At 42.3% G+C, this 69880-nt stretch overlaps 6 protein-coding genes across 8 annotated transcripts in view; 5 read left to right on the forward strand and 1 right to left on the reverse strand.

Moving 5' to 3' along the window:
* zw10 (zw10 kinetochore protein) overlaps positions 1-3325 on the forward strand; it is a 7768-nt gene extending 4443 nt beyond the window's left edge. For both annotated transcript variants that reach the window (XM_034890215.1, XM_034890216.1), the window contains exons 8-14: positions 1-159; positions 693-764; positions 865-1034; positions 1221-1351; positions 1512-1643; positions 1945-2147; positions 2677-3325. The exon at positions 1-159 is cut by the window's left edge and continues 65 nt beyond it. In XM_034890215.1, coding sequence (XP_034746106.1) covers positions 1-159; positions 693-764; positions 865-1034; positions 1221-1351; positions 1512-1643; positions 1945-2147; positions 2677-2797 — 988 coding nt within the window. In that variant the 3' untranslated portion in view covers positions 2798-3325. The remainder of the gene's footprint in view (positions 160-692; positions 765-864; positions 1035-1220; positions 1352-1511; positions 1644-1944; positions 2148-2676) is intronic.
* Positions 3326-6088: 2763 nt separating this feature from the next.
* Positions 6089-9733, forward strand: LOC117955025 (G protein-activated inward rectifier potassium channel 3-like). Its single transcript, XM_034889128.1, has 3 exons — positions 6089-6324; positions 7125-8319; positions 9472-9733. The coding sequence occupies exons 1-3, from the start codon at positions 6133-6135 to the stop codon at positions 9663-9665; spliced, it is 1581 nt and encodes a 526-aa protein (XP_034745019.1). The 5' UTR covers positions 6089-6132; the 3' UTR covers positions 9666-9733.
* A 405-nt stretch (positions 9734-10138) lies between these two features.
* On the forward strand, positions 10139-23196 carry pom121 (POM121 transmembrane nucleoporin). Of its 2 annotated transcripts, none has more exons than XM_034889124.1 (13): positions 10139-10746; positions 11289-11498; positions 11883-12032; positions 13002-13082; positions 13225-13396; positions 13484-13572; positions 13652-13731; positions 14707-14837; positions 14923-15022; positions 15338-15607; positions 16116-17987; positions 20106-20207; positions 21749-23196. In XM_034889124.1, exons 1-13 carry the CDS (start codon positions 10175-10177, stop codon positions 21847-21849), a joined length of 3930 nt encoding a protein of 1309 aa, XP_034745015.1. In that variant the 5' UTR covers positions 10139-10174; the 3' UTR covers positions 21850-23196. The 2 variants fall into 2 exon arrangements, with proteins under 2 accessions (XP_034745015.1, XP_034745016.1); XM_034889125.1 differs by having other exon boundaries at positions 14716-14837.
* Positions 23197-24134: 938 nt separating this feature from the next.
* On the forward strand, positions 24135-30154 carry tbl2 (transducin beta like 2). The gene is made up of 7 exons (XM_034889129.1): positions 24135-24414; positions 25179-25300; positions 25710-25894; positions 26292-26443; positions 27579-27705; positions 28430-28582; positions 29538-30154. Exons 1-7 carry the CDS (start codon positions 24288-24290, stop codon positions 29998-30000), a joined length of 1329 nt encoding a protein of 442 aa, XP_034745020.1. The 5' UTR covers positions 24135-24287; the 3' UTR covers positions 30001-30154.
* A 918-nt stretch (positions 30155-31072) lies between these two features.
* On the forward strand, positions 31073-52895 carry mybbp1a (MYB binding protein (P160) 1a). Its single transcript, XM_034889127.1, has 27 exons — positions 31073-31316; positions 32479-32574; positions 33505-33588; positions 33685-33759; positions 34267-34374; positions 35124-35314; positions 35727-35894; positions 37256-37373; positions 38642-38931; positions 39331-39441; positions 40318-40443; positions 41061-41267; positions 42646-42754; positions 42849-42957; positions 44017-44180; positions 44297-44416; positions 45005-45193; positions 45648-45821; positions 46027-46184; positions 47988-48122; positions 48521-48611; positions 49700-49831; positions 49910-49978; positions 50115-50228; positions 51558-51659; positions 51762-51886; positions 52497-52895. Exons 1-27 carry the CDS (start codon positions 31140-31142, stop codon positions 52855-52857), a joined length of 3903 nt encoding a protein of 1300 aa, XP_034745018.1. The 5' UTR covers positions 31073-31139; the 3' UTR covers positions 52858-52895.
* Positions 52896-60856: 7961 nt separating this feature from the next.
* LOC117955775 (uncharacterized protein C11orf87 homolog) lies at positions 60857-63175 on the reverse strand. The gene is made up of 2 exons (XM_034890474.1): positions 62803-63175; positions 60857-62369 (listed from the first exon to the last, which is right to left on the reverse strand). Exon 2 carries the CDS (start codon positions 62268-62270, stop codon positions 61851-61853), a length of 420 nt encoding a protein of 139 aa, XP_034746365.1. The 5' UTR covers positions 62271-62369; positions 62803-63175; the 3' UTR covers positions 60857-61850.
* Between the last annotated feature and the right edge of the window lie 6705 nt (positions 63176-69880).

The raw sequence follows: 69880 nt of genomic DNA on the forward strand, positions 1-69880 counted from the left end.
GCACAACACCATAAAGGACGAGACGACAATGGAGAACAAAAAGCAGCTGTCTCCGTGGAGTATGTGTCTGCCAGCTTGCCGCATCAGCGAGTCGGTGCAGCAGCTGATGGAGCTGGCGCTCAACACCCTGAGTGAAGCTGTTGGAAGCTCCACACAATGGTATGTTACAGTGCTCAATGACCTACTGTAAACTATCTTGTGCAAAAGTCAAATATTTCTATATAGAAGAGTTCCCTGATAGTTATTTCATATGCTGTAAAGTTTCATCGTTATTTATGCTTATTTGAGCAACTTTTTTTTTTCATTCCTGTAAATTGGCTCACTGCACTGTTGATGTATCATCATTACAAAACACTGTGACGCTACATAAGTAAATACAGCTGCGATGTACAGGAGGAGGGCAATGGCAATAAAATAAGCGACTTAAACAATGCATGCATTGAAAAGTCCTATCAGTATTACACTCAAAACAAGGTGGAAAAGTGGTCCAAACTGAAGCCACAGAGGCCAAGATAACCTGACTTCTAGACCTGAGGCAGAGTCAGGCTTTACCGGATCCTGCCATTTCCATCATGCATGTCGATAGTTTCTTACTAGGCCACCGTGGAGGGAGAGTTGAGGCTCAGAACATCATCAATGAATAAGTGTTTTTCTTAATGTAATAATGTTAATGTTTCTGTTATTCTTTATAGTGCATTACAACTCTTCTTTACCGTGAGAAACATATTTCAGCTGTTCTACGATGTCGTTCCGACGTACCACAAGTAAGGATGTGTTCTTCATATAACAGAGCAGATCAAAACAAACACATTTCCCCTCAAGGTGTAAATGGTTGCCTTCCTTTTTCTCTGCCACTCCATCTAGGGAGAACCTGCTCAAGTTCCCCCACCTGGCTGCCATCCAGCACAACAACTGTATGTACCTGGCCCACCACCTGCTCACCCTGGGCCACCATTTCAAAGCTCACCTGCCACAGCCCCTCAGCGAAGGTGTTGCAACATTTGTTGACATGGTGCCCGGATTCAGGAAACTGGGTAAACAAGTAATTCTACAACAGTCGACTGATTGCCATGACATTTGGTGCCAAAATTCATCTCCAAAATTACTCCTGTTGTCGGACATTCATTGTCCACAGACAAAAAGTCCCCATCAAGCCAAAATGTCCACTTTTGAAATAAGAAATATAAAGTGCTTAGCAACATTTTGTCATTTCCCTACAGGGGCCCAGTGCTTCTTGGCACAGATGAACGTCCAGAGAGCTGAACTGTTGGAGAGACTTTCTACAGCTCACAATTTCTGCAACCTGGATGATGAAGACAACTACATTGCAGCCAGCAAAGCAGTAAGACAGGTGAGATGAAAAGCCTTGAAAATAATATGTAACTGTTGTATAAATGGTGTTCATGCGCTTTCAGTCTGTAACTATGACTGCATCAGCCAAATGAATAAGTTTCTTTTATTCATGCTCTGCTTTTCAATCATACCGTGGTCATCTGTTTTCTTTATTGCAGGTCATCCATCAGTTAAAGCAGTTGGGCACAGTGTGGCAGGATGTCCTACCAGTCAGCATCTATTGTAAAGCCATGGGCAACCTCCTCAACACAGCCATCACAGAAGTCATTTCCAAAATCATGATGCTAGAGGTTTGTCTCTTTTCCACAAACAATTAAATCCTTGTCACTAATAAAGGCCAGGTTAAAAAAAACAGAGGGGAGGTGAATTATATCTAAATATAATGATTAAGGTAATTTACATTTACACTTACAACACTAATCCCATCAATAGTTAGGGGTTCTGATAGCTGTTCTTATGTTTTGGATGTAGTCCCAGGGTTATTAAATACCAACATTTTTTTAGTTCAAACACAAAACAAGATTATCTTGATATGATTGTGACCCAACTGGATGTAATGATTAATTTTATTTGTCACTTACCCATCTACAGGATATTTCCTCTGAGGATGGGGAGCACCTTCACACTCTGTGTCAAACCATCATTGAGGAAGGTCCACTGGTCTTCATCCCTCTGGCCGAGGAAAACAAGAACAAGAAGTATCAGGAGGAAGTGCCTCTCTACGTAAAGAAGTGGAGTACCTTTAAAGAGCTGGTCATCGTGCTGCGGGCCAGCCTGCAGGAGATAGTCGACAGGTCAGGAAACAATAAAGTATCACTATATCATATTATGAAGTGCATAAAAGCAAGGTTTGGAGTGTTTGCTGGCCAAAAAAATATTAAATTGATAATAGATGATGGATCAGTGATTTGGCTCAGGCTTGTTCTGCTCATTTCATAAAATATACATAAATAATCCGGACTTTAATTAACTGAGTTCAAAGAATAATGTCCCGGTATGCTAGTTGTTCTATTTTACATTTATGTTTATTCTCATTAGCCTTAAAGTTACACTGCAACTTAAAAGATTGCTTTGCAAGAGACAGAGTTTTACAAAGAGCGATCAAAATTGAAGCAGCTAAGGTGAAGACATCCTGACTTTTGGTTTTTAGGCTGAGTCAAACTCCAAAAACACTGCCACAGAAGACATTATACAAGTGTTTTTTTATGCTTGTTATTAAACTGACTTACGTGAGTGCTTCTTTGGTATTGAAAGAAGCTTCTGGGTACTATCATACTTTCCCCCCTTTTAATGTATGTGATTGGCTGTGATTCCTCTCCACAGGTGGGCTGACGGTAAAGGCCCGCTGGCGATGGAGTTCTCCAGTTCGGAGGGGAAGAATCTGATCCGAGCCTTGTTTCAGAACACAGAGAGGAGAGCTGTAGCTCTGACCAAAATCAAGTAGATACTGCAGCACTTTCCTCTGGGGAAAATATTATTCCTTTTATTCATTTCGTATTTCTGTTGTGTTAAATATATGCATTCACGTGTGTTTAGTTCCAACAGTTTGTCACAGAGACAGTGTCTGACGGAGGTGTTGTCGGTATATAAGCCGGTTGTAATCAATCTGTGGGATGAGATTCAGATTCAGAGATTACAATAAGGCTTCTTTACATCCCGCAGCCTCGGACACGTCGCTTGTTGTGGGTTTACCACGACAAAGCCAACTGAGATTTTGTAACCAGCAGCCTGCCATCTGTTGACATGATGTCTTATCCTGGGTTAACTTTGCTGCACATAGTTAATCAAACTTCATCCGTAGCTTGTTTCAGCTTCTCTGTACTGATGTCATTTCAGGAGAGTATGTTTATACCTAAACAAGCATTTAGTTCTGACAGAGGTACCCTGGACTTTGCGTCTCAAGCCATCAAACGGAACTCTTCTGTTGTGTATTTATAACTTGTCCAAATAAACCAAAAGACTCAACTTTTCAGAACCTTTTCCAGCTGTTTTTGATGAATATGATGATGGTCTTGGTGGCCGGGCATGCCACCTTGCCAGTACACAATGATGAGTGTGGTGTTGGAAGAAATTGCAACTGCCTGTACTTTTATCAGCAGCTGTGTAAGGGCCTTGCAAGCACATTTAGGGTAAGTTTTGTGTCCTATGCCCCACATGTGCAGATGTCTAGTATGTTCTAATAAGGGGGAAATATAAGGTGAAAAACTAATGCCATAACATTAAAATATAATGTGAGAAGAGTGAGAGTCTCCTGAAATCCTAAATATGATATGCATTTAGCATTTTGATTGCATGAAACCAAAAGTACTAGATCTAAAAATGTTCCTTCACGGTCACCTTAAATGATAAATCTTTGTTTTTAAGAAATCTGCATCTAGACAGTATTACTTGCATACAGTGTTGTGGACGGATCAGGCCCATCTTTCATCTAGGACATGGTTAAACCATACACCCCAGCCCGTCCCTCCGCTCTGCATTGGGAAATCTGCTTTCTGCTCCCTCACTACGAGGGACACCTAATCACTCAACCAAAGCCTGACTGTTTGCTGTCCTGGCTCCGAAATTGTGGAACGATCTCCCAATTGACATCAGGACAGCTGAAGGTTTATACATCTTGATCTTGTTTTGACCTCTTTGTGCCACTAGCAGGCCAAAGTGTCCCCTTAAACAAAAGAAACATATCAAATGTAATGGGAAGGGCACCAGAGCATATTCCTGGTCCTCATAGGACGAACCATTTCCATTTTGGGCACTTCAAGAGGGAGATAAATGGTGTCTCCCAGGGGAAACCGTCAACTTCCACACAAGATTGGGATCAATCGGGAAGATTGCTGATTTGTAACCTTGTTAAGAAAAGTGCTATTAATATTAATATCAATATCATTACACATCATAATAGGAATCTATTGTCACTAATGTCTGTGGAGCTGCAGCAGCACCAACATGCAGTGTTTTGTTCTTTAAATGATCCCGACCGGGCCGGGGGGAGGAGACAAACTGCTGGACAGACACCAAGCAGAGCCTCCTCGCTCTCTCCTACAGTTTCTCCTACTTCATCTAAACAAACCTGATGACTCCAACAAGGAAGTTAAGTTCTGGCAGCAGCTGTATTCATCTAAAGGGGTGCGCTACAGAGGTATGTCATTTTGTCTTTTTGAATGATCTATTTAGCAGATAAATTGGTAGAAATGTGTCAAGAAAAAACATTTTCAACATTGTTTATTTGAATAGTTGAGATGTAAAAATGCTTTTATTTCCACTAAGTTTTAACACTTGTGAAAATAATTTTACATGCAATTTTAACTATGCAGTGTAGATCAGGGGTTTTCTGATCTTTCACTATTCTATTACCTTACTGATGTACCCATTATGTATGAAGTACTTCAGTTACTTAAGTTTACTTTGTTATATTGTGTAGTTAAGATGTATGTTACACTCTAGTACATTATATGTACTTTTGTGTGGATTCAGAAACTTGTTCACATTTTGAATTTGTGTGTTATTGTTGTGATACAATAGTCATAATGACAAGGGAAGTTATCACAGTTCACTTGGACACATCTGGACTATACTTTCTAAGCCTTCTGGCAAATAGTCAGTAATCTTTACAAATCCATTGTGTTCCTCCTTGACCTTTCTCCGATTAATTTTGAGGATTAGTGATAATCCCACTAGATGTGTAGCAAATTGGAGCAGTGACGGAGATGCTGATCAGCCCACTTCAGACTGATGAGACCTCATATTACTCCAAATGAGGAAATAAAGCAATATTTGCTTTTGGAAAGTCTTCATACATTATCAGGCTGAGCTATAGTTGCATCTGGAGAGATCTCAGAGATTTTTTTCTTGGAAGGGCAGCATAAATATATTAAAGATAGGAATAAGAGGTTAAGACCATTTGAAACGCTGTTAAGTAATGCTTGGCTAAGCCCATGCCCAGTGTTGATCCTATGTGTGACTGATGCTGGCATCAACTAGCCACCCTGTCATATGTTTTGGATATGTCCAAACGGCACCTAACTTAACACCTTTTGAAATATTTGGGAAGTATCCACAGACCCTTCTGCTTCTACTGCATTATTTGGAGTAGCTCCATAAGATATAAATCTTAGTTACCAGGCAAAAAATTTGATATTTTTTGCATCTCTTAGATTAAAGCCCTTTCTCATTTGACATTGCCCAAAATTCACTCTTCCACAAGAAGCTGTGTTAAGAATTTTTATCCTACATGGCAACCATTTTTAACCTATACAGTAAAAATGCCACTGATATTGTAGTTTTGTACAATAGACCTCATATTATACGGAATATTGTTTACTTATTTATTTATTTCCAACTTTTACAATTTCTTTTATTTTAATTTTCTTTATTCATATATTATTTATTGTTTGTCTCACAATATTTGTCACATTGACTTTGTTTCTTAAAATTGTATTTCAAACATTCATTTTGATTACTAAACAGTACAGTAATACTGTTAATAGGGATGGCGCTCTGTTGGAGCAGAAATGCATTTAATGCATTTTTATATGAATTTAAACAGTCTAACAATAAAAAGACCTTGAGCAACAACAAAAATATGTACATAGAGGTTTTAATCAAAACCTCTTGATTGCTGCCAACATTGTCTAAATTACCAGTAAGTTATCCAAGTATTGAAGCAGCACTAACAGAAAAAGCTTTGGTAACTGTTAAAAACTGACATATTTGACCATTTAATTCTATTGCCCAAACGGAGGCAGAACCTGAAGAGAAGTCAACAACTTGAGGACTTCAGCAATGATCTCCACCGTGATGTGCAACAGAGAGACACAAAACGGTCAGTGCAACAGTCACGTGGGGAGCTCGGTCAGGATCAAGCCTCGCAGGAACTCCGTTCCCCCAACGCAGCGTCTCACTGCTAAACACCTGCTGGCGTACCTGCCCCGACCACAGTCGGAATCTGTCCGGTTCACCCCTTACACCTGCAAGGTACAGCTTTCTAAATTATAGGATGTCCAACTCCATTCAAAATTGTTTTTTTCTTACTGTTACTTCACTTATTTGAACTTTACTGCAAAGAGATGTACAGTATGTGCAAAGTTTGAGACTTAAATTTGAGTTTAACACGTGAGTTTACAAGATGATTTTGAACTTGTTTTGAAACCATCAATTACGTTCCAGATTGCAACTCACAAATGTGAGATAGATTTGGGATTATTTTAATGAGGGAGAAGGAGTGGGTAAAGATAGAGTAGCTTCACTCTGTTTTCCGAAATACACACGCATACACAAACAAGACATGCATTAATGGAGAGATGTCAAAGCAAGGGGGCTGCCAATGCACAGGCGCCTCGAGCAACTGCCTTGCTCAACGGCAGTTCCCAGGAGGGGAACTGGCACCTCTCCAGCTACCAGTCCACACTCCGCACTTGATCTGCACAGGGACTTGAACCTGTTACCCTCTGGTTCAAAGACAAGTCCCCAAGGACTGAGCTCAACATTTCTGTAATATTATCATATCGGACAATAATTACCATAGCACCAGTAGCATCTCACCTTTGGGACAGATCAGACCCTCAGCCTCACAGTCGCCATGCTCGTTTCCCCCAGTTTCTAGTGCAATGGCTGTATCACCCATATCTACAGCCACCTTTCTCTGCTACATTTTGGAGTTGCATTAGTATTTGACAGCCTTTAATAGGACATCGCTTATTAATCTACTTGTCATGCATTTAGTGGTTTCATATGTTTATATTTTGTAAATAATATGCGTTCTTTCTTCCCTTCAGGCTACAGCTAAATCTACTGTTTCTGCCATGATGACCACAAAAAGAGCCTCTCTCATCAACAACTTGAACTTTGCAAAGTACTCATCACTCCAACCACCTCAGGAGGCGTCTCCCTCCCAGAGTCCCTGCAGCAAGTCCTCTCAAGCTCTGACTTCGGCTGAGCAAGAGCCCCCCCAACCGCACACTATTCACTCAGCTACCCTGGAACCAGTAGAGGAAACTCCAAAGACTCAGCGTTCGCTTCGCAGCAGACACCTCAAGCATTTCAGCTCCAGGTGGCAATCGAGATGCTCCACTGGCAGCAGCAACATGCCCATCTCTGCAGCCCAGAAGCTGCAGAGTCACATGAAGCGCTCTAAGCTGCTGGGTGACGAGCACTCATTGCATGTCCCTTCTAGCAATCAGCGCCAGCGTTATGTCACTAAGGATGGCAAGTGCAGGGTCAATCTGGGACCTATTGCAGACAAAAGTCGCTTTATCTCAGATATTTTCACCACATTAGTGGACCTCAAGTTTTGCTGGTTCCTTCTGGTCTTCACTATGTGCTACATTCTCACATGGGTAGTATTTGGTGGAATTTACTTCTTTGGTGCCTGGTTGCGTGACGACATTGCACATGTTTACGACCCACTATGGAAGGCATGCTTCCACAATGTAGACAGTTTCCTCTCTGCCCTGCTGCTGTCGTTAGAGAGCCAGAGGACTATTGGTTATGGCTCCAGGATGGTGACAGCCAACTGCCCTGAGGGTACGGTGCTCCTGATGGTCCAGTCCATCCTCGGCTCCATTATTGATGCTCTGATGGTTGGCTGCATGTTTGTTAAAATCTCCCGGCCACAGCAGAGAGCGCAGACGCTGATCTTCAGCAAGAAATGCGTCATATGTAAGCGTGATGAGAAGCTGTGCATGCTGTTCCGTATTGGTGATCTGAGAGCAAGTCACATGGTAGATGCCAAGATTAGGGCCAAGCTCATCAAATCCAGGCAGACCAAGGAGGGCGAGTTCATCCCACTGGAGCAGTCGGAAATCAATCTGGGTTATGACAGTGGCCAAGACAGGCTTCTTCTGGTGGAACCCCAGACCATCACCCACATCATCAATGAAAGCAGCCCCTTCTGGGAGGTGGGGTCCGAGCGTTTGAAGAGGGAGACCTTCGAGATCATTGTCATCCTTGAGGGCATCGTGGAAGCTTCGGGTTTGTAGAAGTATTTCTAAGTTGAGTGCTGTCCTCCAAATAAGCTTACCTCCATAGTAATGCAGCTACATTTCAAAACTTTGCATCAGTGTTGTAGGTCTAGTCAAAACCACCTAGTCAAAACCACCATCAAGGCAGAATTTCCTGGCTCCAGCATTCACTTTCTTGGGAGTGTGTGTTAAGGGAGTGGGGAGAGGGGGTAAACGGCAACAAACTTCAAATTAAAAATACGTCAAGTTATGGTTGTATTTGAAGCAGGAAGTTTTAGGCTACAGTCAATCACAGCAATAATGTTCACACATAAACCCAACACTGCATAGACAATTTAATGATGCAGTTGTGGTCTTCACCCGTCTCTCCAAGTCTTTTTTACTTGAGACAGAGACAAGATTGAGTAAAAATGTGTAGATTCCAACACGAGACATTCAAAAAGTGGTTTAAATCACATTCTCACTGCTAATGAGCGAACCTTGAGAAAGCTGTTGTTTGCTTATGTCCTTTATCTCATGCAGAAATATGGACTACCTTTAGATGCAGTGATATTTGAACTAATGTATTGTACTGCATATTCTGAGCAATTATCGGGTAACTTGGCGGCAACAGAAGTACTCAGGCCATGTTTTGCTTGTTTCAATTTTGGAAACATGTAAACAGTATAAACCAATACAAACAGGTTTTTACTGGTATTTCATAGGCTATCATAAAAATACCAAAAGTAGTCCTGGAGCAACATCAACCTTGAACTTTGACAATGCGCTCAACATCTGTTATCTGTTAATGACATTTGTTAGCTACACTTGCCATATAAAAATCATATATTACTTATTTTTATTTACTTTAGGCTACAATTGAATCTATTTGGTTAGACCTACATAATGAGATTTGATATGGTACAGGTGGTGGGGTCTGGTGATCGCAGATTTAAGATACAGAACACCAACAGCGGACCCAGTGGTTATGTCTGGCTGTATGAAACTTCTATCCGTGTTTTTGAAAAGTTTAATTTAGACCAGTTTTTGAAAAAACTCTTTTCTTTTTGGTTTAAGGATGTTGACCAAGTGTGGATGGAAGACCAGAAATGTAGAAAAAGAAATTGTTATTTTTCACGATACAGTGACATTTACCCGACCCTGATGCTTTGCTGTGTTGCAGGTATGACATGCCAGGCAAGGACATCCTACACAGAGGACGAAGTCCTTTGGGGCAACCGATTTGAGTCATGCATTTCCTTGGAGAAAGGAGCGTTTCGTGTGGATTACAGTGCATTTGACAAAACCTTTGAAGTCCAAATGTCCCCACTCAGTGCAAAAGACAGCACCACAGCAAATGAAAAAGAAGTGTTTTAGAAAAATGTTGGCTAAGAGTGATTGTGATAGTCCCTGATAAACTATAACAATCATGGACTACATTATGAGTATTATATATATATTATATTATATATATATCAATCAGAGCAGCCCTAATGTATGTTGTTCTATTGTATGTACTGTACTGTTTGCTTTTAATTTAAACTAGGCCCTATGTTAATCATGAAATGTTTTGTGTTGAGTTTAAATAAATATTAACATCCTGGTGATCACAGTTGTCTGAAGTCCTTTCTGGGCAATCGAAAAATTTGTGAGGAAAAATAATCTTGAAACATAAGTCCATTTGCTGTCATTTATCATTTATTTTTTACCCCTTGACCTATGGGAAAAATGCTTTTAAGGCGGAGTCGTTTGCCGCAGGGCAATTTTTTTGTAGCAATACCGCCAGTGGCCTCCATGGGTAGGTGGCGCTGATGGACCGAAAACAAAACCGCCGAACCCCCTAAAATCCGAGGAAGAAGAAGCGCCAGAAGAGCGCATGATGGGATATGAGAGTCCTCCGGCGGCGCGCTGCCGCCATGTCACCTAGGGAGAAACACTTAGCTATTCTCTCTGCTTTAGGCGTAGTTAGTCTCGCTCTGTATAGTATTCCTACTTTTCTTTGCGCGACCTTAATTCTTGTAGTGTGTTGTATTGTGTGTTACTATCACAGCGGAGAACCGCTTCCCGCCAGGTTAGGCCTCAATCCGCGGGCTGGGGTGAAGGTCCCAGCCGTGCTCCGGCGCTGGTTGTGGGGTTGGGGAGTGACCGGCGTGTCAGTAGCCGCGCGGGGGAGAAGAAAGAGCGGCAGAAACAGAAACGAGCTCGCGGAGGCAGAGGGAAACTTCAGAGGAAGGGTTGTTGAAACTGGGGTTTATCGGAGGGAAACATTGGCAAGTGACTCGTTTCTTTTCAGCCCGCGGGATTTTCTAATGGGGAGTTACATCGGGAAACCCGAAAGTCCAACCGCCGACTCCGGGAGGCCGAGATCAGGTAGAAACCCCCGAGAGCAGCTGCGGGAAAAGCTGTCCAGACCCAACCATGCTGTCTACACCCCAAACAGGAGGCTGTCGTTTGCTGGGTACGTTCATAACCAAACCAAGCTATATCAACATAGCTCAGCTCTCAGTCCCTTAGGACTTCAATTTCTTGGTGGGTTTCAACGGTAATTATTAACTCCGTTGTAAGAATCTTTATCGGCATAACTGCTACTAAAAAAAAAAAACATTTATTTAGTAGCCACTTCTTTATGAATATTGAGTAGAGACGTTTTTAACAACTTGTGAGCCATTGTGGAAACTTGGCCTCTAGTTGATATGACAGATTTTAGAATTGGGAAACATCAATACTACTCATCTGTTTGGTTTTGGTTTGGTTCATTGACAAGATATTAATACATTTATCAAATACATGGGGCGGTGTATCGTTGAACGTTTTCGATATTATTACGATACTTTGAATTCAATGTTCGATACTTTTTTCAATACCAATTTTTTTTTGGTGGAGAAAAATTATATGAGTCATACAAACATGCACAACTGACAATTTAAGCATATTGCAAGAGTACCTCGCAGTTTCTGTAATTTGTTTAGAAGATGTAATATTGTTTTCTTTTTCCTTCAGGGAACCGCCGGGCACAGTGGGCAGGTTCCACATCACCCCCCAGCGTCACTATCCCTTGCAACAGCCGGGTCTATCATCAGTGGGAGTCCTACCTCCTGTCAAGTGGGATGGCTTCATGAAGAAAAACATCCGTAGCCCTCGTAACTCCTCGGCCGTCCTCAGCCCCGTCACTGTGAAGATCGCCAGGCCAGACTACCACAGCTCCCCTGGGTCTCTACATTTATGCCAACACTTAGTCTGCCATCATGTTTTTATGATTGTACATATTAAATAAATACTAACCGCATAAATTGTACTTTACATTACTGTGTACTAATTTTAAATTTAGCTTTCGGAACAGGTTATTTTTCATATCCAGCCTTTAAGCTATCAGTGACATTTCGTCAGCTAACGTTTGATATCATTTTAGTGATTATTGATGGCATAGATAGCAATGGTGTTTTATTGGACTACATAATATTGATGGGATCTTCTTGTATTTTGGCATAAGTACAGTGCTCAGTACAACCCGTTTTTGTGGGTTGTGCTCTTCTGTGTTTTTTGCGCTTTGACTGTTAACACTGACCACAGCTTTATTGTCACCTGTGTTTTTAGTTTGGACCATCTGACTTGTGCAGGGCTTCCTAGACCCCCTGTGGACCCCTGCTCCAGAGAAAGTGTCCTCAAGGTGTTGAAGGATAGTCGCAAGCGAGAAGTTGAAGATGAGGACAGAAGCTTTGCATCTGAGCAGAAAAGCAAAAGAAGGTACAAGGCTAAAAGGAGACTATAGAAGGAACAGTGATTACCAATAAACAATGTAGTCTGGTTACCAAGGCTACAGAAAGGTAGCCAACAGATAAGATAAACTTTCTTCATCCCACAAGGGGGAAATTCAGTCGTCACGCCAGCAGCTCAATGCAAGACAACTAAATATAAATAGGATATAAAAATGGCTTTGGTTGTCTGTGTTTGCCATTCCTCGAGAGTTTTTTTATTGATCGCTTTGCTTGATGATGTAACCAGATGCACATCACTTTCTTTCTTTTTTACAAGGCGCAAAAACGAGTCTTAATGTTCAAAGCTTTTGTTTACAGTGCACGTGGCCAATATTACGGACACACCACATTGGGCAAACAAAGCAAGCATCAACACTTGATTGAAGTTTAAATCCATCAAAAAAACATTTAGACGGTAAACTATGTTATTTTTGTATGAAATCCTTTTTAGAGATGCACCTTGTAGGGTTAATCCAATGGCAGTTTCTGTATGACTTTCCCACTGGCAAGAGTCTGAATTCAGTGCCGTCACAAAGAAGAAGAAAAATCAGTTCAATAAACTGAGACTCTTTAAAAAAAACAAAAAAACAAAACTTGTACAACCACAGTAATGATCTGACGAGCACACTCCTTTTATTTTCACTTTTGCCAACTGCATAGTTGAGTAAAATCCTAATAAATGCTTTAGATACAGAATTCTGTCAATGTTGCTGTCATGTCTGAATGGAGCTTTATGGAACATTAATTTTAAAGAACATACTGCATTTCTGAATGACTATCAGTGTAGAAAATAAATGGTGAGGCCAGCCAGCAACGTTATAATCTTGCATGTAGGAAAAGGGCCTTCCTGTTATAATATAAATCAAGATATCCCAACTTGCTGCTATTCAGGAATTGGTTTGTACATTCTGTCTGTAGAACTGTTACAAATGTTTGGACTTTATTTACATTTCCCAAGGCGCAACGACAGCGGCGGAAGTGCACACTCTGCTTTTGAACCTCTTTTGCCCAATGGAATGCCATTACAGCTGGTCCCTAAGTGAGTTTAACTTTCCTGATGTGAGAACATACTGTCAAATCTTGTCTTTGAGTTTTACTGACTGAATTTGATGCTGCAAAGCATTGTGTGAAGTATAGTGGAGCCTTCTAAATGTAGGTGTAAATGCTTTCCCTTCTTCTAGGCCAGGAAACCTGAAAAGAGGTATGGCTTTACTGGCGGAGGATTCTATTATGAAGAGGTCTCGCACCTCTTCAATCAGCTCTGGCAGTGGGGTCCATGCCCCAAGAGGAACCCCAGGCACCATGAGAAACCCAATCCAGAGCTCTTACAGCTCTTCACTCGGCCTCAGCCAGGTAGCTTACCCAGTCTATTTAAGAGAACATTGTGCCGCACAGATAAAGTGGAGTTATTGAGCTTTTTCTCTATGTTTACCATCACAGTGGAAGAAGCGGTCAGCACCCAGCTCCCCTCTGTCCAGCCCTGGATCATCTCGCTCTCAGACTCCAGAGGGAGCCTCCAAAAGAGCCAGGTATGTCTCTGCTGGTTTCTTGCTAGTCATCCACATGTATGATAACATCACAGTTTGTAACTTGTAGTTTAATTACCAGAGAGGACGACGGGCAGTCTCCCAGCACAGCATCCTCAGTGAGGTCAGACCAGACAGCCTCCGACAAGGCACCTGTGACTTGTAAGTCTCATTTATCTGCAGTGAATGTCTTATGTAGTAAACTAAAAACTTCCTCAGGCTTAGAAGTGCAGCTCTATGCAACAGATTATGCAAGGCTGTAAAATATTGACAAAACCTTCGAATTGATAGTTAAAGCTTCATGATTCTACTTTTCCCAGTCAGTTACAACAATTTCATAGCCATTCATTCAGATTAGCTCCATGTTGGTAAATGTGATACAAAAAATTGGTCTAGAAGGGATATATATACATATACATATACACACACACACACACACACTGTACCAGTCAAAAGTTGGGTACTGTATGTATCACTTCTAGACCTATTTTTGTATCAAAATTTCAAACATGGAGCTAACCTATGTAACCTGCAGCATCTCCGTGTTAAGCTGTTGACATAAGGCGCACGTCTTGCAATGTGTTACTGCATGGGTACTGTGTAAAGTAATGAGTACTAAGTACAGAAATGGGTACTGCGTACAGTAATGGGTACGCTGTTGGTCACACTGTGTGAATTTAAAATGGCATCAAAAGCTAAGAATGGACTGATCGGACAGTAATTATTCAGATAGTAGAACTCAGGGTAAATCAATGGTCTTCTTATTTTTTTTTAAATTTCAAAATATGTATAGCATGGAACTCTGTTGCTTTGTTTTCATTTGAAACAAAGTAAACAATTCCAAAAAGTTGCTGGCCGGATGTGAACCGGAGGTGGTGCAGTTCAATGTCAGCGCCTTAACTTCTGCCACTAGGGAGCCTCTGGAATTATGTATGTATGAATTAAGTATGTAAGTTAACACAAGGACAGGGATGTGCTGTGACACTAAGACTGAGTCCACCGTGACTGAATGAATGTAGCTGACAGAATAAATGAGTTATATAAAGACTTACTTAATTTTATTCAAGTAGACATTGTGTTTTGTCTTTTAGTCGGATTAAGTTTTAATTTTTTTTAATTAATCTTTTTTATTTGATGGTTTTGCAGCTAAACTGACTCCAGTCCCCAAGGTCCCGGTCACTACCTCAACAGACTCCACTGGTAGTGGTGGGAAGCGTAAACGGAAGATCCAGCTGGTGTCCAGCCACCGGGACGATCACATCTCTCTGGTAAGGAGTGCTACATTTTCACTCAGTCATGTGTCATAGTGACCTAGATTTCTTGACTTAACTCCCGGTGCCTGCTGATTTGCAGCCTCCACCTCCAGAGCTGGGCTACTCCATCACTGTGAAAGACCTGGATGAAGAGAAAAAGGCTGCCCTCAGCAAGATCCAGAAGGTCCTGGAGACACCAGGTAAGTGGAAGTTGCGAGAGGAATAAATCATTGAATTCTTCTTCTTTAATTTCTTCACTGTTTGAGTCATGCTTTGCTGTTACTCTTCATTCACACATATGGACTCAAATGCTGGAAGAGTGACAGTCTGCCAGTCATCTTGAATTAAGCTTTGAAATTGTATCCTTCTGCCACCCACCAACATATAGTAAATCACATATTTTAACTGTTTTGTAAATGATGTTAAAGTGGTTTCTCGTTTGTGTCAGAACCTTTAGACTTGACCTGACAGGCTGGCTTGACCTCTTACCTTCCGGTTGATTTGTCCTTGTTTAGCTCCAGAGCCGGAGAAGTCTGTCTCTCCCTTAGCCACCACTTCCACCAAGCCTTCCTCCTCAACCAGCTCCTCCACCACCACCCTGAGCAGCCTTCTGGCAGCTCCTCTGCCAACAGCCTCCAGCTCTGCCATCCCAGTCATCAACCTGGATCCCAGCCCCGGCAGCAGTGTCGGCACAGCACCTGCAGCCTCCAACCCACTGCTGGAAGCTCTGAAAATGAAAATCAGCATTCCTGCTAGCTCCACATCAGGTGCCAACACAACTACAGGTATGTTCAATGAACCAAAGGTGATTTCAAGGAAATTTCTGAAGTCTTCTTTGCAATACAAACAACCTATACAAAGTCATCTTGTAGAAGATGTGACTTTTTATTGTGTTAAAGCAGCATGGTGGCCCAATGGTTAGCACTGTGGCCTCACAGCAAGAAGGTTCTGGATTCAAATTCAGGTCTTTCCGGACCTACTAGGTTGTCCAGTCAGTGCCCTTGATCAAGGCCCTGGCTAAGATCAGGAGTTGGTCCCTGGGCGCTCTAAATAGCTGCCCACAGCTCTCTTGAGGGATGGGTTAAATTGCAGAGAATGACATTTGCTACATCTATGTGACAATAAATTACATTTACCTTAAAGTTTTAAAACTACAGAGAAATAGTTTTTTTCTTTTTGTTATATTATAAATTAGCTTTTGAATTGAGTGATTAAAAAAAAAGTTATTTGGTTACTATTTTCAAATGAAGTTGATGTTACATTTTATATAAATTTTTTGTGTTGTGTCTGTAGTGTCTGCATCAACCACACCGGTACAACCCAGCAGCCTAACCCTGAAGGTTTCGACTTCAGTGGTTGCCCCACAGCTCCCTCCTGCCTCCCAGTCTCAGTCCTCGTCTGCTGGTGTTGAGCAGCCCTCTGCCTTTACTCAGGTTCTGGGTCAGCTCTCCAAGGCGTCCAGCAGCAATCCACCTGCAGCAGGAACAAGCATGTTTGGACTGTCAAGCCAGATGAGTACCCCCACTGCTTCTTCAGCCTCTAATCCCGTCACTGCTACTGCAACTGCCCCAGCCAGCAGCTCAGGATCCGTCAGTTACACCAACCCTCTGCTGGCTTCAGGGTTCAAGCCCATTTTTTCTGTCAGCTCTACCACCTCCTCAGCTACGTTAGCCCCAGACAGCAGACCTCCTGCCCAAAATTTCAAGCCCATCTTTGGGGCTGCCACTGCCAGTGCTGGCTTTGGACCGCCTCCACCCTACACCACCTCTAACTCAGCTTCTACCATATGTTCAAGTAGTTCATCCTCAATGTTTGGATCAACAAGTAGCACCACAGTTACACCATCCGTCTTTCCTGGTATGACCAACACCCTCACTGGCACAGCCTCCATCACAAGCACACAGTCTGCATCTCAGCCAGATGTGAAATCTCTCTTTGGAAACTGGTCAGCACCATCCACAACCAATACCAGCTCAGCCTCAGCGCAGGCCCCTAATACAGGGAGCACCTTTCAGTTCGGAACTGGTACCACCACTACTGCAGCTGCAGTTGCTCCTGCTGCTGCGCCCGCTGCTGCTACCACCACCTCCAGCAACAGCACCTTTGCATTTGGTGCTACACAGCCAGACCCTCAAGCAGCCAACCAGAAGGTATTTGCCTTTGGCCATGCAGCACCCAGCCAGAACACAACCACTGCTTCATTTGGAGGCTTTGCCATGGCCAACACAGCCTCCACTACTGCTGCCGCCACCACCCAGTCCACCTTTACCTTTGGAAAGTCATCGTTTCAAACACCGGCAGCACAATCAAACTTTGGCTCCTCAGTGGCAACGGCAGCCCCGTCAACTTTTGGCTCCTCAGTGGCAACGGCAGCCCCGTCAACTTTTGGCTCCTCCGCGGCAACGGCAGTGGCATCAACTTTTGGCTCCTCTGTGGCAGCGGCGGCAACCTTTGGCTCCGCAGCGGCAGCGCAGTCAACCTTTGGCTCCTCAGCGGCAACGGCAGCGCAGTCAACCTTTGGCTCCTCAGCGGCAACCGCAGCGCAGTCACCCTTTGGCTCCTCAGCGGCCACCGCAGCGCAGTCAACTTTTGGCTCCTCCACGGCAGCGCAGTCAACCTTTGGCTCCTCCACGGCAGCGCAGTCAACCTTTGGCTCCTCCACGGCAGCGCAGTCAACCTTTGGCTCCTCAGCGGCAACGCAGTCAACCTTTGGCTCCTCAGCGGCAACGGCAAAACCGTTCACCTTCGGAGGCAGCGGAGCATCATCATCCACACCTGCCTCTAACACCGCCCCACCCCCTTTCCCTTTTGGGTCAGCTGCTGTAACCACAGCAGCCGGTTTTGGGACCCCAGCTAAACCAGCATTTGGAGCGAGCTCCACTGGTTTTGCTTTTGGTGGCACCTCTGGTCCCACAGCTGCACCCTCTGCTGCACCGAGCTTTGGTGCGGCCACACAGACTCAGAGCTCCTCCTCAGCCACTTTCGCGTTTGGCAGTGCAGCTCCTCAACAGGTTCCCTCTGGGCCTGCTCCGTCAGCACCCAGTGGATTTAACTTTGGTGCTGGTATACCATGCCCCCAGTTTGGAACACCAGTTGCCAATAATCCTGCACCGCAGATGGGAAGCTTCAACTTTGGGGCTGCTGCTACTGACAAACCAGCTTTCGGTAAGGAATAAAAACAACTGTTTTGTTTGTTTATATATAAAACCAAGCCACAGTGACATTTCTGAACAATATAGATACACAATTTTGTCTTTGCAATTAGTCAAACTTAATAGGGAATGTCATTTAAGGCATCACAATGGTAGAGACCACGATGAAATAAGACTGAGCTTTGTGCCATCCATGACTATTTATGTTATACTCTATATTTTAAGGGATGACAAAGTATTTTTTTCACATTTTTTATTTTTAGTGGTCAAATAAAATCAACCATCAAAGGTCCCTTTTTTAGAGCCTGACCAAAGGCAGATATCGATACAATTATTTGGTGATTTTGAAATCTGATATTCTGATTTATCGGCCGATATATGTATACATTTTTTTAAATCCAGAAACAAAACTGCCTGCCCTGTTGTCAACATTGACCTAATTGAGAACTAACTTAACTGCAATGTAATTGAATCGCCTTTTTGGTAAAAGGTGTGGTAGAAATAAAGTTGCCTTGCCTTACAACCTCAGCTTGTCAGTCAGTCATCAAACGTAGTCAAGGCGGCAGGTGCTTGGGCGGCCGCCTTAACAGCAAAGAGTTGCAGGAAACCCTGATCTAATTTCAATTCTTGGTTTCACAATTTGATTCTGAATCAATTCTAAACAGTCAATTAAATAGAGCAGATGGCACTATTTTCCGCCTCTTACTCCAGTACGATGTGTGTCAAACCATTCATTTACATTTTTAGTCTATTTGATTGCAATATGAAACATAACTAGAAGTCCAAGGAACTGGTCTGGAAGAAAATCACTGTCTTACGGAACAACAAAGCAGAAATAAGTATGTAAAAGTAGGGCTGCACAACTTTGGCAAAAATGATAATCACGATTATTTTGATCAATATTGTGATCACGATTATTTGTTGATTTTAACCAAAACTAATTTTATTGTCACATAGGCTCAGACTCATTATGAACGGGTCCAGCATGGGTCGAACGGCGGATACACACGTCGTTTGAATAAAATGTCTATCGCCACTGCGCTGCATTTTTATGTCCTATGATATTCTGGCCATGGGTCCCATCTCTGGCCCAGGTCCAGGTCCAGCAGCTCCGTCTCACACGCTGTTACTCTACCAACTGAAGTTAGTTGCATTCGATAACTTCTTCTGTGTCCTTTGCCGTGGCCGCCGCGATAGCAGAGTTACCAGTGGAAACACTGGTTCAAATACAGGTTTGCCTCTCATGCTTAACAATATACAGCTGTAATAACAATTAAAACTGTAGACAAATGTCAGAAGTGTGGACCGGCGGCCGCTGTGTAGCCGGGCGCGGAGAGTAAAAGGAGAGAGAGAGAGAGTAGTGGAGAGATCTAACACAGGCACAGCTTTACAGAAGAGATGGGTCATGTAACACAAAATTGAACCATATCCATATAAACAACATAGCACCGGATGCGAAAACATTATGTGCGTCCAATAGGAAAAATATTACTTGTGCCCTGGAGCCCATGAGCTAACAGAAGCTAACAGAAGCTAACTAGCACCGCCACCGACTAGCACTGCGGTGGCATGCTCACTGCTGTTGTCTGAATAACACGGACGGGAAATGCGCAATCATGCAAATTTGATTGTGGGAAGTCAAAATTGTGATTGGGATTATTATTAACCGTGCAGCCCTATGTTAAAGTATAGCTTTTTTATTTTAAAAAGTTGACCGTATGCATGCTCTTAAAGGGAATTGTTGGGTGTATGTAAATTATAGCGTGTGGTCAGGTCTTCACTTATGTCTGTAAAGTGTCCTGAGATGACGTCTCTTATGATTTAACACTATGAATAAAACAAAATTCAAACATACAATTGTTTGACTAAATGAGGATGATACAATTATATGAATGATGTTTAATCTCATTCAAGACAAAAAAAACTGTTCATACAAACATAGATAAACGGTGATTGGGAAAATTGGAAACTCATCTTTATCCACACAAATATCAGTTTGTATTGGCAAACTGATATTTTGCTTCAAGAACCGGTCTGGGTTTCTGTCCCCAGTAGAATTCATTGTCCCTGTCATTTATCCCTAGATGTTTTTTCTTTGTTTTAATCAAGTTGTGTTTTGCTTTCTCTGCAGGAACGTCTACCCCATCCTTTGGCCAGAGTGCTGCTGCCGCTGGTCCACTTCCCTTTGGAAGTCCTGGAACTCCAGCCCAAGGCTTCAACGCTGTTCCTTTTGGTAGGTCCTAATGATGTTTTTTGATAGGGGTAGATCCTTAGCCTAGCTGAGCCCTGAGCGACTAGTCAGGCCATGCTGAGTGTTTTTTCCACAGCATTATACAGTGAGGTAAAATGTGATGATGAGGAGGAGGAGGAGGAGGAGTAGTAGTAGCAGCAGCAGCAGCAGCAGTTGGATGAAGAGCTGCACACTCTACTTGTACCATTTCTCCCTGCAATCCATAACTTCTTCACAATCATAACTTCCTGCTGGTTTGCCAGTGGAAATGTGAGGGCACAGCTGCTGGAAATGACTGGAACTTGACAGAGTCCCTTCACAGCTGAAAACACTTCACAGCGGTGAATTAAGGCGGGTGTCAAACAGGAACATAAAAGTAAAACTCAGAACCACAGAGTTACAAAAGGAAAAGACCAAGAACAAGAAAAAAAGATCTTTCTCTATGGTCACCTGCACAGCCACATCTGGGATTAACACAAGATGCAGTATTTGGCCATGATACCGATACCAAAGGCTTACAGCGGGCAACTATACTTAACACTTAATACTTAATACTTAACTTAACTATAACAATACTTTTTTCCGGTACTTTCCCTATGCAATTCCCCCCAAAATATTTCTTCCTCACTGTAACTTTTATTCTTGTATTTGCATGTTATTATACTTTTGCCTGTTTTATTTTCATCATGACTGTTCTTAATTGCTCTTTAATATTTAATGTAAAGCACTTTGAATTGCCTTGTTGCTGAAAGGTGCCTTACAACCTCGGCCTGTCAGTCAGTCCCCAGGGCATAGAAACCACTGTTGTGCCCCCTTGTCTCAGAGAAAGTTTAACTTTTGGCTCGCAATTAATATCATGTCACAGTGAATGGTGTCTGCGTGAAGTTTTGAAAAACTGTAACCACACTTGAAACCACTTTACCGGCATTGCCGTGACTCACTGTGACTTCGACGTAACTGCAGAGCTGACACAGTTTTGTGCGTGTCGGACCTCTGCTCTCTGTCAATACACAGAGAGGACAGATAAGCTTACTCTCAGCTACTGAAATATGGCACAGTTTTATTTTACGTGAACCAATACTTTGTAGTACCAATGTGATATATTTAAATTTGCTAAACCGATGGATTGAGGAAAAGAGCATACATTTGAAGAAGGAAAAATTTTTGGGGCTTTTGCTCCTGCATGTTATATTAACATTTTTACTGTGGTTTTGGACCCTCATTCTTGTGTCTCATTTTTGAGTAAAAGCATTGTTTTTTCTCTGCGGTTGTATGCAGAGAAAAACAGCATGGCTGTCTAAACTTATACACCAAGCATTATCTTACTATTACCAAACTGCAGTGGTAATAAGAAGAGTGATCTGTAGAAAAGTAAGCAGAGCAGGAGGATGCTCCCCTTAACCCTAAACCAGACATGGTTTCACTTGGAAAATTTGGGTGCAGCCCTTTGTAAAGCCGTATGTAAAAATGTTAGAAGTAGAAATAAATGTTAGGTCAATCCTTAGAAATGACATTAATCGGTTCTCTTTTTTTTTTATCATCAGGGTCTCCGGCAACTCCCTCCTTCTCTATTGGAGCTGGATCAAAGCCATCTGGAGCTCGCCAGAGGCTGCAGGCGCGGAGGCAACACACCAGGAAGAAGTAACCCGCTACTTGTGTCCAACACCACTTTCAGAGGACTTCAGCTGTTGCTGCTATGGTTAATCTGGCTAACCCCCCCCACCCCCAACCTGGCCGCCAAGCCCTCTGATTCCTTCCCCTCCTCTAGTGGGTTGAGCTGGCCCAAAACATTGTTTGCAGAGGAGTTAGAAAGAGCACACCAGCTTGCTGAGTTAATGCTGTCTGGATGACTACATGACCTGGCGAGGGAATGTAGCAGGGAGGAGACAGAATCCATAACAATGTACTATACTTGAAGAGAGAGAAGACAATTGAATAGTTTGATTCCGAACAAAAGCATATCCAAAGTTCTCTTTTCCTTTACAGTATGTAGACACTCGCATCGGTTTGTCTTAAGGAGAATGTTGAGCCCGGCAAAGACATGGAGCCTTGGCTCAAACATTTATTTTTTTACGTGGAGCACTCGCTGGTTCGTATGTTAGAGAATATTTGCGTACGTTATCTGAATAAGTCTGAATAGGGTGACATGCACAGTTGATTCAGATAAGGTACACAACTCTGCAGTGTAAATGTAAAGTTATGATACGTTTGCATTTTAAATTATTTTTTTAATTGGCTCTCTGACCCTGTAAGTGAATGACGTGTTTCTGCACTTAAAGGGTGACTTAGTAAATGTCTTAATGTAGTTAGTGCCGACCCTTGTGTTCTTGTTTCCTACTTTTTGTCATTGCAAGCATTCCCAGAGTCCTCCATGGATGGCCTTTTTTGATTGTGATTGCCAACACTGATGTAATTAGCAGGTCCGCATCTGATTAGGATGACTACTCTTAACCAAAGCAAATTCTTCAACTTCATGCCTGTGAAAAGACTCTGTGTTTGTTTGTGCCAAACTACCTCTTTACTCCAGGCACTGAATCCCTGTTACTTCACTGAAAATAAATCTGACAGGATTGATGAGATAGATTTAAGTTTTACCTTCACTGTTACTGTTGATGCAGATGTACCTTTAATAAATACAGCAAGTGTTTCAACATCTGCAAAGCAACACATTATCACCACTTTTGAATATATCACTGTTAAAATAGATTATACCACATTAACGTAACATCAGACTTACTAAAATTACAGTATGTCAAATTGGAAACCCTCATCTGCTTGGGAATTACAGAAATTCTTAAACAACCATTAGAGTAAACCATTAATGTCGGCACTCCACGTTATTTTTATCAATGATTTCTGTTCTCAGTAATAATCACCTCTTCTTCTTGTGAAAAGTACGCTGGATATGATGCAATTTTTGATGGTTAATTTTGAATTAATAAAACCGTTATGGATGTGGATTTTCCAACAAGAACACATTTTAACCCTTAAAGGTCCCATTCTTCTACTGGAGTTCATCTGTGTCCTATGGAAGCCCATCTGTGTCCTAATGTGCAAATGGAAAAAATGTTGCGGTAAAATGATTCCTGATGGTGCCCTCTGTCACTCCCCGATGTAAGTCAAGTGCAGATTTAAGTCGCACAAGCGTCCCTTTGCGACAAGTTAAAATGTGAATTTTAATCTTTGCGACAAGTAGCATACAAGATGCTAACGAGAGACGTCTGTGATGTCAAAGTAAAAATGGACCTACTTAACAAAGTTTGTTCACTGCTGGCTACAAGTTAGCATCAAACACAACAATGGCTGTCAGTTGAAGGGAGTTTTTAGCTAATGTTAGAAATCAAACAACCATAGCTAAAACGCTTTTGAAATGATTGCTAGCTTAGCTACAAGCTAGCATTCAAACACATCAAAGGCTGGAGTGGCATTTTGAGCTAATGTTAGCAATCAAACAATTATAGATAGTTAAAATGTGAAAAGATTCCCATGTTCAGTTATTGTTTGTAATGAGAAGTTTTATTTCATGGATTTTATAAATCTCACTATGACAGGTTATGCTGTAAACCGTTTTACATCAAATCTGCACCCAAGTCGCATCGGGGAGGGATACCCTACATGCAGGCAAAAGGCGCCAGTGTCTGGAGGTCCACGTTTACCCACCAGCAAAATACGGTCCATAAACTACAAGCTAAAAAAATTATTTTTAGTGTGTAGAAGTACACACGTAATATAATTAAATGTTCTTCTTTTTCAGTGTGAACACGTTCAGTACAAAAAACTGCTCAGAATTGGTATGTAGTCTGGTGTTGGGACACAGCTCATGTCTTTTTTGTTTTTTGTTTTTGTGATCTGTTAATTAGCAGCCATTTTTGTGTACAATTTTTCTATTTTCCATTATATTTTAAAATAAATACATTTTAGATTACCGATCTGTCGCCTCCAGTCCGCTAGGTGGCGGCAGGTGGTGCGGGATATTGATAGCGGAAGAAAAAGGTTTTGGCGCATGCGCCTTCCCCCCATGGTAGTGTGTACTGAGTAAAGTAGACGTTAGCTGTGCAAAGTACGTGGCAGAAAACTTTCGACATGGAGGTAGCCGCGTTGTTTGCCTTGACTTTGTTACTGGGTGCACTAGTTATTCTGGTCGCATTAGCGGTGGGCCGACGGAAAGAAGAAATAAGAGAGGAAATAGAGCAAGCGGCGGAGTTTACCGGTAAGAGCCAAGCTAACGTAACTCTAGCTGAAGCTATGACTGGTGGGGTGGGGGGGGGGGGGGGGGGGGGGGGGGGGGGGGGGGGGGGGGGGGGGGGGGGGGGGGCGGTGGTGAGTCACCATCTCTGTGGTCATTGACACGCGTTCGTTCATTCATTAATTATTCAGTCATTATTAAAATGACTTACGAAGCTGTTAACAGAAACTAAAGCAACTTTGAGCAGCTGTCACCTGTCGTTGGCCAAACTGCGATGGTTAACGCTACACTGACGGGTAAATGGGCTGACTGCTTCATGTCTAGTCGTTGTCTATTAATTATGTAAACGTAGATAACATTTTAATGATTTGTCTTTGACCATTTTCGAGCCTCACCCCTGCCTTTAGGCTGTAGAGAGTCATCTTTACAAATGGATGCTGTTCTGTTTTACATGCAGAACAAAACGCTGCTCGACCAGACTGACAACTGAAAGGGCAGAAAGAGAGAAAGAATATGAATTCATATACTCATGACAACGATCAACAACACATAATGTTTATATACATGTCAAGCTGTGTCTTATTGTTTTTAATGTCAGAGCTTTGTTGTCTGTTACCAAATGCTCCAAGCTGCAAAATCTGTCATCACGCGTCCATCACTTCCTGTGTTGTCCTGTGTGTCAGAGACCTTCTACAACGTAGAGCGTGACAAGACAATCCTTGAGGTTTAAGTCAGTCAGATCTGAGTCTAATAAATTCAAATGAATAGCCCTGTGTTCTGTCTCCCAGCTGAAGGCAGTGTTGCCAAGGGCCTTGTCTCAAAGAAACCAAGACAGGAGAAGCAGCGCAGCCGTAAGGATAAAGCTTTACAGCACACTTTCAGTCATCCCCTGTTGGCAGCCTCACTGAAGGTAAACTGGAACACACAATGACACTGTAAAACACACACACACACACACGTGTGTGACACTATCTTTGTGGGGACCTGTCCTTGACATAAAGCATTCTCTAGCCCCATACCCTAACCTTAACCATCACATCTGAATGCCTAACCTTAACCCTTACCCTCACCCTCACCCTAACTAATCGTAAAACCAAGTCGTTCTCAAACAGCCCTTTAAAGTTGTGGGGTCCAGCATTTTGGACCCCACCCAAGTATACTGGACCCAACGAATATAATTAAACAAGAACACACTCACACACAGAGAACTTATGAGGATTGTTGTTCAGGGACACATCTGCAGTAATAATATGTTGTATTTGAATGCATTAGTTTTATCTAGATAGACCTAATAAAGCATGTATTTGTAATATTTTCAGAGTCACAGTGCCAACGTTACGTGCCTGGATTTCAGCAGTAACGGGAAGTACCTGGCGTCATGCGCTGACGACCGCACCGTTCGGATCTGGAGCACCAAGGACTTCCTGGAGCGAGAACACAAGTGTCTGAGGGCCAATGTTGAGCTGGATCACGCCACGCTTGTCCGCTTCAGCCCGGACTCCAGGTCTCCCCCTCTTTCTTACTGTACTTGTGCACTAACAGCCTAAGGTTAACCCAGACTGACGTGAACCCGGAAACTAGGTCCTCCACCTTAATATGCAATGAGAGATTAAGGAAGGTTTAGTGATGACAGAGTGACCTCATTTGACTAAATTCTAACAAACAACACAACAAGAGCTGCTGCACCTCCACATCAGCTGTTTTGATTTGGTGACAGTTAACAGACTGTTTTCTGAATCAGGATGTTTTGTAATTTTCAAATGTTTGTGCATATTACAACTTTTGGTGAAATAAAACACTAACTAGTAACATACGTAACCAGAGCAGAATTCTGTGTTTCTCAAACAGAAATGACATGATAACCTTCACCTCCTTCACTGACTCTTACCTTCTCACTGCAGGGCGTTCATCACCTGGTTGGCCAATGGAGATACCATTCGAATCTTCAAAATGATCAAAAAGGAAGACGGCACTATAACTTTCAAAGCTGCCTCTGAGGACTTTCCACAGAAACACAAGGGCCCCATCCTCAACATTGGCATCGCAGAGACAGGTACACACAACATGTCTTAAAGTCACAAGTTGATCTGTAGTTTTTGTTAGTATGTTAAAGTCAGTATTAAGTACAGTAAAGAGTTTTTTATTTGCAATGTATCCCTGAAACGATGGGTGAATGTTTTTATGGTTATTTGTTACTTCTTTGGTATTTTACCGTTCATCAAATTTAAGTTTTTATTTGCTCGCTCTAGTTTGCACACAAGACTGGGCAGCCAGCTAACAACACGACTTTTGTTTTTAACATTATTAAACGGCACGTAAATATGTAACCTTCGTAGTTATGTTGATAAAATTGGTACGCAGAGTTGTCTACTGTGTGACTGAAGCTGCACACCGAGATCCTGTCTGCCAATCCATCCTTTCATAGGTCTTCTAGTTTGTCCACAGTTCAGCCGCGTTCAGACAGGCTGTGTAAACCGTCAGACAGTCCAGCCAAAAACGCAGGTCTTTTCATCCATTTTGAATAAGGGTAGTGTGTTTGGGCTGCGGCAGGGGTTGACGCTTAGGGGGTAAGTGAGCATCCGAAAAGCGTACCTCCCTTGTGGAGGTTCGTAGGCTAACAAGCCATCACCCGCCGTTAGCATTCCATTAACTGTCATTCATTTTTGTGTCACTTTGACAGCAATTAACTTTACATCTGAAGATTTTAAAGACTATTTGTACATTGTTTATTTCTAAAGAAACCCAACAATGGAGAAAAGGTTCCATCACCTTGGATCTCATGTTATGGCCCCGTAACAGACGATTGTGTCATAACCACGCGACTTTCTGTCGCACAGTAGAGAAATTACCGTGTTGTCAGGAGAAGCTTGTATGCAATCAGGGGGATGTGGAGGCATACAGGCAAAATAATAAAACAATTAATCGGAATATCCACACACAAGAAACCTTCAAACACCTTGAGGGTAAAAAACAAAAAAGCACTAAACTGCCCCGGAGTTGTGTAATAGCTGAATGTCTCCTGCAACAACAAAGCTTTGCTTTCATTTCTTTCTCTCTCTCTCTCTCTCTCTCTCTCTCTCTCTCTCTCTCTCTCTCTCTCTCTCTCTCGATATCGATCTCGATCTCGAAATGCCCCGCAAAAGATGTTAAATGCCAAGATGGGCTGATTCTATGTTTCCTCTCCACAGGCAAGTTCATCATGAGCGCCTCCACCGACACCTGCATCCACATCTGGGACCTGAAAGGAGAGGTACTGGCCTCTATCAACACTAACCAGATTACCAACTCTTATGCTGCCGTCTCCCCATGTGGCAGGTCAGTCCCACCCCGCCAAATGGGGATCTTCCCCTACCCTTGCAAGTTTTAAAAAATGTTTTATTGTCTTACAACTGATGAACACTGATAAACAGAAAAATACTTCGTAATTTCAAAAATCAATTTTTGCAAAGTTTTCCTTTCTTAAGTATTGTGTGGAGTTTTAGTCCGATTTTATATTAATATTTAGCCTAATAAGTTGACATTTTCAATTTTGAGGTACAAGTTAGTTTTTACCCAACATACATGTACTTCAGAAGGTACTCAGGATTTGTATGCTTTCCTTACATTTTGTTTCACTTTTAAAATTAATTGATTACATCTATTTTTGAGTAATAAATGACTGTTATTGATGGAGAAAAAAACCACTGCTGGCTAAACTATTTAAAAATGTCGGGTTGTTTGTCGGTAGCAATGATGACGCAGTTGGAACCTTGACAGAGGTGGGACTAAAAGTACCTGTTAGCAGGTACCGGGGACTTTTTTTATAATAGAAACCCAAAAAAGTAGAGTAGAGTCTAGTCGAGCAGGTACCATGTAATGGAAAAACGCCTTAAGACGCCAGGACCCCGTGACATCACAACAGTGATCCTGGCTTCATAATTATTGCCCTGTTGAATACAGCTCAGGCTACTTGTGATTCTCCTTCAGAAGAAAAAAACAACTAATGAAGTCTTCTGGGATTTAAGTGGAGACGTAATTGTGTGTGTTGTGTCTCTCTCAGGTTTGTAGCGTCATGTGGCTTCACTCCTGACGTGAAGGTGTGGGAGGTTGTCTTCGGGAAGGGAGGAGAGTTCAAAGAGGTGGCGCGAGCTTTTGACCTGAAGGGCCACTCTGCAGGGGTTCACGCGTTCGCCTTCTCCAATGACTCTCACAGGTAATGAAGGCTTTCTGATTACAGTACGAAGCCAAAGAGGTGCTCACTGGGGGAAGAGTTTGGCTTTTTGGGAAGGTTGCCCATTGGCTTTCTTGCCGAGAATTAGACGAGAAGATTAATAACACTCATGTCTGTACGATGAATATGACATATAATACAGCCTGCAGCCCTTCCATGTCACCCTGCACTGTGCGTGCTCACATGACTTCTCCTGAGGTCCTGCAGCTGTAATAATGGATATAGCTAATGGGTATAATTCACCATGCAATGTATTAATACATCCATGGTAATATCTTATGATACAGCCGAGGGAGGGATGTGTGCTGTGAAGCCTGTAACATGGATGTTAAGTGACATTAGCGTTTTCCAAACTGTCAAGGCTGTCGGCTAATCGTTAACATCAGCGGTAGCTAGCAGTTGAGTTCTGTTGACAACTATGCGTGGCTCAACATAGGGCACATACTCCGTTTCTTTGATTGGTTGTACGTCTATCCAATTGAGTGCAGAAGCATTTTCTTTCCTGATTTGGTTGAAACACGCCCCATAATCACAGCTCAATGTAGCAAGTATCAGGCTCATATTCTGACTAGAATCTGAGTAGGACAACTAATTATTCTGTGTAGTTGTGTGTAAAACCATAGCAACACACAGACCTGACCAGTAAGGTCTGAGTACAAGAGGCCGTAAACTGTTTCAAACTGTGGTAAAAACCCTGATTGAGATGCATTTACTGTATTTGCTATGTACATGTCCAAAGAATGCTTCTAAAATCACACGTTTTAAGTGGAAAATGCTATATTCGGAAAAAAAGACCTTATTCGGAAATATCCAAACGGAATATGCTGTTTACATGACCTTAATCAAATTCTGAATATTACATTTGAATAATAGTGTAATATTTGTGTGCATATTAACACACTCATTGTGTTTTTGTCTATCCTTATTCATTGATCAGAATGGTGACTGTCTCCAAAGACGGTACGTGGAAGCTGTGGAACACAGATGTGGAGTACAAAAAGCAGCAGGACCCCTACCTGCTGAAGACGGTACCCTGTGTGTCATCTGAAGGCAGCCGGGCGGCCTTGTCTCCAGACGGCCGGGTGGTGGCCATCAGCGACGGCAGTAACCTGGCTCTGTACAACGCCGCCAGCGGGCAGCTGGAGGAGGAGCTGCACGGCGTCCACAGCGAGGAGATCAACGACCTTAGATTTGACATTAACGGCCGCTTCTTGGCGTGCAGCGGCGACAAGGCCATCCGAGTGTTTCACAATGCCCCGGGCTACCGGGCGGCCATCAGAGACATGCAGGACATGCTGAAGAAGGCCCAGAACGAGGCCATGAAGCAGAGACTGCAGAAGCAGATCACAGAGGCTCAGAGCACCCTGGACGCTGTGCTAGCTGCTGCTCCTAGCGACTGAAAGAAGATCGGGATAGTGTCTCACTGACTGCTAATCTGTTTTGCAAACTCAACTCTCCCTCTGCCACTACATGATCCGGTCTGCGGATCTTGAAATCTGCATGCAGTTTTAATAAAGAACATCTTTTTATGGAAAAAATAAAATGATATGAGTTGACATCTTTTTGTCCTGATTCATGTTCAGTAATGTCGTAAGTGTGAGCCCTGCTGTGGTTCTCTTATATTTTCTTCCACTCAGAAATGTGTTTTTGTTTGTTGTTCCTTCTCTTGGGGGTTTGAATTTCACTGTGCAGAATGTTTGTGCAGAGTTGACACCTGAAGACTGTTTTCACATTCATCTACTCAAAGTTTCTCTGTGTTGACTTTAACTTCTAGTCTGGAAGCCAATCATAGTCCAGGATGCAACGTACACAGGTGTGATGTGGGAGGTTGAAGTGTTGATCAACAGGTAATTGTATATGTATTAATGTATTAATTTGTTCCAATATATTTAACAACCTAGACCACTAAAACCAAAACCATCTGCAGGGCTAGATGAATGTACCAGAGGTAGGGGGGGGGGGGGGTGAGCCGACCCTTGAAAATAAATTAAACGACCATCTGGGCCACACAACGTTTCCTACTGGCAACCTAGATGAAAATCTGGTTCTCTGTAATATCTCATTTAAATTAGGTTAAGGAAGTTACTTTTTAAAAGGAATTGTATATCTTTCTCCGAAGATATAAAAGGGACATTGATGTGGTCTGCTCATTTTTTCAAATGGTTCCTGAAGATTTATGCTATCTTTTTTTGCCATGTTCCCATTCTAAAATCTGTACATTTACTTTCTAATAAATTGACTTTGAATTTTCCCTTTCCTATAAAAAATATGATTTGGCCTTTTATTCTTACTCTCACTAGGAAGAGTCACTTAAATCACTACTACATCCATTTTATCTAAATACTCTCATACGGCAGAGTATTTTTCAACATTATAATTAATATATGTCGCAGCTTTTCGTTAAAATTCTGTTCTGGATTATTCAATAAAGTTTCAGGGGATTGAAAAAAAAGCAAAGTGGTTGACCCGGAAGCAGTACCGCGCGTTGAGGCACGTTTTCCTCCCGCAGCAGCAGCATGGGCAGCGGTGGTGTGAGGAGATGTCTGTAGAGATGGTGGAGCTCTCCATGAAAGCCCCGGAGCCGGTCCGAGCGGCCGGGATCCTGCAGCAGAACCGGGTCTTCCTCGACTTCTTCTGGGACTTGGCCAAACCGGATCAGGAGGTCCGGCTGAAGGCCGTGGAGGACCTCATCCAGTACCTGAAAACCAACAACAAGGTGAGGCAGATCCAACCACCGACGGGCTGGACGGGGCTGAACCGGGCTGACCCGGTCCATGCAGGACAGTTGGGACGTTGGTGGTGGGACAAGTATTCAGGAAAAGTAGTACTAATATAAAGAAATACGCGTTCTAAAATGTTACTTTAGAACAAATAGTATTCGCCAAAATATACCTAAAGTACTCATAAGTACATATGTAATATACATGTAAATATACTACTCTTTTTACAGCCTTATATACTTTGGGTTGTTAAACAATAAGTCATGTTTTACAAGTCATAAGTTTTGAATGTAAAACAATTTACAAAGCAACTAGTTAACAGCTTCGGAATAAATCCTCAGATACTTTTCTTAAACAAACTAAAGTACTCCACTGCAAGTAAAAGTCCTGTAATAATATAAAGAAATATGCTGCAGGCCTGCATTCAAAATGTTACTTTAGAACAAAAAGTATTAGCCAAAATATACCTAAAGTACAAAAAGTAAAAGTACCCATTATGCCGAATCGGCCCTGTCAATGTGATATGTTATAGACATGTAAATATACTATTATTACAGTAGAATATTATAATTAGTTTTTGTCACTAACTAATACATGTGAGAGCATTTGTAGTTTGTTAATATGGAGCAAAGTTTTAGAGTTTGTATACTACTGGCTATATTATACTACTAAATCACATAATAACAATATAATATTGTTTTATGTAAAAAGTAGTAATGTAGTAACTGTCGTGCAGTAAGAAGTACAATCTTTCCCTCTGAAGTGTAGTGGAGTACAAGTCTAGAGTAGCAGTAGAAAATGGAAATATTCAAGTAAATTTCTAGTGTCAAAACTATATAAGTACAGTATTTTGATTAAAAGTACTTTGTTACTTTACACCACTGCTAGTAACTACAGCTGTGAAATAGAAGTACAGGATACAATGTGATTATAAAGTTGCATTAATTGGAAATTCTCCATTACCTCAAAATTGTACTTGAGTACAGTACAATGAGTTGGTTGATGACATAACTTGGACGTTATTCGGCCGCCTGTCCGGTCCCTGGAACCTTTAGCAGTTTCATGTCGTAGAACGACTGCAGTGTTCCAGTAAGCGTGGCGGATAGAAAAGCGGCTTTACTGCGTGCATAATGGCGTGTTTGTCTCTGTGTTCTGCAGGCCGATGAGTTGGATTACACCTTTAAACGGCTGGTGGATGGACTGGCTCACACACGGGAGGCTGCTAGACCTGGATTCAGCCTGGCTCTGGGACAGGTGAGGGGAGACCAACATCTCAACCTAACTCTTACGGACGACAAATGCATGCGGACGCGGCCAAAATGAGTTTATCGCAAATGTATCAGCGTTGGATTGTCGTTATATATGTTGGTTGAAAAGTGAAAAAGGAATTGCATTAGAGAAGATTTAAAGATATGTCATTTTAACCTATATAATAAATAATACATTTAGATAATTTAGAGACACTGGAGACGTCCCAGGTCCTTCAATTGCTCATTTACACGTTTATTTTTAATTTGTTAAATGTGTGCCTCAGTACATATGCTGATCATAACTGCTAAAAAGGAATATCTTGAAGGTTAATACACAAGTTAAAAAATTAAAATTTTAGGTGTGTTGTGTTACCTTTGGGTAAAATTGCCTAATTTTCCAGTTGTTTCCAGTGTCTGTGCTAAGCTAAGCTAACCAGTCGTGGCTTTGTCAATGGTCTTTATGTCACATTTAGCTGTTGCTGGAAGGGGGATTTTATATTTGATTGTCTCAAACTTTGCTGTAGTACTTTGGTCCGGTCTCAGGTACTACAAGTGCTAGTTTTTTTTAAGTCTTGCTCTGTAGCTGCCTCAGCTTCCCTCTCCTTTCTGAAGAGTTGGAACGATGACTTGCAGCATCTGCAAAGCCAAAAGTTCAGAACCCCGTTCAAATGATTTTGGTCATATGATTTATCACACGTGCTGAATGTTGATTGACAGATTGGTTACTTAGTTTGAATTGGTGAAAATACTTTTTGGTAGATGCTCATGCGAGGCTTCGCGGTGGATACTGAGCTCAGCTCCAATCACAAGTGATCCAGTTGGCTGAAGCAGTGATTGCTCTACCATTAGTGTTGCAAGAAAACGCTCTAATACCCAAGTAGGATGTAAATATCAGTTATTGGCGTGAGCAGGACAAACAATTTTTGTTTTTCAGGTCTTGAGCACCTTTGAAGGCGTCTCGTTGCAGAGCATACTCGACAGAATCAAGGAAAAGCACAACTTGCAGACAGTAAAAAAGGTGAGTTTTTTTACGCTGTCTCTGTCGGCTCCCAGTGCTTCACATATGGACTCTCTACGAATGTTGGGATCTTCTCCTTTGTTTCTTTGTTTTCAGAAACTTGTCAGAAATGCTGCGTTCGGAAACTTGTTTGGCGTCCTCGCCCTTCAACAGTCCAGCCGCCTCTCTAAAGTAAGCACTGCAATTCTTCAATTTTAAATGTGTGAGAGAGAGAGTGTGAGAGTGTGAGAGTGTGAGAGTGTGAGAGTGTGAGAGTGTGAGAGTGTGAGAGAGAGAGAGAGAGAGAGAGAGAGAGAGAGAGAGAGAGAGAGAGAGAGAGAGAGAGAGAGAGACCATGCCTTAATCAGAACAGACATGCTGTACTAGAGGTGTGAATCACTGGTCTTACGATTTCATACTTTTCATCAACTAACTCAAGCAGTCAGATATATATATGAACTTCCCTTTTTATTATATCTGCTCTTAAGAAAGCCACTCCCTGAATGTAGCGGAGTCCGAACACAACAGAAAAATGGCAAAAAAGAAAAAAGCCAGCGTCCGGAATATCAACAAGTTCCACCAGTAGGCACTGATCTGCATCGATATAGAATCGTCCACCTCCGCATCATTAGCTGTGGAACCACATGACTCCAGTGTGTGTGAGGGCTCTTGTGGTTTTTGTCCTGTGTGTTTGTGCAGGAGCCGCCGGTGGTGTTGGGATGCGTGCAGCTGCTGCAGAGCCTCAGCCAGCATAGACAACACCTGAAGGACCTGCCTACAAAGACCATGATGGACATCCTCAATGAGGTGACACCTGCTGCTCAGTCCCAACTGGGATGATAACAACACAGGGGCCAATCAGGATCCAAGAACAATCCTTTATTAATCCCACAATGGTGACTGCTGCAGCAGAAAGGGTTAGGGGGGAAATTACAAGACACAGATAAACAAACCATAAATATAAAGTAAAGAGAATAGTCAAATGTTTTTACAGTATAGCACAGTTAGAGCCATATTGTTATGACCATAATACAAACATATACATAATTGCAGGACTCAGCCAACAGGGGGCGAAAACACTCTTACTGGACGAGCTAGGGCTGCCCCGTATTTCAATTTTAGTAGTTTGATTCTTTTATTTCTACAAATTAAAAAACAACATTTGGATAGGTCAGCAACCAACGATTATTTTTCATTTGGGGTTAATCTGTTGATTATTTTCTAAACAAACGATTAGTAGTTGTTCTATAAAATGTCAGAAAATGTGGATCAGTGTTTCTTGAAGCTCAAGACAACGTCCTCAAATGTCTTGTTTGTCCACAACTCAAAGATATTCAGTTTACTGTCCCAGAGGAGTGAAGAAACTAGAAGACATTCACATTAAAGGAGCTGGAATCAGAACGTTTTCATTGAAGAAAAATGACTAAACCGATGAATTGATTATCAGAATAGTTGCCGATTCATGTAACAGTTGAGAACTAATCGATTGATCTTTGCAGCTGTAAACACACCCACCCACTCTCCTCTAACACTGATGAGTATGTCCGGTCTGTCAGATCTCAGAGGACGTGTTCCAGGAGGTCCTGCTGAGCGCGCTGCAGACTGACCTGGCGTCGGCCTTCAGGACCCCGGAGCAGCTGCAGCTGCTGCTGGTAGCACTGCAGCGCTTCCCACAAACACTCCAACCCAAGAAACTCAAGAAGCTGCTGGGCTCTTCGACCATCATCAACGCTGAAAACGTCCCCAAGTAATCACCCCCCTTTTCTCACATCCACTTATTGAATCATTTTTCGAGTCGTCTATATCGACGACGTTTCATTTACGGGATTGTTTGGGTGGTGCCGGAGGTTCCGTTCTACCAAAACAAGTTTCTTGCCGGGGCCAATCCTGGCAGTGCAAAGACAATGTACCTGAGTCCAAGACGATTGGGATACAGAGTTTTTCTGATTCTGATTGGTTTAAAGAAATGACAATAAACCAGAGTACCATCCCAGAATGCTGTGTGGACTGGCCAGACCCTCCACCGCAGCGCTGTGGAGGAAGGTCTGGCAATGTCTGACAATATTTAGAGTACACCTTTTAACCAAAAGTGTATGCACCAGCTTCCCCTCCCTACACCTGCTGTGTGTAACATGTGAGCAACATGTGGTGTCTCTCAGGTTGACCGAGGTGTTGAAGATGGCGTCGCGCTCTGTGAAGAAGGACTGCGTCCTCCCAGCGGTGGCCCTGGACCTCCTGAAGCTCTCTCTGAAGGAAGACAGCTTCCAGCTCTTCTGGAACAACGCCATCATCAACGGCATGTTGAAGGAGCAGCCGGGGCCAGCTCAGTGAGTCCTCACGGGGAGAACGGCCGTTATAGTGTGGGGGGGCGGGGTCGCAAGGGGCCAAGAAACACTGGTCCTAAAATCCAAAGGCCCGGCATCATTAGCCAGGCCCATTAACTAGGGGTGGGGAAAAAGCATAGTATCACAATATTTTCCATAGCAATACTGTATCAATATACAGACAAGTATTGATCCTTTTTTTAGAATATCCAGTATGTGTTAGTCAGTTTGTCTGCTTGACATCACATTTTGCAGCAATAAACCTGAATGGGATGAACTAACTGAGAAATGTTTGTTTTTAGATAAAACAGATGTTGACCAAGTTACCTTTTGGGGACATCATTTGAAATTGGGAAAAATTAGACGTTGCAAAAAATTTCAATATTTTGCAGAATATTGCCACATGTTTAAAATCGCCATAATATCGTATCGTGACATAAGTATCTTGATGATATCGTATCGGAGGCATCTGGTGATTGCCACCCGTACCATTTACAGTCAGTTATGCCTTCCCAGTGAGTGAGTTACGGAAAAACTCTTTGAAACTCCAACCGTTGTTGAAGGTACCCTGCAGCTATCTAGTGGGGAAAAGACTGTTTAAATTAAAAATGGAATTGAATTGGGGATTCAAAACATCGTGACACCTCGACATTCAGCTGTACACAGTGCTGGATAATAGACGTGCTTTAAGCCCTCCTTCCCACCAATCACAGTGCATTCTTGGCTCTCACCGCAAAATAACTGCGAGTAGGGATGTGGAACGATTACCGATGTAACGGTAAACCACAATAAACATGTTGACGATAACGATCACCACTTTCATTTAAAATATCGGTTTTATCACTGTGGATTACCCCGGTGTGGAAATGGTGGGTTTAATCCTTCCCAGCTTCACCCGAGTGTAGGCCCACTGCGTAGCCTACAGCTTTCATTTCTTGAAGTTGGAATCATAGCGGAAGGAGGAGACAACAGTGCTCGGGACGTTTATCAGCCCTCTAACAGGACTAAGTGTAAAGCATGGGCATATTTTGGTTATTATAAGAATGCAGCGGGACAGTTGATGGAAGATAGTTCTCCTGTCTGCAGAACGTGCAGGAAAACAGCTGCTGCTAAAGACATTGAACACACTTTTAAAAATACCGCCATAATACTGAAATCCATGATCGTTTTGGTCAAGATAACTATAACCATGAGATTAAATGTTCACATCGTTACATCCCTACTTTAGAGTTTAGATGGTGGACTTGCACTCCCAGTCAGGCTGACATCGCACATGTTTTTCTATCTCTTATGTCATATTGTGCGGCCCTAGTTAACTACGTTCTGCTGACATGTTCCTCTGGCTTTGTCCCGTTTGTGTCCAGTTACCTGAGCTTCCGTCTGCTGGGCAGCGCCCTGCCTCTGCTGTCCGTAGCCCAGCTGGAGGAGGTGTTGTCTGGAGAGGTGATGATGCAGTACGGGGAGCACGTGGTGTCCGCTCAGGTCAGTGGCCTCGTCTGTTGACTATAAAACCGTTGGTTATGATGACAGAGGCAGTCCAAGGCGGTTTCACCCAGCAGCGTGGATCTATTCAGATCCTTAACTTGAGTAAAAGTACTAATACCACACTGTAAAAAAATAAATAAATACTGTAACAACTAAAAGTCTTGCAGTGAAAATCTTCCTTAAGTTAAAGTACTCAATGTTAGAAAATCCTCACGTTTTAGGGCTGGAAAATGATCCAAACTGTTCTGGCAATCAACTAAGTGTTTGTTCGGCTAATCTTTTCAGCAGTACTGTAGGCCTATGTATTGTTGGGCAGTTTAATTTATAATAAAACATTGTATTTAATAAATTACATGTAATTTGTGCAAAGATATTACTGTGTAAAGTAACTAGAAACTTAAAGCTGTCTAATGTAGTAGAGGTAGAAGTACAATATTTCTTTCTGAAATGTAATAATGTAATGTAATGTGTGTGGAATGAAAAGACTCAAAGTACAAGTACCTCAACATTTGTACTTAAGTACATTACTTGCTTTGGATAACTATGTGTGTTGGTTACCGCTAGGGCCGTGCAATGTGTTAATATAATATTGATATTGTGACACGAGACTAGATATCGTCTTAGATTTTGGAAATGGTTTTATCGTAAATCACCTAAGTGTTGTCTTTTCCTGGTTTTACAGGCTGCTTTACAGTAAAGTGATGTCATTTCCTGTGTTACCAGACTTTCTTGCTCTTCGTGTCTACCACTTAGTGATTTACATTACTATCTACATTCCTGAAGATAATTTATCTTAAATATCATTGTGAAGATATTTTGTCAAAGCACCAATTTTCACCCCTGTAATGTTGCCACAATATCGTCATCGAGGTATTAGGACACGAATACCGCGATATCTGATTTTTTCCATATCGCCCAGCACTAGTTACTGTACGTTTTTTGAGTAGTCTCAAAAAAATGTCCATAATAAAATCACGGAACACAACAAGAAAACAAAATAGTAATACTATCTATCTATCTTTCTATCCATCTATCTATCTACTTGCGATAGCGTGGGGTCTGGTGTTAATTTCAGGCCCTGATCAGGAATACATCCAAGTATAAAAGACTGGAATTAGTTATGATTATTGTACTAATTAATTAGAGCATGAACCCATTATTATAAAAAAAGAGAGAAACAGAGCAGCACATGTAGAATATGACACACCCAATAAAGTATTATCAGTTGACTAATATTAATCTTACCCATCATGTTTCTTTCCCAGAAAGCGGAGCGCTACAAGCTGGCCCCGGAGATGGACAAGTACGTGTCGGACTTCTTGGAGGGCTCTCTCGATGCCGACCGACAGCTGGCAGTGATGGTGGGCTTCTCCTCGCTGATCAACAAGGGCAGCCCGGTGGTGCCGCCGGTGTGGCGGGGGGTGCAGCACCTTCAGCCGGCGGCTCTGCAGCGCTACGTCGAGTGGCTGAAGAACATGTTCCTGAAGCCTCAGCTGGACAAGCTGCTGGACTGCAGCGCTCGCAAGCAGAAGGACAATCGGGAGGGACAGGAACAGTGAGTGTACACCCGGGCTGGGCAAAATGGACGAAATCAAATATTCCTGACTAAATATCTTGATGACGATAAGCGACGATATTGTAGGGTTGACAATTGGTGCTTTAACAAAACATTATTTACACAATGACATTTTAGATAAATGATCATCTGAAATATCGATTTAATGACAAAGTGTGTAAAGGCAAATGATAGAACAGCTAGAAGAGTCTGCTACGCTCCAAAAACTACATCACTCTTATATATTACGATTTTACAATATCCAAAATCTAAGACGATATCTAGTCTCATATCACGATATTGATATAATATCGACGTCTTGACCAGCCGTAATGTACAAGCCTTTTGGGATGTTTATCAGTGTGTTTATGACTGGATCTGTTGATTTTCCTTCCTCAGGAGGGAGAACTACCTATTCTATCTGAGGAAGTGGATTGTTTCTCGTCTCTCCTCGATCATTGACAACCACCAAGTGAAGAAGGAGGAGGATCTCATCATGGATGTGGCCAGGTGAGACCTTGTATGTACATTTGCAAACGGAGCGTAATCAGCGCCATGGCCAACCAGCAGAACGCGCACGCTGTGATACTTCAGCTCACGTCGTGTTTACCAAGCCCGCAGTTCATCGGGGAATCAGCGCCTTTTTCCGCCCACCAAACCGTAAATTGCGCTGTAGCAAAGCTTTAAAGACTTGTGCTACGATACGGCTGAGTGCAGACTGCGATATTCCCACTGCTGATGCTCTGACTGTTTGAAATGATCCTGATGTCAATATTTGTAATGGAGCAAGAAGTTTAACAACTGCTGGAATGTGAACGCTGAGTCGGAGATTCCTTGCCATCTTTGATTTCTTCCAGTAACTGTAATATTGCATGGCTGCTCAATCTGTAACGCTTAATGATTTTGGGTTCATGCAACTACCAAAGTGTGATCCTTGTGTGCAAAACTCCTTTCAGCTGGTCTCCTTGACCTGTGCCTTTGTCTTGCTCAGATTACTGCTGTCCCTGCTGGCATCAGGAAGCATATGCGATATATTTTTTTCACCTCTGTCACGCACTCTGTTTTTTGTACATACGGCAGTATACATAATTAGGCGCACTTTACGCATCCCCTCCCATCTATTTATGGGGAAACTCCCACTCTCCCCTTCACCCTCCCGTGAATGCATATGCATGACACCGAAAAGCACAATTTGCCATTTTCAGTTCCCACGTCAGGCGGTCTGCGCTTTTACCTCGGTGTGGCCTGTTTGCCCGTACCTCGGCATGCTTTCACACGCACGCTGCGAAACAAATGCACCAGAAGTGGGCGCAAAAGTGTTGGTACATGAGGCCCTCAGTGTTTGTAAGAAGAGAGGGCCATCAGCTGGTCTTGTTTCTTTTCCAGGTTTGTCTTTTTCCACGCGTTCTTCAGTACCAAGAAGGCCTCGGCCAGCATCCCAGAGACGAAGGGGAAGCTGTCTGTCCCACTGGATGATAGAACCAGAGGAGTGCTTGTTAATCATTTCTTTGGGTGAGAGATGACATTTTCTTTGTTGTTCTAAAACAGCAAGACATTTTTTTGAATTTTTAATTTGTTTATGTGCACAATAAAATCACAGAACACAACAAGAAAAAAAGATCTGCAGGTGAGATTAAGAGAACCCCTTGGGGCTTGGGTGCATGTAACCTCACAGCCCGAGTGAAACCCTGTTTCTGTCTAGGGCGGCAACTACCGATTATTTTCATAGTCAATTAATTTGTTGATTTATTTTCTTGATTAATTAACTCATAGTTTGGTATATTAAATGTGAGAAAATGTATTAGTGAAAATTAGTGTTTCCCAAAGCCCAAGGTGACGTCCTCAAATGTCTTGTTTTGTCCACAACTCAAAGATATTCAGTTTACGTTGCACAGAAGAGAGAAGAAACTAGCAAATATTCACATTTAAGAAGCTGGAATCATAGAATCTTTAAAGTGTTTTATGGTTTTTAAATGATTCAAACAGATGATTTGATAATCAACATAGTTGCAGATTAATTTAATAGTTGACAACTAATTGATTCATCTTTGCTGCTCTAGTTTTTTCCAAACACCAAAAGGCTGTTCAGGTGTTCCGTACCTTTGACTCTCTGTCTGCCCCCCCTTCAGACTGCTCCTGTCCATGCACCACCTGCCTCTGACCGAGGACTCGGACAAAGGCACGGCAGCCAACCAAAAGCGTGTGCAGGGCGTCAGAGCCGACGGCACCATGTGGATCTATCACCTGGTCCAGTACGCCCAAGTCCTGCTCGACCAGCCTGAACACGCCCAGAGCAGCCAGCCCTTCAGCCCTGAGCAGAGGAAGTCCTGGGACAGGTAGGACAACTGGGTCTACTCTGAGTATGGCCTCTATGATTCCAGAGGTAACAGGATACAGCTTAAATCTATCGTGTGTACTTTCTTTTGCTCCCATGAGAAGTTCTGCAGTTGCTAGTAGCCAAGGAGGAAACACAGGTTACAAAAGACATGGTGGACTCTCCAGTAGATTTAATTCTCTTCACTCGAGCTTCGGCATGCAAAAGTCACCAGATGCCACAATCTTCTGAACATACTGAGCCGTACTGAGGAATAAAGAGAGAGTTGTGTGGAGTTAACAACCACCCTTATGATTGTAGTTGTCCAGGTTTTAAAGGTTCCACGACATGGTGCTCTTTGGATGCTTTTATATAGACCTCAGTGGTCCCCCAATTCCATATCTGGTGGAGACCGGGGGTGTGGCTTTGACCAACTGCCACTTTGTTCGTTTGAAAGCCAAGATGTCTCTCTCTCGTGGGTGGGCCTAATTCTCTGAGCGGGCAAAGAAAGGGGAGATAACCTTGCCCCTTATGACATCATAAAGTGCAAGATTCCAGATCGGCCCATCTGAGCTTTCATTTTCTCAAAGGCAGAGCAGGATACTCAGGGCTCGGTTTACACCTATCACCTTTCTAGCCAATGGGTGACTGAAGGCAGGTTGGGGGAATGCACATTAATGTTAAAAAACTTCATAAAGGGACATTTTCAGGCCATGGGACCTTTAAAGAATAATCTATCTATCTACGTAATTTTGACATTTTTGGTCACTTTCTGGGTTAATCCTTGTATTGTCTTCCCATTGACCAAAATTGACCTGGTTTGGACTTTCATTTACATGAAATTCTGCCTTCATTTTTTTATTTTGACTAATAGTTAAGATGAAAGGAACATGTGTTCATGTATTATCACAGAATTTGACCTGGGTAGACCATGAAAGATCATCTATTTTTATTTTAGTGTAGCATGCTATTTTTGAGGAAATGTGGTTAAAGATATAAAAAAATCTATTCTGATATAAAAACATTTTGACAAAAATCAAATTTGACCTGAGGACATCATGAGGGTTAAAGGTGCAGTAAAGATTGTTGAGATGTGAACATAAGCGCCATGCAGATACATAGATTTAGATTTTTTTTAAAGATTTTAAAATGAATTCTTCATTTCAGAGGTAACTAATACAGGTGAGCCAGAAAAGAAGTGATGTGTTGTCTTTTCCTCATTCCAGTTAGAAGTTTGGGCAAAGAGTGGAGCGGGTCAAGCCAAAATACAGTGAATTACACTAATCAAGCAGAGAGGTGCTAAAAGCAATGATAACGGTTTCCAGGTCCAGGGTAAGGAGCTCTGCTGAACTAGTTGGGAGCGTGTTTGATAGCTCTGGCTCTACATGTGTGTTTTGCAGCATGCTGAAAATGGTGATAAACCTGAAGACAGAAGTAAAGAAAGGCCCAGCTGCAAGGACCAACGCGTTCCAGCAGCTCTTCCTGTTGGTCGCCATGCACCTCTTCAAGGTACTGCTTTGCTATTGCATCCTTACTGATGTACTGTAGTCTAATTTCGAAGCAACAAACACCGCCCGCTGACACAAAAACTTTCTCCTGAAAGGCCCCCGAAGAGCTGCTGGGCATCACGAAGGACCTGCAGAGCTGCGTGGACAAAGCGCAGGAGAAGAAGGCCAAGAAGGAAAAGGAGAAGAAGAAGAAGAAGAAACAAGGTGAGGCCTCCTGATGCAGCTGCTGCCTCCATCATCCTCATCATCACATCTCAACGTACAGGAGTTCTTCAGTCCATCGGTCACTTTTATTTGTCACATGAAATCGTACAGGCTACTATTCCAGGGAAATCTCATCGGCTCCTTTTTTTCTTGCCAGTTTACTCCAGTACTGTACTATACTGGATTGTACAAAATTAATATACTGAAGTGCAATTTTGAGGTACTTTACTTGAGTATATCCACTTTATAGTCATACTTCTACTCCACTACATCTCAGAAGGAAATATGTACTTTTAACTCCACTACATTTATTTGATAACTGAATTTGCTTTGCAAATTTAAGATTATTTAAACATAATATAAGCACATTAATGCATCTGTAATTAGATCCAAATTGTTAAATGTATATTGTTCTGAAATGGGCCATTCTGCATTATTAGTATATTCACTTTATGCGCTTTAAGTATGTTTTGATGAAAACACTTTTGTACTTTTATTGAAAGGGATACTCTGTTTCTGATTAGATTTAAATCCGCTCTGGAAGTGTTTTTGTATGGGCCGATTTTCACGGTATGATTTCATTGTAGTGCTTGTCAGTTGCTAGGTGAAGTGAAAACTCATGAAAGGGAACAGAATTAAAAAACAACCAGTCTCACTATCATCGGCTTGTTTCCAGACGCAGCAGGCAGCTGTTTTCAGCTGTTTTCAGCTGTTTAGCATAAACCTGCGTACAGACACAGCTAGTGACTAGCTGGTAAAAGGTGAAGCATTTCGAGCCAGATATTTCTCCCAGAAGACGATGGAGAACAGAAGCCGAGCTAAATCGGGAGTGAATAATAGACTTAACGAACCAAAATGTTGCTCCATGCCTGCTGCACGTGTAAAGAGGCAACCGCTTGCTAACATGTTTCAAATTCAGAAGGCGAGGCCAAAATGTTTGTCATTACAATGTTGTGCTCCATCTAGTTCCTCTGCCCCAAAGTGGCCGAAGAAAAATGAGTGAATACTGATTAATTTAAAGTGAATGAATGTGTGTGTGTGCTTTTTCCCTTGGTGCAGCCACAGAGCAGGAGGAGGGGGAGCCCGAGTGGGTGGAGGTGCTGGTGGACATCTTGTTGTCCCTGCTGTCCCAGCCGAACCGACATATCAGACACGTCTGCAAAACGGTCTTCTCCTCCATCTGCCCCCACGTGACTGCAGCGGCCCTCACCGCCATCTTAGATGTAAGTGCAACACACGTCCGAGGGCGATTTGAACACTGGTCTCTGAGAAACTAAAGTGTGTGTATAGTGTGTGACTGCAGTGATTATGATGATGAGGGGTTTTGGGCTCTGCGTAGGTCCTGGACCCAGAGAAGGATGACGAGGAGGACGGGGCTGTGGTCGTCACTGACGACAACAAAACCCAGAAGAAAAACCCAAATGAGGAAGAAGACGAGGAAGACGAAGAGAAAATGGAGGTCAGTTCTTCCCTCGCTTATTTACAACCCTTAATCTCAGTGGGACCTATCCTGATTAGATAAAATATTACAAAACTTATCAATAACGTCATCTTATGTCTTGTATCATATTATGCTTGAAATGTATTTACTGATTCCATTTAATAAATGGTCTTAACAGTAGAACTGCAAAAGATTAATCAATTAGTTTTCAAATATTAAATTAAGCGCCAACTATTTTTACAAAAGGTTAATCAGTTGGAGTTTTCATTATGAAATTAATAAAGTCTAATTCTCTAATTCCAGCTTTTAAATTGTGAATATTTTTTAGTTTCTTCACTTCTCTTTGAGAGTAAACTGAATATATTTGAGTTGTGGATAAAACAAGACATTTGAGGACATCATCTTGAGCTTTGGAAAACACTGATTGACAATTTGTTTTTACCATTTTTGGACATGTTATAGACCAAACAATCAAGAAAATAATTAACAGATTACTCAACAAGGAAAAATATCGTTAGTTGCTACTTTACATTTCCAGTTTGATTTTTTTACTGTTTTTAGAAGAAGTACGTGAAATCCTAAAACGCGTGTTTATTCCTCTGCCAGGACGACAAATCCGACGGCTCAGGGGATGACTCTGATGAGGAAGGAGATGATGAAGCAATGGAGGAGGAGGAAGAGGAGGAGGAGGAGGAGGAAGAAGAAGAAGAAGAAGAGGGCGAGTTGGAAGAGGGAGAGGTGGACCAAAAGTTCCGCCAGGACCTGATGAAGGTCCTGCAGCAGCAGAATGCTCTGGTGGGTTTTTCAGACGTGGTCTAGATAACTACTCTAGGCTGTAGAAGGCCTATATGAAGGCCTGTGTGTGTGTGTGTGTGTGTGTGTGTGTGTGTGTGTGTGTGTGTGTGTGTGTGTGTGTGTGTGTGTGTGTGTGTGTGTGTGTGTGTGTGTGTGTGTGTGTGTGTGTGTGTGTGTGTGTGTGTGTGTGTGTCTTGTCTTTAGCTGTTTTTAACAAATCGCCCCTTGTGGGTTTAAAAAAGTTGTCGAATTGAATTGGTATCTGCGTATAGGTATCTCTGCGTATATATCAAGTTTTATTGCAATTGTAACACTGCTGGATTCATTTGTTCACTCCCTTATGTTAAGATTTAACTGATGTAAACAGAGCAATGGGGGTCAGATCCCAGTTCCACAGCAGACTCTCTGGCACTGTTCCATTGTGTTAAAGTCCTCAGTTGTGCTCTATGTTCAGGCCACAGAGGAGGACGGCAGCAGTGATGAAGATCTGGACGACGACGCCATGATGAAGCTTGATAAGGGCCTGGCGGCGCTGTTCTCGGAGCAGAAGAAGAAGAACCAAGCCAAGAAGGACGAACGGACAAAAATACAGAAAGAGAAGACGCTGGTCCGAGACTTTAAGATCAAGGTACGTTATCCAGGAATGGCAAAACACCTTCGGAAAATACACATGTTTTCTGGTCTTACCCCGAGTCGGATAAGTAGACTGATATTGCCTCCAGAGCCTGGCCTAGCTTAGAACAAAGACTAGAAGCACTGCTAGCTTCAAAATGAAACTAAAACACCCTCCACCAACCCTAAGCTGTCTCCTTTCCTTGTTTGGCCTGCTGTAGGTGTTGGACCTGGTGGAGGTGTTCGTGGCCCGGCAGGCTGGCAGTCCCCTGGTTCTGGGTTTGGTGGAGCCTCTGCTCACCATCATCGACAGAGGAATGAGCTCCGACAGCGACCAGCAGGAGCAGGACTTCCTCCGCCGAGCCGCCGATATCTTCAGGTAACGCGCGCTAGCTGTGGACTGAGGCGTTTGACTGCATCTAGTTGTCACTCATTCAATGTTGGTTGCCTCCATCCTTTAGTTTCTTTTTTGATTTCTTTATAATAATAATAATAAATTTAATTTATAATGCACTTTATATTCGCAAAAATCTCAAAGTGCTACATGGTAAAAAAGTAAGTGATAAAATAAAACACATGGAGAGCATGAAAATAATAAATATAAAAATAAACAAAAACAATGTAGAAAAGGGCAAGAGAGTCTTACGTGTCTGGTGTTGAGCGTGATTATGTATTTAGGCCCCTGACACACTAAACTGACGGCTGACCGTTGGCAGGAAAGAGTTGGCCAACAAAAAGTGCCTCGGAACACACCGAAGCGATGCCGACTGCCAACGGCAGCTGATTGGACGAACGTGTCACGTGGGTCTGGTTTCTCCGGAAATTCAAATTCAAAGACTGTTGTGGCGGCTTGTTCAGAATACGATCTCATATTTTACTGCAATAGTTCACCGAAACGTGTTTCTGAAAACAGCTGCTGGCTCTGTCTTCATCTCAGATCGACAAAGGTCAGTTTAAAAGATTGTCTTTGACTCTAGTCACGCTCATCCCGCTCGTAATTTACAAGTTAGCCCTTCACCAATCAGATAAGACATTTGAAGTGCCCGCCTTCCAACCGAGCATGTCAGCCCGGCTGAAACGAAGGCCGCCGACCCCTTCGACGGACAACAGCACGGAACAGACTCGAGTCCCCGGCCTCGCCAGTCTGTCCGACAGCCATCAGAGCCTTAGTTAGATTCAAACACACTTTTTAGGTTGTTGTTTTTTTTTTTTTATCCACCACAATATTGTGTCCAGTACTGTCCGTTGGTTACATTTATTTGTGTTTTACTATATCTCAAAGTTGCTGCGGTTCAATCGAAATATTGTTTAGACCTTAATTACCACTAACAAAGTCGGAGACAAATGTCCACTTCAGCCTGCGAGTTGTATTGTGACGATATCTCCCACTTGGTGAAGTAGAAATGTCAAGAAAAGGGCTGGCAACATGACTGCAAGGCCTCTATCGCTGTCAGTTGTATCTAAATAAAGTCTAATTTTAACCCTAATGTAATTGATTTGTTTAATTAGACGGTGCACAGTTTATTTGTGTCTCGTTCAGAGGTGATACTTCAAATCAACCGGCCCAACCAAGAAAGACCTATCCTTTTTATTTAAAACAATTTTTGGTTCCTGTTTCCTCCACTCAATACTGAAGACACACTGTACAGCTTTTTGTCAGTACCTAATATTTCTAAGTCCATATCGAAAAAGCTTTTATGTGTAAAACACCTTCTGACTGGAATGAGTTACCAGGGAATATTTGCTCCATTTCATCTTTTTGACTGATTAAACATGCCTCGGGCAACTCTCATACTAACTATACATGCAGACTTTAACACCCTTCCAATTTTATCTCATTCCTCACTCTACTCTCTTTACTGAACCACTTAATCTCACTGACATTTCACAGTCAACTTTGGCTTTTTTCTGAATGATTATTTTATGATCTATAAGATATTCTGTTGTAATTGTAGGCTCTGTTTTTGAAGACGGACCCCCTCTGAAGACGAGATGGTACATCTCAAGGGGTTATCCTAATGAAAGAATTTCAAAAGACGTTGAATCTGAAACACACCTTGCAATAAGATCTGCTGCGGTCCGGCTCAGCGAGGGTTTCAAACCTCTAGGTCTTTGTGTTGGACGGTGTACTGATTCTTACTCGAAGTGAATGCATGGGTCTCTTGTTTGTGCGGTTTCTCAGGAACCAGCTGTGTAGGTCCAAGGTTTACTGCAGGACCGTGGGTGACAGACAGGGGGAGCTCCATGACCTGCTGGACAAACTGATGACTAAATGCCAGAAGCTGTCTGACTCCTCAGTCTGCCTCTATTACTTCAGGTACAACTTTCTGTTTATTGACTGTGTTAGAGAATGGTGCTAAACTCTCTCACACACCACAGTAATTGTGAATGTGTGACTAACAAAGAGTTAATTAGTCTTTGTTGACGTGGGGGGAAAAGGTCAATGATACAGAGAAACTAAAATCAGATCTACTGTATATAAAGCAGAGCAAATGGAGGGTATTCCAGCTGATATTCCCACAGTGCTGACCCCAGACTAACCTTCTGCTTTTACTGTGAAGTTTGAAGAAGAGCTTTGCTAAAGCAACACGTTGTCTGTTACCTCCAGCTTGTTATAGGCTGCAGTATTGTGCCTTTGACACTGAAACAGGAAGTTCTTCCTATTTAAATCTGAAATAGTTTGTGTGGTTAGCTGATGTTGATCTGTCCTTGCAGTGCATCTCTGTACATCGTGAAAGTGCTGCGAGGAGCTCCACCTGCTGAGGCCAAAGAGGAGCAGACAGCCGAGGGAGCGGCAGCCAAAGACGTATGTTGACACACAGACTGATTCATTGGTCACCTCTGTTTTCATTCGCATGATTTCACTCGTCTGAACCTCCTTGCAGTGGGGTGCTGCTGTGTTTAGATCACTGGACAAAAGTTTCAGTTGTTACCAGTCCCGCATATACATCTCGCATGTCCAGCTGCACACCAGAGACATTCCAGGTCTTTTCCTTTTTCATTTTCAAACTGGGTCACATAGCGGACCAGTCCATGTCCATGTCAGACCATGTCCCCCTTAATGAGAGGTTCCTCACATGGAGTTCCAGCTTCTTAAATGTATTTGTTTGTTTTCTTAGTCTTGTGTGATGGTTAAAGGTGCTGTAGGTCAGATATAGTCAAGAAAGTTGAACATTGACAACTTCTCAGTCCCTCCCCACCTTTCTCCTAAAGCACAAATGGTCTCCTAAGCCCCTCCCCCCCTCAAGGGAGAACAGATGCGTTTGCCTGAACGGTGATTGACACACAATTAGACACAGGATGCGCAATCTCAAATCTATTGAGCTTGGGTTGGACTCTGGTGATAGTCAATATTATAATATTACACAAGAGGGTGTGCTTGGCGCTGGCCACATCATTTGTAGAGATCGTTATCGTGATTGTTTATTGGTCGGGCTCTAGTCCACATAGCCTTCTGGGATGGGAGAAAAACATGCACTGGTTTATTGGAATTTTTTAAACCAATCACAATCATCTTGGGCAGCACTAAGCGCCGGATGGAGCCATGGTCCCTCTGCAAAATATCTTCCGGAAGGAACTTGTTTTGGTGGAACATGTGTAAGTTTCAAAGTTGTTTTAGTCGTGCAACAGAAAGCTCAGATTGGACAGATAGTCCGGCTAGATGTCTGGATTTACCCTGCAGAGATCTAAGGACCAGGTAACCATAGTCCTCAGAAATCCACTGGAGTTTAGAACGCCACCACAAAGAAAGAGGAAGGTAACAGACATCCAACCAAAATGAAGGACATCAGGTGGAATTTCCGGCGGCACCTGAGAAATCCCGTGATGCGCCTTAGAATCACAAGAAAATCTGACCCATGATGTGTTGTTTGCTCTTTTGTGGTTTTCGTGCAGTTAAGGTTCATGGGCAACTTAGATGTGGATCGGGTCTCTGCCATCTTCAGAGACGCCCTGAGCTCCTTCATGGGCCGGAGGAAGAGCCCTCTGACCACTCAGATGTTCACAGACTTGTTCACCAGATTCCCCGTGAGTACAGCCACACATCTCAGAGACCGAAGCCACATCTGCACAGGCAGCAGCAACTAATGTGTGTTATGTTTCCAGGGTCTGTGTGTGCAGTTGTTGGACCCAGCTGTGCAGCACATCACATCTGGAGTCAGAGTACACCAACAGGTAAGGGAGAGCCTCCTCCCTCCATCTCACCTGCTAATAATTCATTTATTTAGCTCCATCTGTTTATCTGAACTACATTATTGATGATGGACATTGCTTTGTGTGGTTGTTTGTGTGTGTGTGTGTGTGTGTGTAGGGCCAGGCGTGTGTGTTGGTGTTGCGGGCGATGCAGAGCAAGGAGGTTCAGCAGCTGCTGAGCGGCGCTCCGTGGACGGAGCTCTGTGTGAAGGTTTCAGGCCAGCTTGCAGCGGTAGGTCCACACACCTCTACATCACAATCCTGGGATACATCGCAGGGTTAAAACCTTATATGGGTATATTCAGCATACATACTTTCTGTCCCTCTGGCTGGTTTATTGGTTGCCTCTATGCTTGGATTGTGTTCTTACAGAATAGGATGCATTTCTGTAGAAGAAACTCCCACAGTATGTAAATGAGTTACGTCTACAGCAGTAAAATGCAACATAAATGGTGCAGGAATATTAATCCTGAAACATCAGATAGAAAGCACTGACATCACTTGATGCAAAATACATACTTTTACTTTTAATACATGCGGATCATACTTGCATACTTTTACTTAAAGTTTTGAATGCATGACTTTTACTTGTAGTGGTGTATTTTCACAGTTTGGGTATTGGTACTTTTACTTCAGTAATAGGATCCCAGTGAGCTCTTCTTCCCAATTTAAATTCTGTCAACCTCTGAACTGATGTGTAATATAACGTGAGGCTCTTACTACACATCAATTCGTCACGGTAAGTGGAGCATCCTTTAACGATATTGTTCCTGAGGGTTTATGAAATTGCATCGTGCTGTGATGAAGGATGATTAGAGCTGCACGTGCTGACCTCTGTGTGTCTGTAGGACAGCGCAGAGGAAAGATGCTTAATTATATGGTTCTGCAATGCTTTACCCAACCACCTTACCTCTGCATCGCCCCGTCTGTAGAGGGCTGGCATTCAATTCAATTCATTCACACTTTACAGATAGAGTAGGTCTAGACCACACTCCAGAATTTACCAGGACCCAACAGTTCTAGTAGTTTCCTCCAGAGCAAACAGCAGTGCAACAGTGGTGAGGAAAAACTCCTTTTAGGAAGAAACCTGGGACGGACCTGTTGGGGAATGACTCCCCAGAGCTAGGTTAGTAACAAGCATTTCTGGGACATGGATGCACACAAATGGAAAGACAGAATCTTTCATGTGTGTGTGTTAGAGCGAGTGAGAGAGTGATGGGGATTAGCTTTGTAGCAAGTGTCTCCCCTGTGCTTTCTGACCATGGTGGGAAATCTGTAGCGGGAAACGTTAACCCTTTCCATGATCTCATGTTTATGGAGGAGGAGGACCCGGAAATGAGAAGTGGGGGAATGCAGCGCTGCCAAGTCAAGCAAACCAATCCCAGTTGTTGTGGTCTGTGTCACTTGTAGTTACATTTTTTTGAGAGTAGCACGTCAGGCTTTGGCGTTTGGTCGGTATCGCCACGTACCTACGTACACACCCACAGCGTCGATTGAATGCAGAAGTGTACATTGACCTTTACAAGGACAACAGTCTTACCTCAGTGTCTTCTCCTCTCAGAGTCTGCAGCGGGCGGGCCAAGCTGAGAGCAAGGTGGTGAAGGAGAAGGTGGTGAGAACCCTGGAGCTCTGTCAGTTCCTGGTCAAGCACGTCCACCAGCAGGTAGGTGTGGGCTGCCAGTGTGAGAGGGTTTTCATGAGAGAGGAAACCGTTGATGTGGTTTCTGGAGGGACTCAAGTCTCTTCTGCTGCCTGCTCTGTGCAGAAGCTGTCCGTGGACCTGGAGCCCCTTCACAAAGTCCTGCAGTCCCTGACCAGCGTCATCACTTTCAAGAAGACCGGCAAGTTAGAGGACACCTACTGGGCCGTGATGAAACACTTTGGAGTCATGTGAGTGCTTTGGAGGGGGGGATTCTCAGGCAGTGTGGTTATGCATACACAGAGGTTATCAGGTTAGTGGGAGAAATCCTGTTCCGGTGAAATCCTCGTATACATGCAGCAGGTCAGTAATCAGATTCTAGGGACGCCCCCTCTTAGTCAATAAATTGACTAATTGGTGGTTTTGGTCTTCGTCGACTATTATTTGTAATTTTTTTAATGCTGAGTGACTTTATTGCCAAGAAACTTGTGAGCACATCTATAGTGTTGCTTTTGCATGATTCTTTGTGGAACAACTCAGTCATACAGAACTTTCGATTAAATCAACTAATACGTATTTACTGTACTTTCACAACGCCTCAAAACACACGACAAGTCTGATCAGCGGTTCCATGATTGGCCACCTCAGCGTGATGTCGGGTTGCTTTTCCATGATTTCTTCATTATTATTTCTAACTTCATTTCATGTAATTTATAATTGAATGAATTAAAACAAGAAATGCCCTTGTTCTTTTTCCTGCACCCAGGATTACTCGACCACAAGGCTCGTGTATCACCAGGTGTTTTCTTTTACAGTGTGTTGAAGCCGCCACGTTGACCTTGCGTGTGTTCACATTCACAGGAAACCCAAAGTTGAAAAGACAAAGCCTGACAAGGAGGCCCAGCAACAGCAAGTCCCTAAGAAGATAAAAGGTTTTCTGCCAGAAACAAAGAAGCGTAAGAAGCGTAACCTGCCTATTCTAGAGCCAGCGGCAGCGGCTGCAGGGAACAGCTCGACCTCCAGAGACAAACCGGGAGCAGACAAAGGACAAGCCAAAAAGAAACATGACAAGAAAACCAAACAGAAACGACCGGGCGACGGCACAGCGGCTTCTCAGCCCCACCCGGCCAAGAAGAGCAAGATGACTCAGTCTGAGAGCAAGACAGCCAAGAAGAAGAAGAAGAAACCTGAGAAGAAAAAAGAGGGAGGAGGGCAACTGTAAAGTGGACACTGCTGTTTAAATGTTTCCTTTTGAAGAAGCTTTGTTTCAGTCCGTTCATTTTTCTACTTTTCAGTCAGATCAGTACAGACAATATGTGGATATGTTTCAAAATGAGATACAAAATGAAATCCTGAGATGTATGGGGCGTGATGGATTGTTTTTCTAATGTGTGAAAAAATTTCTAAATAATAAAGCTTCATTTCTCTTCTCAAAAATCCATCCAAACTCTGTCCCCACCTCAGAATAGTTCTATAAGCTTTGCTATGCAACGTAAATATGCAATATTAGTGAAAAACAAACACATGAGCATGAGCTAGTCAGAGTTTACAGTCGTAGTCCCAAAGGTCCATCCAACCTACAGACAGGACATAAACTCAATTCTCAGGGTTTGAAAGGCAGGATCAAGCTCTTTTCCTCATCACTTCTTTAGACCATTTGAGATTTTTACAGGGAATATTATCGTCTCCATTTTTTTTTCAGTTTTTTGGGGGGGCATTTTCGGCTTGTATTTGTGACAGGTCATCTTAGACATTAGAGGGGGAAAGAGGGGAATACCATGCAGCAATGGGTCGCCGGTTGGAATCCAACTGAGCCTTTGTATATGGGTGCACACTGTACCAGGTGAGCTACCCAGGTGTCCATGGTCTCCATTTTTAAGGTTGCTAGTCCACTGTCAAAGCAAGAAATTGGAAATACTGTCTAAGAGTACAATAATATTACACATATTTTGCCTAAAAAGGCCAGAATCATCCCAAGGATGCTAAAAAAGAAAGAATTCTTAGGGAAAAAATTTTGTGAGAGAAATCTGGCTTTAATTTACTTTAAGCCATAGTGTGTAGTACATATACTTATTTCTAGGTTAGCCAATTGTAATTTGCCCTAAACACGCAAAACTGGATCTCCTATCTTTTAGATAGGGTGGGTAGTGAAACACTACCTTCTATAAACAATGAGATGGGTGTGCCCTGCTTAGCTTGTATGTAAATGACCTATCATCAATTTGTATAGGGTGTGAAGTTTATATGTATGCAGATGATACTATAATGTACTCTATTCAAAAGCTAAAAAAAGAAGCAGCTTCTAAACTAAACGCAGCGATGGTTAAGGTTACTACATGGCTTAAATATTCTCACCTGTGTCTAAATGTAAAGAAAACGGTCTGCATGATTTACAAAGACACACTCCGCATCTGACTGGGATCATAAAGTATGTGTACGGTGAGACTATTCAAGTTGTCTCTCAAAGTAAAACTAATAACTAAATTCAAAATAGCACATTTAGGCACGTAAGAAGCCGCCTAACAAGTGCAGCAGCAAAATTGTATCAAGATTCAATGATCATCTACTATATTGCATAACAAGCTGGACACAAGCTAATGATACAATTCTTAAGCTTGTTCTCTCTGTATATAAACAGGCCCAAAACCCAAATACTCATCACCAAACACAAAATCACAAAAATCCATGGACCCTTCAGAAGAGTTAATGATCCTGTAATTTGCATGTCCTCTTTCTCTCCAAAGCTGACCGTTGCTGTTGTCCTTTCTCAGTTGTGACGTAAAATGCATCCCTAGAGGTTCTGTGTGTAAAAGTTGCCACTTGGCACCATTTTGTAAACAGCCCTATACAGACAGAGTTTGTAGATAGACTTAATTAGTTTTGGATCAACTCGTTTGAAAATGGCTGGATTGCAACTGAAGTTAATATACAATAGTTGTGCACTATAGCTTCAGATTTTGACCTACGTATATTTAATTTTCACCTGCCACAGGATAAACAGGTGAAATAGCCTATACAGTTTAGCTCTTGACTAACAAGGAACCAAGGAAAGAAAATATTCATTATTCACCATTGTGTCGGAATTTTAAATTGGATGGATTTATGGGGACTGCTCCTCAGGTCTCTGCAGGGTAAATTGAGACAGCTAGCTACACTATATGTCCAATCTGAGGACTATTTTCACCAGCTACTATCTAACCATGTGAAAGTGTACAGTGGCTTTTTACAGGTTTTTCTTTGGGAAAACAAAGAAGCTATGAGAGGGCCAAGAGTGAACCACAGCAGGAAAGTTTCAGCCAGACAGATAAACAATGAGCTAAAACTCCATAAAGCCGAAAGGCGCTGGAGATTCAGCTGATTACTCTCTGCAGCTCAGTATGAGCAACCCCTTACATTGTCATTCGTTGTTACTATACAAATGTTAATTATAGCCACTTTACTTGCATATTACTAAACACAAAGGATCAATCTTGTGTTAGTCTATATTTTTGTTATTATTCTTAAATCTTACCAAAAAGACCAAAACCATCAATATGACCGTGGTGTCCCATCTATCTTTTTGGGACTCGGAATATAGTCAGACTCCTCTAAAAGTTTCTTTTGTAATTGGTGTGAACCACAAATGTAATTTGTCACTGAGCAAAACCAGGTTTCCAAGACCGCCTCACAAATTCTTTTTTACAACTGAACCTAAGAACCTTTACTAAAAGATGTGGGAGGACGTGTGTCCAAATACACCTTCCTCTGTCACATGTATTCACTGATAGAAATGTAGCCCCATTATTTGGACTCCTATTAGGAAAAACATCACTGGGCTCTGCACAGGATTTGATGTTGCACGCCTTTGTGCTGTAAACTAAGGTGAGCAAACACACAGAACTGTAATTTAGCTGTCAGAAAAATGATGCAGTACCCCACAAATGGATTACTTTACAGGACATGAAGCCATGCTGCCATTAATCTTCAGGCTTGCCAGGCAGGTATCAGCGCCATCCATCAGTTTATCTGATCTTAAAGCCCCTCTCCACTCAGGAAGCTTGAGTGGTGGGTCTCAACAGGAGCCATCTTACATCCGACACCGGTGCTGTTCTCAGAGTACATGTACGTGCATGGTAGAGCCTTGCCTTGCCTTGCCTTGCCTGGTTTGTATTTATACAGTTTGAATTCTAAAGCCTCTTTAAGTGGCATTAAATGAGATATATTAATATACAGTATTTACAACGAATCACATGCTAAACCCACATAGAATTTACCTATAATCACCTAAGTCTACCGTTTCTCTCAGCTCTGCAGAGCATTTTAGCATTAGTCAGTGATTTGTTTTGCTTTCCTGGCCTACAACTTAACTGCTCTAAAACTTATTTCCAGGAATAGCAGACAGAAGTTTTTTTAGGAAAAACACTAAACAGCTGAGACACAGTTAGAGATTATAGCTGCTGAGCATTTAGCGGCTAAAGATATGAATATTTACTTTAGGAGTTGTTAGAGACCAAACCCCGAGCCAAAGGAGGAGTGAATATTTGATGATCATAGTCAATCATTCACACTTTTGTAACCACATGAACGCTTTCCTTCCACCTTGGGTCAAAATCTTAGGTTTGTTTTGTGCGAGCAACATTTTGTCAAATTAAAGGGAGACCACTTACATTGGAGAGTAAAGACCACGAATATCCATCAGATGCATCCTTCTGGCACAATGAATTAGTTCAGCAAAGTCAATAGGGTACATCGTCTGGAAACCATAAAAGTCAAACACATTTCATGATATCCATTTAGTAGATGGATAGGTGAGAGATTTGACCTGCTGGTTGCATTCAAGAAAATGTCACCAAAGTCCTTAGAACTAATCCTCTGGGAACCCTGAATGTTTGTACAAAATGCTGTCTTAATCCATCTGATAGTATTTGAAATATTTCATTCTGGGACAAAGTTGTAGGCATGACATAGATATCCTCTATGGCCTAGAGCCACGCTGCAGCTAACCATCACTACATATACCGGCAAATAAAGCCATGTTTTATTTCTGTCACGTTCTTACATTTATTAAACTCCTGTAGTGCATCTTTCATTGACTGTATGTCTACTATTTAAATCATCAAGTTCCCTAAACAATCCTGCTTATCTCAGTGATTGTGTAAGTGGGTCCGTCAGAAATAGTTCAAATTCTAGTCAAAATGATATGAATGAAGGAAAATGAAGGCAGAAAACCGTAGGCATCAGATGGTAGAACTAAGGATCGTGTTCAAAAGCTCCAACAAGAAGGTTAAACAAGACAAGGCTGATCTGTTATTCCTTCTCTGGCCTACAGAGCAGTGGAGTTACTTGTCTGGGTTCATTAGCCTCACAGTTACAGCTTAAACATGCAGTAATGAAGCATATAAACAGACGCTGGGGGTGACAAATCATCCACCTTGAATCCTGGCGACAGGGGTGAGAATAGGAGCTGCCTATTCACTGTCTTCCTGACAGTGAACTGTCAGTTGTCATTGCTGTGAGTTGAGATTTAGAGCAAAGAAGCAATCTGCTAATGAAGCTTAGAGGACAATCAGAGTGGGCTGTAGAGTTCAAGGCAAAATGTCATCAATGTCAATAAGCTGTAACTGAATGCAGGCCAAACAAAGCCCCTCACCTTATGAAATATTTTGTATCACCCATGTTGCTTTTGTTAGAGTGTGGCCCTTTGGAGTCTGATGCTCCACAGCAGGCTGGTTGGCAGGCTGCTGGCAGGGTTTTAGTTCTATATTGAGTGCAACCGGAAACTATTAATTAGTGCACCCATTGCTTGCCAGGCCTTGTAGGAACAACCAGAGTTGAGTTGTACCATTTTCTTTGGAGTAGGGCCAAATCTGCAAGCCTCACACAGTCTCCTGTCGAACGCCTGCTGTGCAGAATTCTTCCCGTTCCTGGTATAATTTCAGGGACCAAACTTGTTTCTTTTAACTGTTTACAAAACTCATACTGTATATTTTTTAATAAGTATGACCATTTCCAAAGAAAGCACGACACCAAGGATTGCCAACTTGAACAAAAGTATAAGTGTCTGCAAGTTAATTTTCAAACTTCCCAGAAATGAAAAGAAGTCAACGATTGTCTAGAAAAAGAGGACCAAAAAGACACATTCACGCAGAGACAAGCAGTTTACCTTTAAGGTTGTGTGTAATGCAAACTACGTTCCCATTACACACAACCTTAATAATGCTATAATAAACAGTCTCAGAGGACCTAATCCACTAACTGGCCAACCAACATCCCCTGCAAAGTCTATCTGCAGCACTGAGGAGCCAAACCCTGTGGGACAACAAAACCCTGAAAACCGGCCTCATTAATTCTAAATGAGGCTTCTCACAATATCTAGGCTATTCCCAGAGTAAACTTAAGTCACACTTAGTCTCTAGTGTCTCTCTCTCTTTCTAATGCAGCTCTACATGTGTGACAAGAAATAACAGCAGACCTACTTCATCTGCTGTATCACCTACTAATGAGCTCCATCATCTCATCCATTCCCAACCACTGACATCTGATCTTCATCAGTCAGCCACTGACCTTGGTCAGTTTCTAATAATTGGCCTTCATCATATCTGCTCACCGACCTCTACTGACTCTTAGCCACCAGCCTACATTGATTCCTAACAAATGATCTTAGTGTTTTCCTAGCTACTGACCACCATTGACCTCCATCCATTCTCAGCCATGGTTCAGGCGTCTAGTAAGTGTGCCGGGCTTAGAAGCAAATTAAACATAGTGGTCACGTAATGGAACTGCAACTCCTGTCCTGTCACGTGATGCCCTCTGGCCCAAGAATACGTTTCCCTGTAGACTTTCCCATGGACACGTCTAAATTAGGGGTTGTTTTTGAGCATCACAGCCCCCGTGAAATGACTCGTTTCACTTTCAGAAGTTTGATTTCCTTTTGGGTCAAAAACATTTGGAAGAGGAGCTCCACGATTAAATAATTTTATCCCCGTTGAATGGACCGCTAAACCAGAAGTCTCAGCTTCTTTAATCCATACCTGGCCCCTAAACTGTATGCAGTCCTCGCCACTGACCTCCATACATTCTTATCCACTGACCTCCATACATTCTTATCCACTGACCTCCATACATTCTCATCCGCTGACCTCCATACATTCTCATCCACTGACCTCCATACATTCTCATCCACTGATCTCCATACATTCTCATCCACTGATCTCCATACATTCTCATCCACTGATCTCCATACATTCTCATCCACTGACCTTCCATTCATAGCTACTTAACTCACTTGACCTTAACATGTCCTAGCCACTTGCGTCTACACACTCATCTTTCTCCAACGGCCACTTTCTCTAGTCACATCCATTCTTTTCTCACATCCAGCTTCAGCCCTCATCGTCAGGGGTGTCAGACTGGGGGTGAAAATGGGACTCAGTTGATGCTAGAATGAATAGCTGCTGATGCGGGGAGGGGTCCATAGAGAATGTATTTCTACAAGGAATCCAGAATTTTGTGCTGCGCCCCCGGTCATCATACCTTACTGCCACCCCGCACCCTCTTCTTCCCAATAAACAAAATCTAACTCCACCTTTAGCAGATGAAAACTTACTGCCAGGTCAAATGAGAAGATATGTATTACAGCAGGATGGCTGAAAAACAAATATATTGTCATTATATCTGGTTGTGACTACTGCACACTGTACCTGGTCTCATTTGCTTGAAGTTACATAATTTTCAAGTAATCCATGTGTCTTTATTACAGAATGCTGTTCCAGTAAATCCCTTTATTTGTAACATAATGTTATGCTGAAATCATGTATGATGTCCAACATCCTAATCTATAAATAATTAGGAAGAAAACATACGTTGAATGTAGAAAGCATTAGTCATCTTCCGTTGACTTACTTCCAATTTCCCTGTGAAGATAAATGGTTTCATTCTGTTGCACTTATGCCAATGAGATGAGATAGACAGGCAGTCTGTCGAGAGCCGGGCCAGAGATGGCTTCATTTTCCCAGGCCTTTTCTTTCTGGGGACATTTAGGAACATGGTGTCCTGGTATCTGGCCAACATTAACTGATGTTGATTCACTTGCACTGACCTCCAATAAGACAGGCTGTGGCGCCATTATGGGGGGATGTTGAGATTAAAGGGGGGAATTTCTATGGATGACCTTCATGTCAACAAATCATGTAGAAAACGGATGGAGCCTATGCAGTAGGGTGTGAATCACAGGGTACATCGCAGTACAACACATGGCTCACAATGGCAGTAATATCATGATACAGCAATTCAATTCACTATGTTGGTAGAAAATTCAATAATCATACATCACGATACCGGTCTAACTATAAATACAAAAGGCTCGTGAAAATGTTAAGTGCAGACTTTCTACTTAAACGTATCTGGGGCATCTGTCATTTCCCTTAAACTGCTGTCCACCTTCCTGTTATAATCCCCTTAATCTTCAGCTAGTTGACTTATGTTCAACTTTCCCTCCTTCATGTTTTGAGCACGAGAGCCATGAAGAAGTGATGCTGGGAGAAGGGAAATTTATTTAGAGCAGCTTGTTTTATTCATTAAAATATTGATGTGTGGCGTCAGCGTATCGATTCTTGTATCGCCAGAAAAAAAACAATATATTGCAGTATTGATATTTCATCCCAACCCTAATATACAGTAGACTTTGTTCTACATGCAGTGCATCTGACAATGTAGTTTACATGGTCCAATGTATGACAAAAATTGTGTAAGCAGTGATTCTTTTGTTCCTATTGAGGGTCTTCATGCAGGAGATCTTGAGCAAATGCTAAGGATCTACCTTAGGAAGGTCATTTGGGACTTAATGTAAATCCCTCCAAATATTTGCTTCATGTATTATATTACGTAATATATATTTTTTATCAATCAGGGTTGTAGAGTAGTAGCAATTATGTTTGTCATGACATACATGCAATAACAGCATTTGTTTGTTGCATAAACATTATGTGAAAAATCTTCAGGTGCAATAATGTCTATATTCTTCTACATTGTTTATACAGTGTGTGTTTCAGGTGCACTTTTACACAATAATAGGTTACTTTTATTTATCTGAAAGCTGTTTTTTCTTTGTTTTTCTACTTTATATTTCCAGTGTGGTTAGAGTTGGGGGTTAGAGTTCACCTATCCCTAACCCTAATGACAATAAACATCTATCCAATTGTTAGATAATGGTCAACAAGTGTTTAAGGTTACTGACACAATCAAAGGGTTAACATAACATAATTTATTTATAAACTTAGAATATTACATATTTTCCTTTGATAAGGCAGGTTATGAACTCCAGAAAGATGATGTTACCGTAAAACATTCCAGCTCTCATTAATGGCATACATTTACAGTGAATTCATGTAATAAATGACACAGAATTTCCGTTAGGCCCACTATACAATATGAAGGATAAAAAAAAAGATGGGCTTGAACTAAACCCTCTGCTAGATTCTCAGTTTATTACATGTCAGAGAATACATTATAAATACTCAAAACTGAAAATACTGTATTAGCGCTAAAACCTACGATCTGACACATTTAAAGAAAAATCTTATGTGCATTACTTACTACAGCAAAACGTCTTGCATCCTGTCAGGCTAAGAGCTACCTACAGATGCCTAACAGACATTGGAGGACAGTCCTGTACTTTAGGCAAATATGCTAAGTCACTTAATTGAAGGAAGAAATACTACGCAAACAAATAAGCCATTTTCTACAGCCTATATGCAGCTTTGCACTGCCTAACAGCACCACAACATCCATTATAGTCTAACTACATACTGCTAGTGTGTCAGAGAGACATGCCAAGGAAGATCAGAGAGCCATTATGGTCTATGTTGTGTCACCAAACTCTTAATAATTTAACGCGACCGTGTGTCACATCCCAGGGAGGATTTAAAGTTTAAACATCTTTGAGGTTTAAACAACGTTTTAGGCTTAGGAAGAGGAAGAGGTCCAAAAGTCAAAGCAGGCAAATACTTAACACAGTCCCATAAGGAAGTAGCCAACCGGTTGGCCGAATACTATTGTAGCTATCAGGAAAGTGTGTGGCCTTTCCGCCACTGTACTAGGCTGACTATTCTACTCAGTATTCTGCATTGCTGTTTCTAAGTCATCTACAAGCAGCAGAGATGGGTGTGGGGGGGGTTCTTTGTGCCTTATTGCTTTTCCTGTTTATTCCACAGTCTCATTCCCTGAAGTTGCACTAAATTAACAGTCAAGAGCAACTGTGTCGTGCCGCCCTTCGCTGGCGTCCGCGCTCTCCGCGCTCTGGCACGAGAGCCTCTCCACATCACATCTCACCGGACGGACGATGACGCACGGCCTCGCGGGCTCCCCGCTCGCCCCTGCGCTGCGCGTGGGGCTGCGACTGTCGCGCTCGTATTCCTCCTGCGCGCGTTGGATCTTCCTGTTCCGAAGCTTCCTCTTGTGGAAGTGGAACGTTGCCAGGGAAACGAGGATGATCCCGACGAGCACGGCCACCAACACTAGGAGCGCGAGGGTGGAGGAGAACGGCGGAAAAAAGCTGAGGTGCTCCGCGCAGGTGCCGTTATTGGCCTCGTGGAAACCCCCGTGACAGCGGTGCAGCGGCACCGACAGTCCCGAGGCCTCAGAGCTTCTGGCTGGCATCCCGGTCCACCTTTCCCGACCACTCTTGTCTCTCTGACCCCAGTACCCTTCGTGCTTTCCGGGCTCAGCGCGGTGACACCGGCCCGCGCATGTGGTTACCTGCACCGAAAAGAAAACACATGAAACCCGCTCATCTAGCTCCAGAGGAGACTGCCTATCAGAACAATCAGAAACCCGCCCAGCAGCCCCCATTAACTCGTCCAGGCTTCATCAATCAAACCAAAATGAAACAATTAACATGGGCACTTCGCACCATTTGACACACAATGCTAGATACAACCTGACAACATTTCATTGAGCATATGTTCATAGAAAAAAAAACGTTGCTATGGACATAAGGTTGGGTAGAAGTCAGGACAATGCATCATGTAGCCTATTGTAATAAGTGTAGGCCTACAAGATTTAACCAAACAGAAGCCACCCTTCCCTGCCCTCATCGCAACACATCCTTTTAAGACACTCATGTCTGAGAATACGAGGTCTGCATTTGGTGCATCTCAAGCCAATCCATTTAAATGAAGGAAATTCTTACCTGATGAAATGATCAGTGCGGGGCACAGTCCGCGAGTGGAGAGCCGATGTGTGTAAATGGGAGAACAGGATCACGGTGACGCATTTCATACAATGAGATGCTGCTGCTGAGCTCCGCTCACTCAGGACGCTTTGATTGCCGCAAGCCAATCAGTCTGCATTCAAGACAACACTTCCCCAGCCAAATACCAGGCCTACATGCAACTCGGGGAATTCCTCTGGTTAGGCTAGATCAGAGAGAGGTTTTTTAAAAATGCGATTGGAGAAAGAGCTGTGGTCTGGTCTTTCCTAGATACGCTCCCCTCCTCCGCACATCCACTGCTCCACTCAGCATCTGAATGAAGAGCTGCAGCTGCATTAATGGTCCCGTACAGTCAGCTGGCAGGGCTGCTTGTGTGTGTGTGTGTGTGTGTGTGTGTGTGTGTGTTACCCACACCAGAGTGCTGATGTTTCCCTCTAATGACTATTGATGCTTATTCACTTCCTACTTGACTCATGTAAATTAGTTTTATATTAGATTGGTGAACCCAGGCATTCCTAAGGGTGTGGTCAGTCAAATGCTGCATGGTTTAAAGCTTTAAGCCTTGTTAGGCTGTTATGAGAGGTATAAATACTGTCCAGTTTTCATACATTAACTAGGTATGGGCCATTTATTATTGTTATTGGCCTATTCCCCAAAATGTTAAACATGAAAACGTGACAGAAAGCAGATCTTTTTGGATATCTAATTCAGTTAAATTTTATTTATAGTATCAAATCATAACCAAAGATCTCGGACAGACCCAGGCTCTTGGTAGGCGGTGTCTGACGGTGCTGGTTAGGGGGCACTACTCTTTAGACATCTAGCGTCAGATATGGGGTTTGTGCATGGTAAACATTATTGCATATTTATTAGAAATGTACAGCTGCAAATTGCTTTAATATCAGATTCCAATTTAGTTTAATTTTCAAAGTTTTACATCAGCTTACGCAGCCTGTCCTTCACAAAGACTTTGCATTTAGTGAACTCCATTCAAAAAAGTCCCAGTTTTTAAAAAACATTTAATGAACAATAGACTATCTTTCCGATCTAAACATGGCTTGTTAGGCTTAATGATGATAATGGTGTGATAAACCAAACTGGACTGACAGTTGCCTTTAACTTTGTCCTTCTGGAGACTTTGGTAACCGCTATTCTTAGTGCAGCTTCGATGGAAATGCTCTAAATAAGAGGCTTAAAATAAGTGTTAAGCACTTGATTTCACAATAAAACTACACTTGACTAACTCGTTACACCCTCATTTTTACTTCTGGTGGAGAGATTAAATCTTTTACATAAAAAGTCACTTGAAATAAGTCTAGAAACCACAAATTCAGACCTCCACCAGATTAAGCGCAGCGCCTCTCTGACTGGAAGATTGCTGCAGGCTGTGTGGCATGTACTCCAAATATAGAAGTGTGTGCAGCGAGGAGACGTCTCTACATTGGGGCCACACCTTGACCTATCTTCGGATTGTGAAAACACACTGTATGTCTCTACACTTTCATGTACAAAAAAAAGTCTTTTCCATTTGATGCTTTTATGGCTAAGTGTCACTGCAGAAACAACGTTTCTTTGTATCGGACAGTAGATGATCTGCATCAAAACTATTCACTTTCTAAAAGGTTTGAGTACACACATGTAGCCCACGTATTCACACCATGGACGTAATTTATGTTGAACCCAAATTGATGCCCTTGGTTCACGATGGAAGAGTGTTAACAGTATTCATACTAAAAATGGCAGATTTCTCAGTGTGGTGTTAATTGATGACCACATATTTTTACAATGAAGCATTGCACAAATGAAAAGGAGGGCATGCTCTCAAGCTTTAAAACATGATTTAGACTGACGTAAAGCAGCTTTGTGAACACGGCAGAAAACAACATGCACCTTATTTCTCATCCTGACCTTGTCCCACTGAAAGATAATTGTTGTAGTCTGCTACCCTCGAAATCCAGAGCTCGTTGGCATTGAGTAATGCTGCTCATTAACAATGCCCTTGTAGCCAAGCTGCACCAATCACATCGGTGTATCTGATGTAGGCGGGGCCAGAGGGGAGCTAAACACATGACGACAGTTTAATCTACCAGTTAGCTCTGCTGCTAGCCAAGCGCATGGGGCTCTGGACACATCGTCCCGTGTGTTGTTGTGATTGGTCGTTGTGTTGTCCAATTGTTATCCAATCCTTTCATTACTTGATGCCAGACCCTTAATCTTCCGGACATGGGTCTAGATTTCAACGATAAAACCTGACACATGCTGGATGTCAGGCTTTGTCCCTCACCTTCCGCTCTCAGTGTGTTCTCACAATCCCTTTCGCTTCAGGGAACTACAACCTCCTTTGAACTAGCAATCTGCACGCTGAAAATGGCAAGATTGTAAGACAAATTTGATCATGCAACAAGGTAGACCTGCTTGGTTCTTTCATTGAATGATATATATTGTACGACGCAAATCTTATGCGGTAAACATTTTCCAAAATAACAACGTCCTTTTCTGCGTCTGGCGCTCAGTTCCGCCCAAGACAATTGTGATTGATTTAACAAAATGCAATCAACCCGGAGAGTTTTTTTTCTCCTATTGCAGAATGCATCTGGTGTAGCCAGACCTTACTCCACAGTGCTGTGGTGACCCTGTAGGTCAAGACTATTGCAATGCAAGACTATTGTTGCCATGAAAACCTTCCAAAGCAGTGAAATCCTTGTTTAAGGTTTCATGACATGGTGATCTGAATTCTGAAGTCTCTTTTATATAGACCTCAGTGGTCCCCTCATACCATATCTGAATCCATGATGTCTCTCTCTCATGGGTGGGCCAAATTCTCTGGGCGGGCAAAGCAGAGAAAGGGGAGGTAACCTTGCCCCTTATGACCTCATGAGGGGCAAGATCAGCTTCATTTTCTCAAAGGCAGAGCCGAATAACCAGGGCTCGGTTTACACCTATCACCATTTCTAGCCACTTGGGGCCATAGGCAGGCTGGGGGAACTCATGTTAGCCTACATGTTAAAAAAACTCATAAAGTGACATTTTCATGTTGCATGTAATATTTTTGCCTCTGTTGATCTTTTCAACTCACAAATCTGTAACTCACACTGGAGTTTCAGGATCGTGTTGCGTTAGCCTACTGGTAACGGACGCTCCTTGCATTGTTGAACACCCTCTACGGGGATATCCAAACTCAGCCGCATTGATCCTCTGGGGATATTTAATACAATTAGTTAAATTCATGACTGGCATTCAGTAGTTCATCCAGAAACAAGCTTGACGAAGTGCAAGGTGTCCATGATCTCCGGCAGAGATACAAGGTGCACGTCCCACCCCCAGGACAGAGCCATCCTTCCTGATGTTGATGTTAGTTTATTCTCTTGGTGTCAGTCTGCTGCCACAGCACATAGAAGAAGGCACTGACCAACACCAAATGATATCGCCAGACAACAATGTCGATGTTGAACGATTCTGCAAAACCTCAGGGTAACGTTAAATAATGATGTTTCTAAAATTCTCCCTTCATACCTGCGCATGGCAACTGCAGCATGGTTAAGGTTAGGGAAAGATTGTGGAATCTATTGGATGAGGGAACAACAACACTTGACTACTCAAACTGCCAATAACAGATTTTTTTGGCCACTTTGGGGCAGTGGAAGCAAGTTTTGGACACAATGGCGAACTTGTTATCAAAATTGTATCAATTTATACATCCAGCAGGAGAAGGACAAGTAACAGGGCAGTCTTCTCTCCTCTGTGGTCCACCACCAACCCTTTGTCTTTGTGATAAAGAGCTGCAGGTGGTTCAGCCCACACCAACGCACAATCCTTTCCACAACATCTCTATATTCAGCCTCTTGGTCCCTGACAACAAACACCACAGCAGAGTCATCGGAGAGCCGAGAAAACACTGTGTGTGATGTCGGAAGTCTGGCCGAACAGGATAGAGTTTGATGAACGTGATTTTTTTTTATTGTATATGTATAGTACAAGTTTTTCAAGATGTTTTTCTTCATGCGTTTTGATGAGTTTATTTTATGTCTTGAATTTATTTTCTGTAAATCTGTCTTTTGGGATATATATTATATATCATTGTGTCGTTGGAACAGTTTCAATCAAAAATTATGAATCTTAATCCACACATTGCTTTCAGAAATCAAATATTCATTAGATTGTGCTTCATTGTGTCTAAGTCAAACGACGTGTAAAACACTGTTTATTTATAACAGATAAAAGCAAATAGGAACATTTTATTTTATTTTTATCAGATAAAAGTCTCTGTGCTTTCTTTGTATTGGTACCACAAATTGTTCAAGATTCTCACAGTCATTTCTCGGAGCTACTTGTGGACATGCTCCATCACCACCGGTGCTCCATGAAAAATGGATGGCCTCGGAGAGAGAGAGAGGGTCCCTGGATGATGAACTCACTGACGATGAGTGCATACTGAAAGATTTATACAGCTATTCATGCACAGTTTAAAGCCTGGCACATGTTTTAGGGCTGTTAAATGGAGAGTGATTATAGCACTTATTTTAAAATTCATATGGGTGCGTTCAGTTTTCCAGGTCATACTGACCCACATCAGACCAGAGACCCAGAAGCCACTTAAGCTTCAAATAAATGGCATAACTTGGATTAAAAAAAAAATCCAAAGCTAAAGCTTCTTTGGGGCCCTGGAGGTTAATATAACAAAAAAACAAGCAACTGCATTATCTGGTGAGTTGCAGGTGTAGCAGTTTAGAGAGAACGTCTTTCAAGGATTCTTCAAACAAAACGCACAGTGTGGGCCAGCCGCTTGTCTGTTGAGTGTTGACGTGATTAATCACTGGTAATAATGATGTACACATTCAGAAAGTCTCTCTTTGAAGGCCCTTGTGGCGTTTGCAGTCCAGTTGTACACACGAAAAGGTGACAGAATGTGAAGAATGAAAAAAAGCGCTTGAGAGAGAAGTTTAAATCCTGTCCAATTTCACACCTCTGCACACTGTGTGCTACCGGCCCATCGCCAAACAGCAGTAGGTTTATTGGTGCTTTTTCACTGCCTGCTGAGGCTGGAAACGAGGTTGATGAGAAACTAAACCACAACAGAGAAAATGTGGGCCGTAGGAACCAAAATGATGAGATGGAAGAGGTTGGAACAATTTGAAGAGCTGCAGGGAAGATGAGTTAAAATCTTCTGTGGATTTGTTGCACGTTTGATCGATTGTAAAGTATAAGTATAGTACCACGGTGTAGAAATACTCCGTTACAATTAAAAGTCCTGCATTTAAAATAAACTTGAAATACCAAAAGTAAAATGGCTCATTATGCAGAATGACTCATTGTAGTAGAATACTATTTTTTAAATTTATTGATTAAGTACAAAATGTGTTAAAGGGAAAGAGGAAGCTTATTTTAATTTCTCTACTGCGAGGTAGTTTATTATACTAAACTGGTACATCATCATTTATTGTTTACATTTTGTATTATTAATCTCAATCTGCAATTAAATAAGTTATCAAAAAATGTAGTGGTGTAAAACGAACATGGTTCCCTCTGATTAGGTGAAGTAGAAGTGTAAAGTTGTACGTCCAAATTGTACAGTGCTTGAGTACTCGTATTTGTTACATTCCACCACTGTCAGATTGATCATAAACCCAAAATATAACTGAAACCTTGTATTTCTATTTCTTAATGACACATTACCGTTCTATTATCTATTATTGCGCCTCTCTATTCCCTTCCAGGGCGCTCTGTCTGTGTTAATCAGGATTTTCAACGGTAATGAGAAAGCTTTGTGGGTCTGAATGCTAAACACATATTGATGATTGATGTACACACTGCTGTCCACTTAGTGTGTGTGTGTGTGTGTGTGTGTGTGTGTGTGTGTGTGTGTGTGTGTGTGTGTGTGCGTGACATTGTGCATCTTCAAATGAAGGAGCTGATATCTTTAAAACTGCAGGCAATCTCCAGGCAGCAGCCGTCCTCTTGATATTCCTTCCACACTCAGAACTGCTTTCACTGCAAGTCCCTGTCAGCAGAATTTCTAATGAACTGCACAAAATCCAGTTTACCATGCATGCACTCATGAACCCAAACACGCAAACAGACACACACGCACACGCACACACACACACACAGATGGATTTAGCTTTTTTCTTAATGATGAGCCTGTCACCAAGCAAGTGTATGATAAAATGCGCGAATTTAGTTCTTATATCCATTCTAAATGAAGACACACAACCTTGTAAATTGCTGAATTGGATAGTGACAGTAGAGATCGAGTAAAGGAATCATGGGTGATCCTATCCTAAAAAAGGTGATCCTATCCTTTAAACTGTTGTTGAAACTGTCTGAGAGGTGTGGATTGAACTCTTTTCTGCGTTGGGGGTCTTACCGGCTAATTGATCACACACTGGTTTCGTTTTTATGACAACACTCTTCACACAGCTCCCTCGTAGCTCCACAATGCACCATGGCAACCAAGACATTCAGACATACAGTCATTAATGTGTCAGCAGCATCAATGCACTCTGCCAGAACTCCAACAAGAACACTTTGCCTCAGGGGAGGGTCTAGGATCAGACCTTTATGGGGGTTCAGCCCCTAAAGAAAATGTGACAAGGTTCAGCCTATAATCTCTGAGCTAGCCACTGAACAACTAATGTCAGCTTATGTTTTTTGCCACTATGATGGAACTAAACCTGACACTTTATAAGTCCCAGTAATAACGACCAACTTGATGTTCTAACATTCAGCAATTTTATACTTACTTCTTCTCTGGGGACTACCAACGTTTTCCACTCTGAAAGATAAGATAGAGACTGTGAAAACCTCCTCTGATTGGCCCACACTACGTTTCTGTTTACCCTTTAACGGGTTTACAGGTGCATGGCATCAGCGTCAGCGACAAAAAATATCAAACCTATTATGAGCCCATTGGACCTGTAATGGTTCGTCTTCTGTCACTAACAGACAAGTTGATAAACTCTAAGTTTAAGCACTAAAGTTGATGCACTTTTACTTTAATTTTCTTTTATTATCATAATTTCAAGGGGGGCAGAGATGTAATTAAGGGGGGCTTGAGCAT

Source organism: Etheostoma cragini, chromosome 13, assembly GCF_013103735.1.
Source record: "Etheostoma cragini isolate CJK2018 chromosome 13, CSU_Ecrag_1.0, whole genome shotgun sequence".
Taxonomy (NCBI): Eukaryota; Metazoa; Chordata; class Actinopteri; order Perciformes; family Percidae; genus Etheostoma; species Etheostoma cragini.

Excerpts from the sequence above, each read along its gene's own strand:
- LOC117955025 (XM_034889128.1), top strand. The coding sequence starts at position 6,133 with ATGATCTCCACCGTGATGTGCAACAGAGAGACACAAAACGGTCAGTGC. Across the intron at positions 6,325-7,124 it reads TCACCCCTTACACCTGCAAG|GCTACAGCTAAATCTACTGT; the intron begins GTACAGCTTTCT and ends TCTTCCCTTCAG. Across the intron at positions 8,320-9,471 it reads GGGCATCGTGGAAGCTTCGG|GTATGACATGCCAGGCAAGG; the intron begins GTTTGTAGAAGT and ends GCTGTGTTGCAG.
- pom121 (XM_034889124.1), top strand. The coding sequence starts at position 10,175 with ATGAGAGTCCTCCGGCGGCGCGCTGCCGCCATGTCACCTAGGGAGAAA. Across the intron at positions 14,838-14,922 it reads GGGACGATCACATCTCTCTG|CCTCCACCTCCAGAGCTGGG; the intron begins GTAAGGAGTGCT and ends GCTGATTTGCAG. Across the intron at positions 20,208-21,748 it reads CTTCAACGCTGTTCCTTTTG|GGTCTCCGGCAACTCCCTCC; the intron begins GTAGGTCCTAAT and ends TTTTATCATCAG.
- tbl2 (XM_034889129.1), top strand. The coding sequence starts at position 24,288 with ATGGAGGTAGCCGCGTTGTTTGCCTTGACTTTGTTACTGGGTGCACTA. Across the intron at positions 24,415-25,178 it reads GCAAGCGGCGGAGTTTACCG|CTGAAGGCAGTGTTGCCAAG; the intron begins GTAAGAGCCAAG and ends TCTGTCTCCCAG. Across the intron at positions 25,895-26,291 it reads CGCTTCAGCCCGGACTCCAG|GGCGTTCATCACCTGGTTGG; the intron begins GTCTCCCCCTCT and ends TTCTCACTGCAG.
- mybbp1a (XM_034889127.1), top strand. The coding sequence starts at position 31,140 with ATGTCTGTAGAGATGGTGGAGCTCTCCATGAAAGCCCCGGAGCCGGTC. Across the intron at positions 33,589-33,684 it reads ACTTGCAGACAGTAAAAAAG|AAACTTGTCAGAAATGCTGC; the intron begins GTGAGTTTTTTT and ends CTTTGTTTTCAG. Across the intron at positions 42,958-44,016 it reads GAAGAAGAAGAAGAAACAAG|CCACAGAGCAGGAGGAGGGG; the intron begins GTGAGGCCTCCT and ends CCCTTGGTGCAG.
- LOC117955775 (XM_034890474.1), bottom strand. The coding sequence starts at position 62,270 with ATGCCAGCCAGAAGCTCTGAGGCCTCGGGACTGTCGGTGCCGCTGCAC.